This window comes from Condylostylus longicornis, unplaced genomic scaffold, assembly GCF_029603195.1.
Source record: "Condylostylus longicornis isolate FDR11 unplaced genomic scaffold, ASM2960319v2 ptg000092l, whole genome shotgun sequence".
NCBI lineage: Eukaryota > Metazoa > Arthropoda > Insecta > Diptera > Dolichopodidae > Condylostylus > Condylostylus longicornis.
This window is the reverse complement of record NW_026578060.1, coordinates 1,172,105-1,244,193: the sequence shown is the minus strand read 5'-3', so window position 1 is coordinate 1,244,193 and position 72,089 is coordinate 1,172,105. Positions and strand designations below refer to the sequence as shown.

General features: G+C 28.9%; 5 protein-coding genes across 8 annotated transcripts; 2 read left to right on the top strand and 3 right to left on the bottom strand.

Annotated features, from left to right (window-relative positions):
- Positions 1–42,067: 42,067 nt before the first annotated feature.
- On the bottom strand, positions 42,068–49,567 carry LOC129613816 (nipped-B protein). Of its 2 annotated transcripts, XM_055528096.1 has the most exons (3): positions 49,502–49,567; positions 48,815–49,438; positions 42,068–48,753 (listed from the first exon to the last, which is right to left on the bottom strand). In XM_055528096.1, the coding sequence occupies exons 2-3, from the start codon at positions 49,435–49,437 to the stop codon at positions 42,129–42,131; spliced, it is 7,248 nt and encodes a 2,415-aa protein (XP_055384071.1). In that variant the 5' UTR covers position 49,438; positions 49,502–49,567; the 3' UTR covers positions 42,068–42,128. The 2 variants fall into 2 exon arrangements, with proteins under 2 accessions (XP_055384071.1, XP_055384070.1); XM_055528095.1 differs by having other exon boundaries at positions 48,815–49,560.
- A 2,412-nt stretch (positions 49,568–51,979) lies between these two features.
- Positions 51,980–52,738, top strand: LOC129613864 (BET1 homolog). 2 transcript variants are annotated; one of them, XM_055528160.1, is made up of 2 exons: positions 51,980–52,251; positions 52,334–52,738. In XM_055528160.1, exon 2 carries the CDS (start codon positions 52,351–52,353, stop codon positions 52,696–52,698), a length of 348 nt encoding a protein of 115 aa, XP_055384135.1. In that variant the 5' UTR covers positions 51,980–52,251; positions 52,334–52,350; the 3' UTR covers positions 52,699–52,738. The 2 variants fall into 2 exon arrangements, with proteins under 2 accessions (XP_055384135.1, XP_055384134.1); XM_055528159.1 differs by having other exon boundaries at positions 52,307–52,738.
- Positions 52,739–52,825: 87 nt separating this feature from the next.
- Positions 52,826–55,313, bottom strand: LOC129613827 (uncharacterized). Its single transcript, XM_055528118.1, has one exon. It carries the CDS (start codon positions 55,131–55,133, stop codon positions 52,908–52,910), a length of 2,226 nt encoding a protein of 741 aa, XP_055384093.1. The 5' UTR covers positions 55,134–55,313; the 3' UTR covers positions 52,826–52,907.
- Positions 55,314–56,972: 1,659 nt separating this feature from the next.
- On the top strand, positions 56,973–58,503 carry LOC129613806 (transmembrane protein 19). Of its 2 annotated transcripts, none has more exons than XM_055528070.1 (3): positions 56,973–57,270; positions 57,334–57,723; positions 57,780–58,503. In XM_055528070.1, the coding sequence occupies exons 1-3, from the start codon at positions 57,063–57,065 to the stop codon at positions 58,259–58,261; spliced, it is 1,080 nt and encodes a 359-aa protein (XP_055384045.1). In that variant the 5' UTR covers positions 56,973–57,062; the 3' UTR covers positions 58,262–58,503. The 2 variants fall into 2 exon arrangements, with proteins under 2 accessions (XP_055384045.1, XP_055384044.1); XM_055528069.1 differs by having other exon boundaries at positions 57,325–57,723; positions 57,780–58,496.
- A 154-nt stretch (positions 58,504–58,657) lies between these two features.
- LOC129613805 (zinc finger protein 79-like) lies at positions 58,658–61,029 on the bottom strand. The gene is made up of 4 exons (XM_055528068.1): positions 60,636–61,029; positions 60,205–60,392; positions 59,360–60,151; positions 58,658–59,298 (listed from the first exon to the last, which is right to left on the bottom strand). Exons 1-4 carry the CDS (start codon positions 60,963–60,965, stop codon positions 58,671–58,673), a joined length of 1,938 nt encoding a protein of 645 aa, XP_055384043.1. The 5' UTR covers positions 60,966–61,029; the 3' UTR covers positions 58,658–58,670.
- Positions 61,030–72,089: the final 11,060 nt, after the last annotated feature.

Below are 72,089 nucleotides of genomic sequence, written 5' to 3'. Positions count from 1 at the left end.
AATAAATAAAAACAGAATACGAAACATACATTTATAAAAAAATAAATAATGAAACCCTTGGATGGAGCTCCTTAAAAACGATATAAAGGACTATACAATAAAAATAAATAATAACAACAACAACAACAACAACTACCAAAAAACAACTAACAGTTAAGTTTAAAGGAAAAAAAAAAATTATTTTTTTTTCATTTCATTTCTGTTCTTCTCTCCCTTTCTACTCTTTCAAAATCATTTTTTTAAAGTAAATTCAAAAAAATAAAACAAATGTTTAAGGACATAGACGAAAAAACGATTTGAATTTTTCTTTTGTTTCATATCCCATTTATTTTGTGGCATTTAATATACTAGTCAGATTTACATCTATTGTACACACATCCAATCACACCATATGTAAAAACAAGGAATATGTAATTTTGTTTCTTTATCATTGATTATCCTTCTAAATCTTTAACTTAACGCCACTTGTTCTATTGAATAAAGTATGTCAAATTTAACTCTATATTTATTTAGTATTATAAACAATATTTGATCTCGTATGTGTATGAGCATGTGTACAGAAATACATGAAAATATACAAAATATTGAAAAATTTTATAAGGTGCGGTGTACATTAATTTAATGGTATGGAAAACTTTGATCTAAATCAAAAAATTTTCTATGTATAAATCGGATAACGTATACAAACAAAAAGAAAATTTCCTCGACAAGAAAACAAGTACCTTCCAACGCAAAAAAAAATTTTTTTAGAGTTTTCAGTTCAAGCAGTAAATTTAAATTGACTTTAATCAATAAAAAGTTTCATAATAGACTTTGAACAAATTGAAATAAATTTTGTGAAAAAATTTATGGAATAACCAATTCTGTTTGAGAAGCGTCAAATTATTTCTTTATTATTGTTGTCTAATAAATTTGAGGTAAGTTTTTTTTTCAATATTTAATCTTAAAGCTTATTTTAAACCAGAGGCAAGAAGGACCAGAAATTTATTAACGTTTTGGAATGAGTGAGTTATCGATTACAAAATTTAATCTACAAAAACAAATAAAGAGCAAAGTTAAGATAAGCATATGGAAATAAAATTTAACTTTTGCATTAAAGGAGCAACAAAATACTTTTTCTTCTCTTATAAAGGCACAACACAGATGTACAACGATTTTTTAAGTAAAATTTTTTTATTAAATCAAAAAGGATGTTTTAAAATTGAGAAACAACTTTTATATTGCAACCATGCTGTTATCTAAATTTGTGCTATCAAGAAAAAATATCGAAATATTATATAAGAATTTCTGACCCAATTGGTTTATCTTCCGGCTAACAAGTTTCTTTCTCACACATATTTTTTCCCTTTCTGTTCATTTACTCCTTTTTTTTATTAGATTTAATCTTTCTCGTCCTCTTTTCTTTCTAATTCAATTCTTTTTTTGATATTTCTTAAATTCTATTCTTCTTTTCTTAAAAACTCTTTTATTACATTATCCATGACGTTCTTATATAGGTACATACACACAAATAAATATGTGTACACAAACAATCATTTGTACATAACTGTACATGTGTTATTTGAGATCAAGTTGGATTCGAGTTTATCCATTTTGAAGACATTGACAAGGTTATAAAATAGATGGTGTAAAAAATAAATATATAAGAGAATTGAATAAAATGTAACAAAAAAAATAAAGATTGTACTCAAAGTTAAATAAACAAAAAAAAAAAAAAACAAATTTTTTGAAAAAAAAAATATGCAACTCCCGAGATTAAATTAAATCAAATCAAAAGCGTCAATCGTTTTAAAAATAACGGGGGGTTGATTTTAAATTATGAAAATGTTCATCTAACTTTGAAATGGTGAAATTTGCTTCCTAAAATTGAAATCTAATTTTGAAAAGAATAGTTTCAATACGATATTACCTTCTATGAATAGATGGACAGAAAGATATTATTTCTAATACAATTACATTATAAATCAGCCCACCGCCGAAATCTTTGAGCAAGATAAATGAATTTTTTATATAATTTCATCATGGCTTTGATTTACACATCTAATACTTAGTAAAATATACTGCGACAGATTGTAGGGAATACTGTGCGTTTTTGCTGGGGCTTTTAGGTAATCGCTCTTCTGGTTAAAATCTTCCTCGAAAAAAATCAAAGGAATTTTAAATCTACGAATCTCTTTATTGTATTTTTCAAGACCTGTGATAATTGGCCTATAGTCACACGTTTTTTTTGGCCTCATTGAAAAGTTTTCTAATGCTCCTTTTCATTTGAGCCAGCCTAAGGCTTCCAGGGCACTATCTTTTAGTCCTCACGGGTATGACAACAAACGCTCTTCAAATGGTTAAGCAAAATTGTCCAAGGCAGAGTTTATTGGAGATCACATCCAATTTTTCAATATACCTTATTCATCAACCTCCACCTCTGCTTGTGTATCTATAGAAAACGCGTTTTCTATAGATACACAAGCAGAGTTTAGAGTTTTTCAGAAGAGTTTTTGAAATATCTCATACATTGGCGGATTTTGTGGATTCCTGGTGATCACAAGTTTATCACGAAGAAAACTTAAAACCGTGTCCAGATTTATATACTCGTATATGCGCCATACGGGTCGGGGCTCATATATATTCGCGTGTCCGAGCGGATACCATATACATCCGAGCCCACACCCGACTCTGGCTACACTTGAATCAGACTCAAGTACCGGGCCACCCGATCTCATGTCCATTGATCGGAAAAAAAGCCTTGTGCCTGCAGTCAAAGTTGTACCGTAGCAGACCGGAATCCGACGTATTTACTCCGAGAATCGGCTCTCCCTTCTTGAAATCTCTGTGACTCCTGTGGACACACTTCCGTCCTCGCTAGAGGTAAGTTGGTAAATGCATCTCCATAGCGTAAGAAGCACGGCTATAGTGGCGATCCAATCATCACCTCCAACGCAGCGGTAGGACCAGTCCGTATTGCGCCGGTCACTAATAGGCAGGTCATCTGAAGCTTCTGCAACTTGACCTGCACATTCGTCTGCTATACCATACGGCCCCAAATGGCCCAATTTATGGGTAGGTGACGATGGGTTAAGTAATGGCCCTGTATATCTATACTCTTATACTAAGACTATTGCCTAAAATTTTGTCAACGAAATTTTTACACGTCCTTAAGGCTCTCCCGATGTCAATATGGGTATTTCAAGAGAGCTATTTTCCAAGGCTACTTTACCTCTCTGAAATAGCTCATACGCTGACTGTAATTGTACCTGATTCTTCTGAAAAAGGTCAGAAATCGTGCTGTCAAATTTACGCCCTATGACATAGGCCACATCTTCGGTTTAGCACCATATTAGTTTAGCCAGAAGACGCGTTTAAAATATTTTTGCTACAGCTTATTATCATATATTGGCGGATTCTGTGAATTAATTCTTAAAGTGAATATTGCAACTTCAGTTTGTACAACAACTTATGTACAAACTGTATTGTACATTTTCTTTATATTTTTTAAGATTATCCTAAGAAAATAGAAAATTCTCTAAATTATTTAAAATTTTAAATTAGAAAAAATATTTAATACTTAATGCTTCCGTAAATTCACTGCAAAATTATTTCATTTATACACGAAATTGAGCGGGTAGAAAAAACTTAAATCAAAACTTTAACTTCATTCTATTTCTTTCACGCTCTTGGTACGTTAAAGCTCCCCTCTACCATAATTTATAGTGTCGTGTCGTGAAGCACTCTTTGCTTTGTTAAACTTCACATTATTTTTTTCTTAATTTTAACTTTGTGGGGTTTAGTTTTCAGTTTTATTCCTTTATTTTTCTTCATATTATTTATTTTAGTAATTGCATCCAGAAAAAACACATTGAGGAAATAAGCAACAAACTATGTTAGAAAGTGTAAAAAGCAAAATTTAAAATAAAACTAGAAATACAACAATAACAACGAAATAGGAAAAAATTAGTAAAAAAAACAAAGTTATAGAAAAACTGCATCGAAATGCAAAGTCTTTATTCAAACATATGCAAATTTGTTGTTGCGGAATTCAATGGAACGTAATTTAAAAATTGTTTATTTTATGTATAAAAAAGTTAGTACTAATCATAGTAGGTAATCTTTTGTTCTAATTCCATTTATAACATCGTCAAAGAAAATAGTATTTAAATCAGACTCCAAATAATTATAGTAAGAAAATTAATAACAAATAAACTTGTTACTTATCTCTTTATGTATTAAGTTAGAAAATACTCATTCGATTTAGAAGTTAGCTTATATTCGGTTCTTCTTGCTGACTGCATTGCATACAAGGAGATTGTATAATCTTTGATAAAATTTGAAATAAATATTTAAAAGATATTTTTATAATCATTTTTAACATTTTAAAAATAGGATCGGTTATGTGCTGCTTACATCAGATTTCTTGTTTATAATATTATTTTCCGGAACCTATTTTTGACATATTGTCGCAGAAATTTCAGTGACTTCACCTCCAATCGCGCTTTAAAATAAACTTTTCAACAATGCTAAAAGATGTGCTACAGTCTGAATTTTCTAAAATACACATTGTTATCCTATAGCTAGATTCAACAGTATTTTTTTTTTCTTAAATTACACTTACTAACATCAACAAATTGTTAGCTGAATAAAAGAAATTTAAATTATTCATTAAAAAAAATAGAAAAAAAAATAAAAGCATAGCAATTCACTGATGAAGGAAACCGTTCAATTGGTAGAAAATTAATGCAAAACTTTGACCGCAGTCTAACATAAAAATCAAGAGCTGTGTTTACTTTTATCATCTTTTCCAATTATCTTTTTATTTTCTTTCAATTAAAATTTTATGTACCAATTTCGAATTTTGTTTCAATATTCAAAGTTTAATAATTAAAATGTCTGTTGCACTCTAATCAATAAACAAAACAATAATCTTTTTTCTTTTCTTTTTTAACATTAAAATTATTTTAAAATTTCAAATTGTAAAAGATTTTCTAATTAAAACTTTGATTAATCAAATTTTACATATACCTGATAAGTTTTCTGATAAAACAAAGCGAAAATAGGACATCATAAATTAATGAAGATGAGCTTCGGAACTCGAAATGCTAAAATTTAAATACAAATTAAAAATATTCTCTATTTGATTTTCTTTTTGAATTCTTACAAGTACGAGTACTGTCAATATTATTTGCAATTTTTACCCTCGGAAAAATTACAATAATCAGCAAAATTCTATAGATTGCCAGTGATTCGGAAATCATTCAGACACAATCTAGTTTTAATTTCTTTGAGTTGAGCCAAGAAATGTATTTATTCTGAAGCGGACAAATCCTGAACAATACCCAAGTAGACATCCCATAGTCATCTTCTTCTCTCAATCCTTAAACTGAAAGTCTCCCCAAAATTTGATAATTTTTCACATCAGGCGCTACATTAGTGAAGAACATCGTGCAATTTTCTTAAAATTTTATATAAATCAACCAAATCATTAAAAAATTTGCATATATTTAGCGGATAACTCGGTTTTAGTAGCATTAAGTATGTGTAGAAAAGTTTTTTAATTTACTGCCATATTAATTGCAAGAACTTATAAAAATTTTACTTTTACCAAAAATTTTAGGCTAATGTAGTTGCAGATGAACTGAGGTCGAAAAATTCAAGAAAAATAATATTCGACCAGAAAAAACAACATTGTGATCACCATCTGTAAATTATTAAGCTATTGAAACAACTGCAGGTTGAATATCGTAACATTAGAAATTCTTATTTTTGTATTACAGTCCTTGAGAGATGTCAATCTCAAGTATATTTCTTCATCTCCATTCCTTTAAATCTGAAACGTGATCAGTAAATTTTTTTTTGTGTTCTATTTTAGTTATTTATCTAAAAATGTTTCAATTGTTTGCATGGAAAAAAATTAAAATGCAAGAAAACAAGGATTTTGGTGCTCAAAACCATAATCTTTTGAACAGGTGTTTTTGCAAGTTTTCTTTTATAATGCAATTTTAAATAAAACAACAAGTGGTATAAAAACTTCATGCAATATGTGATGTACATTGAATATTTTTTACCTTTACATTACCACAATGCTTCCTTAAATAATTTCTGAAAAAAAAAACATGCAACACAAAACTACATCTTGTTTTTACTCCGGTTCATTTATACAGAGTACGAGGTTTCAAACAACAAATTATTTTTCTTTTCTGTAGCTTACAAGTTAATTTTGAATTGCAAATCATGCATTTTTATTTTTTTTAATGAAATAGTAACTATTCGAAGATTAATTTAGAAAAAAATCAGTTACAATATGCTCAAAGTGAAATTCGACAAACGTACATAATGTGTAAAATATTTTAGTTAAGCCCGAAAAGAAAAGAAAGCAAATGTTTCATCCAGTCTTAATTTAACCTGAAGAATGTTGGTTCTCGGATTCTTAGTTTCATTTTTTAAATGAATTGTAAAAACGAAAGGCTGAAGACGCTGAACCTCCTAAAATGTAAAGTTCAATCCAAAATTTCGATTATTTCATAAATTTTGCACTTTATGAAAAATATTCTCCACAGAAAACTATTCCTTAATTTGATTTGATTTTTAATTTTCCGAATTTTACGGCTGCCTTAATTTATTTTCTAATCTGTTCCTTTTTATTTCGAAAACAAAATAACTCTCTAGTTTTTTATTTATACAAAAGCCTAAGAAAACATTTAAGTCAGAAATCAAAGCGAAAAGTTAAAAATTTTAAAAGAAAAATTAATTAAGAATCAAAATAACCTTTTTTATTTTAAGGAAATTTAGTTCATGGTTGTATTTCTTTTCGCATGTTCTAGGAATCAAAGACTTAAATCTCTATTTAAAATTTTCTTACATCTTAAAAAATATATCATTTTCTTTAGTATTTCAATTAAAGAACAAAATATGAAAGAGAAATATTTTTGTTTACCTTTACTTACTCAGTCTTGCAGAAACTTTATAATTTGTTTTAGCATGGAAGTAAAATCACATTCATTGTGCTTACTCTTTAAGTTCCACTATTCACTCATTCGGGCTTTCTAATAAAATTATATTTTTCTAATGTCATTTATTATTAAAGTCCAAAATTTTATTTTTTTTCTCATTTACAGTTTTAAAAAAATTATTTTGTCTCAATATTGTGAGATTACAGTGCTCGGGTTCTCCCTTCAAATCACAAAAATGTTGAACAGCAATTTCCAGTTACAAAAAAAAAATTAAAGCCAAAATAAAATTTCACAAACTTTTGAAAAATATCATGAAGTAGAAATTCAAAATTAAATATTTAAATAAGCTTCTTGAGGGAAAAAAATTAAAATCATTATTAAGGAAAACGTTCTGACACAGTTTGTAATTAATTTAAGGTAAGTTTTATATTAATTTTCCTCTGTTCCACAATAAATTTCAGCATTTCGAAATGAAAATATTTTTTGAAAAAAAAAAATTGTTTTGTAATTGACATTGCACAGTAAAAAAGTTTATTTACGTTTAAGAAAATTTTTCTTTTAATAATTAAAAAAAATATTTTAGATCTAGTTTAAAAAAATATTATGATTACAACAAAAAAATATAAGTTCTACTTGTCAATACTTGGCGATAATGTGGATCGACAATATTTAAGTCTCAGTTGCACCAAGCCTGTTAAATTTTTATAGCCTAAATGAAAAGTTTGAAAGCGATCTCTGGTTTCACAGGTTTGATCTTTAAAGATATCCTTGAATAAAAATTACAAATATAAGAACTTGGCATCTTCTTCATTCTTAAATCAAGACAATTTCTTTAATCCAATATAACTGGTTTTGGGGAGTGTGTTGCTTGTTGATAAAAATCGAAAAAAAACTTGTAACTATTGAATTTTAATATTTTAGTGTAATTGCCTAAACGCGAAAAACCGACAACCTTGTATTTAATAGATTAAAATAACTCAAAGAACACTGAATATTGCCAACATTATTAAAATTTTCTACAATAATTTATGAAAGATTAAACAGAAACAAAAATAAAATCAGCTCATTTACATATAAAATAAATTCTAATTTATCCGACATTTCACCTTATGTAGCGCAAATATCTCATACCCATCAACCGCAAATGAAAAAAACAACATTCGCAATTTACCAACTTTCACGTACAAACACACAAACATTGATACTGCATTTATAAAATAATAATGTGAAAGCTATCATAGTATATTTGAAGAAAAAATAAAGCCAGTTACAATAGAATGTAATACCCTATTAAAGCTTATGAAGGAGAAAAGAATAAAAAAAAAAAAAACAAAAAAATCCCTACTTAATAAAAATTTATGCTGAAATCAAAATATAGAAGGCTCAGCTTAATTTCCTAGAAATTCGTCTGAACATATGCGAGCAAACCAATGTAGGAGAAAAAGAAAAATAATAATAATAATTTTTTTCGTTTCCATTCATTTTCATTTTCTCTAAGTAGAATATAATAATAACCATTACCAGGTGATGGTTATCCTTGTTTATAAACATTATCCTTGGATTTGTGCCACCTAATACGAAAGTTTTTTTTTCTATTGTAGAAATAAAGAATACTGCTACACCGTACGTACTCATAATAATATAATGATATAGAAAGAGAGAGGGTGAGAGGAAGACAAAAAATAATTTTTAAAATTGTTTTATGACAGCATTTTCTATCATTTATGTGAGAAGATAAAAATACACTATACTGGGTGGGTGGATGGGTAATGGGTATTATTCAATAAGAAAATATTTTAGGTAAGAACCCACAATATTTACAGTTTCAATCGCATATTTATAGTGTAAGGATAAAATAACTTATGTGTGAAAAGGTTTAATGGAGATGTAAAATTTATTCTTCAATACGAGTATGAAAAATAATATAAAATTTAAGAATCTTATTTTGATGAGGTTTCAAGTCGAACTCGAATTGAAGCTCTACAACATTGAAATTGCCTTTCAAATACTTTAATTATTATTTTTCTATTGGACCTTATTATAAGAGATTTTAAAGCCCAGTAAATTACAAAATATTTGGTATCTACTTAAACAAAATTCTTCTTTTAATTAAAAAAATGGAAAGCTTTGATCATAAATTTTAAAATTATAAAGCATTTAAACTCGATAAGAATATTACTGTTACCATACTTTAAATTTATTTTAAAATCACCTTTATTTTCAGAATTTAACAAAATCTATTAAAGTTATGCAAATTTTTTATGTTCATGAAACATTAAAATATTTTCTTCTCTTTCTTCTCTGACCTTTGAATAAAATTTACATGACATTTTAATTTAAATATTCATCAACACTTAAATTTATTTTCAAAACTTTAATTGCAACCTAAATATTGTTATCACGAATTTCATATTCCGACCAGTAAAGAAATCACGCATTTTATTTTTTAAAATAATTAAAAAACAATATGTGCGTGTATGTGTGTTACAATAATTAAAAATCAAACAAATTGTAATAAAATTTTATTAACATTGTACTTTGATTAGATCTACAAAAGAAAAAACTTTCAACATTGTGTAACATAAGAAAATGCATTTTTTTACTAACCTACTAAGAACATGCATGATATTACCTAAAATAGTCACTAGTGTGTAATATTTACTAAAATACTACAATAAATTGCAGTGCTTTTAAACATTTTTCAAAGGTATTTCGTTCAATAATTTTGTGTGGGACAGTGTTATGTGGCATACCAAGTGATAATCAGCCCTATCATGAATTCTGTTCGTAAACTTGAAATTTAGAAAATTACGAATATTATATTGTCAATTTCGAATTACTAAAATTCTGCTCCGAATATTCGTAATGAATAAGTAATCATTAATTACGTACGCAGTAAAAATAAATGTCAAAAGGCTACGAAAGAAATAATAACACATAACAATCAAGTTTTTTTTGTTTTTCGAGTTTTTTTTTTTGTCTTCCCTTCCATTCTTTTATTGTCTTCCAATAAATTTTCGAATGCCGATAATTTTTCAGGCGAAAATTTTTGGCTAATCTTTATAATTTATATAGAAGAAATATTCAAAATATATCAATACTTATAATATCTTGTCAAAATCGAAAAGATTAAAAGAATCTCTGAGATTTTCCTCTAAGATACACATTGACTCCAAAACCATACTTTCACCATTCAATATCCAGTCATACGTAAGTGCGTAATTCGACTTAAAAATTACTGTTCTCAAAAGCAACCTAAAGGTTACCATCCATATAAATAATATTCAGTAGGTGTCATGTATGTATGTATGTAAAAATAAAGTGTGATTATAAAAACTTTTCTATAGTCTTTATATAGTATGTGTTTTTGAAGGTATTTTTCCATTTAAACTTTAGATAAAATAAATGAAACCTTCAATAATGAATACAAATTTGACTACATGTCTATATTTATGTTTGCATACACAGGTACACATTGACATTATGTTTCATGCTCTAATAATTATTTATATGAATTATATTCAACTAGTTTATCAAAAGAAATATTTTTTCTATGATGGAAATTCGACTGCCATCTGTCATCAGTTTAAAATTTTATTAACTTTTCGTTATTAAACGCAATACATAGATAAAATTATTACGTGTGTACACTGACTTTTCAGAGTCAAATGATTTAATTGACAACTCATTAAAAATATTTAATTAATAAATGTTTTTATTAAAAATACTGTTTTTGTTTTATTAAGAAAATGAATTTGAGTTACAAAAAAAAACACTCTTTCATTTTAAATTGCTATTGGCACTTTTGTGTATAGGCACTTGCTTTTATTAAAATTACATTAAGAATGCTTACAAATGTTTTAAATTCACACTTTTAAAAAATTTTTTCAGTTTTCAGTTTAATTTCATTTATATTATTTTTTTTAAGAAAAATTAAAATTTGATCAAGTAAAATTTGTGAACGTAGCAGAGGTTTCAATATGTTTTGAAGACTGCACCAAAAATCTAATGGCAGCTTTTCAAACCTTTTCAAACAATCGTCATTATAAGAATAATCGGTGGCAAAAAGATGTCTCCGGCACGAATAACTTGTTACAGTACATTTTCTTACGTGTAACTTTAAATCGTTGAAAGAACATGATGAATAACAATGACCGTCCTGAGGTACCGCCGGACTGTAGTATGACTCCTTTTTATGTCTCGGCCTTATTCAAGCTTCTTCTAAAACGAATAAAAGACTTGCAACTAATAAGATTAATATTAAAAATAAAAGCCAGAGGAGCAGTCAGAGAAGCCTCAAAATTATCACAGGGATGCCATCTGATCTTGGAAGCAAATATGAACCAGGCTGATCTAATTATTTTTTAAAAAATTTACAGTTAGTACAAAAACCCGAAAATGAAGTCCTAGTATAAGTACTGATGTTTTATTGAAATCTAAGAAAATAATAAGATCATGCCTCACCTTCTTCTCACAGAGCGTGTAAAAAAGGATATTCAGAATGAAGTCCTATGTATGGCATTAAGTCAATTTCTCCTTCCCGATACATTTAGGCTGTGCTATATTATAAAAATTTCATGTTCTATTCACATACCAAATTCTTCCGTTTTGAAATCATTTAAAGAACTCCGACAAACCGCGTTATCATTCCTCAATTTCAATATAGGCAAGCACACATGAAAATAATTTTATTAAAACTCAATCGTGCTTATAATTACAACTTTTATAAAAACGATTTGAATGATATCGAATATTTTTATTTTCAAAAAATTTACAGCAATTACCCAAAATATACAAAAAGCAAATCACAAATCCCAATATTCTAATTGATTAAAAATAAACACTTTTATGTATATAACAATTGTCTAGGAGCAATATGTAATCTGACACAATTAAAAAATTTTTCTTATTTTTTCAATGTTAAAAAAAATATAAAAAATTTACATATTAAATCATCCGTATAACGATTCAAACGTTTAAAAAATGATCAGATCATTTCTTAAGTAATCATTGATAATGGAAATGATGTTGATGACAGAGTTAAAAATAAACGGCCTTAAACATTCTAAAAAAAAATGTTATTGAATCAAAGGATTATCGCGTTTTATGTACATTGTAAATTACTTTCATGGAATAATGTGAATGTATGTACATGTGTGCCGTTCATATACATTTGTAAAATATTATAAAACATTAGTCACATAATATTATCTTACATGAAAATTACAACAACAGAAAAAGAAGAAACCGGGGAATGACTTAGCTTGTAATCCTTTTTAATAGGTTTTTGTCATTCATACGGAAATGATAGATGACATTTTTATGAGGGACAAAGTAAAGTCATCAGTTATATAACTTAGATTTAACTAAATGGGAAGTGAATAAAAAGACAAGAGAAATTTTTATATAAATATATAAAAACCAATGGAATAAACATGGTTATACAAAAGAATTATAATTTTCTTCACTGCGTTTTGAATAAGCAATCATTTAAGTAGGTATTATTGTTGCCTCTGTATATTACATACTCGTATTATATGTACACTATTAAAAAGGCTTACTTTTTACAGGATAAGTGCGATTATATAATAATGTAAATTCACATTTATTACAATCATAAAATAATATGTTTATATATTACCATACGTTTTAAATGTGTGGTAATGTTTGATTGTGTGTAAATTTACATTCATGTATACATATATTCAGTACATTAGTACGATCACGAAAACTATATGAATGTACATATCCCAATAACGACTAATTTCTTGAATGTTAACTGGTTTTTTAGCTAAAGTAAAATTTGGCACGCAAAAATTATTATTCAAGTTAAAGTGATTCGTGCGTACACTAAGTATTAAACAATATGTATACATACGCACATGAATATTTTGGATGTGGTGATGGAAGAAAAAAATTAAAAAATCTGGTACATTACTACTTGTGTAACAAACATAACCATTATACTTGTACTTACTTAAGAATGGTTACGTTCGTATTATACAACTAGAAATTGTTATGCATTTAAAAAAAAATACTTTGTTTTATTGGAACGAGGAATATTCAAGTAGTTCTAGTAAATATGGAAGAATAAATATAGAAAAATTACTTACCGCTGTTATTATTGAATTGTATTTTAGGATGTATGCGCACATAGGGGTTAGGAATCAGCAATCTGCAAACTCAGGTATTCTGTCAAAAGAGTATGCTGTTATACTTTGTTGACTTTGTGATATTTATAATCAGAGTACAATCGAACACTTTCATAAACTCTCACTTGCATAATGCTTTCAAATTTTTCGAATTCACTTTGGAAATGAATCATTGGCCCATGAACTCCGCATCCATCAATTTTATAGAAAAATTTTTATTGGAAAATTATGTTAAGCGATCATACTAATTTTTGCTTTGACAAGTTTATAAAAATGAAAAATTGCCCTATATGGAGTACAATGTACTTAGGAATATAGCGCTCGGACTTGACATTTACATGTTGTTTCATTTTTGGATATTTGCTTGACTTGATCCGATGGCAAGTAAGAATTGTTTTCCTCCAAACTTATGACATCCGGACCTTTTTGAACTTTGTGAATATCAGCTATGATGTTTTAAAATTTTTTTGAGCGTGTATTTAAATCACCTCGACTTAGTCGTTCATATCTGCTTGCCGATAGGTTTCTAGCTTGTTATTACCCTAAGCTCCTCATTACTTATAGTTTTCGGTCAGAATGTTTGACATATTATTTTGAGGCATTTGCTGGTGATAACTTACAGCTTCTGGTTAATTGATTTTCATATAACCAGAATCCAGTGTTATTCATCGAATGTTTAATCAAAACTTTCATTTTGGTCAATGACCTTGATCAGCGATTCTTTCCTTGAAAGTAAACATTGATTTGGAAAAGATATGACTTCAAAAGGATTTCACCACGTGCGATACAGCGACCGCAATACATTTCGCAATAAAAAACGACCTGATTCACAAAACGTCCGAAAACATTTTCAAGTATTTACATATTATGTAGTTTGCTGTTTCTACTGTAAATATAGAAATTTTTACAAAAATTGATTTTATTAAATAAATTTTAAAAAATAAATAGTTTTAAGTTCTGTCAAGCTTTAAAGAAATTTAATTTAAGGACAATAATTACGAAATGAAAACAAAACTAAAATTTATTATGAAAATTAAAAATATTCAAAGGGTTGAAATCGATGGCAAAAAATTCCTATAGTGACTTCCTTTACTCGCATATCATGCAAATCATGATCACACAAATTTTTTTAATAGAATTTCAAAGAAAATTTTATGTACGTAGATACAGTTCTTCAATTCGGTAGTAGATCTCTGAAAGCGAAATCCCTCGTTACTAATTATTTTTTTTTTGTCATTTTGTATAGTCATGTTTTACACATACATATACTATGTAGAATGCTAACATTATTTTAAGAAGATAAAAACTTAAGGGAAAAATATTCTGTATTTAATGTTTATTACATGCACACACTCTACACATTTTGTATGATTTCTGCTTATACACTTCCATATAGAGAAAAAAACGTACATATGTAAACACCAATATTCACGTTTCTACATACAAAATATTTTTTATATTTTGTATGTAAAATTCCTTAATATTTACTCTATTCTTATACACGTACTACTACTCAATACTTACAATTGTAGAAACTCAACTCAACAAGAAAAAAAGCACACTTGTACATAATAATTATTATACGTACATATGATTGTGTTTGCAAGCCCGATCAATTATACTTTTATCTTGATAGGAATTTCTATTACTTTTATTTTTTTTCTTGTGTTATGTTGTTACTGTTATTAATATTGTTACGTTTTTGTTGTACCTAAATTGTATCAATAAATGTTTGTATAGTTTGGTTGTTATATCGTAAAATATGCGTTAATAATATTAAATCGTATATGATAGACCGAAAAATTGGTTCCTTAATGTGGTTGATCTTTATTAGGCAGGCACTCTCAACCAATAAATGTTAAATATATATTATATGTATTAGTTAAAAAAAAAAGAAAACAGAAAAAAACTTGTTTTCCTTTCGTTTTCTTGTTTTTATTTTGTTTTTATTGACTATCGAAACAGGAAGTGAAGAGACATTTTTGAAGATATGCTGGAACCACTTCATAACATGTTACACTTTTTTTTTTCTTTTTTTTTTGGTTCTCGTGTCATTTTTATTCTGGGATTTTATGTGCCTCAAAGTGCTTGTTACAAAAATATTTATCTGTACTTTCAATGTTTTGTTTTTCTGTTTTACTCTTGTTTTGTGTTTTTATCTGTTATTTTGTGCAAAACTTAATGTAAGCATCTTATTTTATAATAATATATGATGTTTTTTCTTGTCCATAGATGGCAGTATAAATAAAAATATAAAAAATTCCTTTTTCAGTTCGTTCCTTTAGCTTTTAATTTTAATTTTTTTTTTGTTTCTGATTTTCTCACATTTTTGTTTTTATTTTTCATTTTGAATTTATATTTTCATTACATAAATTTCTTTTTTTTTTTTGGTTTTTGTCCATTCTTTATGAGTCCTGATGTGCCTAAAATATTCATGTGCACACAGAAAATAAATGGTACTTGCCTGCTTACATGAACATGAACATAAATATTTATTTTATGCTTATTTGTATCCTTTTCTTCACACTTAATTGAATTTATCTTAATGATTTAAGCTATACTCCTTTATTTTTCTCATTCTATACTTTTACTGTATTATATATGCTTTCAGATCGGGTCCTTAAAATTAATTTATACCCCATTTCTTATGCAGAAGAAAGAAATATTAAGAGTAAAATATCTTGTGTTAATGTAGGTCATAGCATTTAATTTTATGTTTATCAATAAATCGATTTTTATTTTTTCTAGCAATATCGTAAAAATAAATTTTGACTTTATTTTCTTTTAAGTTTGGAAATTATTACACAATGCATTTAACGAATTTATGTACATAATAATTTTTATATTTATATATTGTATATAATTACATATATGTAATTATATGTTTACTTTTGTACTGGTAAAAGATTTAATTTATTCACAAAAAAATATTTCCAAAGATAATTGATTAATGCATTGTGATTGTGGAAAATCTTTAAGTGAATTAATTTATATAGGAAATTTTATTATTGAGCTTCATTATATTTTGTCATATATGCTTATACATATACATACATATATCACTTTTCAAGTAAAAAGCAAATTAATTGTATAAAAGAAAAAATTAATTTTTTTTTTCGAATTCAAAAATTAAAAAATGGCACATTTTTTACCTTAAAATTTAACTCCAGAAGTTGTATTTTCTATGTTAAAAATGAAAATATTGATTTATATGATTTTGCATAAATTTAGGGGCATATGATAATTTTCAAAATATACAGCTATATGAGCATGAATTTTATAAATAACTAATTTTATAAGGCACTACACTGCTACTTTATTAAAAACTTGCAAATTTACACAAAAATCTCTTCACAGAATTCCAGCTTTCTGCTTTTAACAAATAGACGAGCTAATTTCTCCAAATTTGTTTGGAAATGTTCTGAAAAGAATAATGAAGAAATATATGATAGTATTTTTTTCCCCTTATTAATTTCCAATTTAATTAAAACTTTTTATTGCTATAAAAAGAAATACCTTTATATTACCACATTACTATATTCTTTGGCAACAATATGCATATCATCAACATCAACAAATATAGCATGTGAATTGGGATTATATTATGTATTCGAAAAGCAAGAATTGTTGAAAAAGTTGTATGTAAGCTTAATAGATGTAAGAAAAAACTGTAAAAGTTGATAAGGCAACTTAATTGAATTCAGAACGTTGAAAGATATTGTAGGTTTTCATTGTTTTGTTTACAATTTCGAAACTAACACTGATTTGTTCCCCGTTTTCAGATTGTCGTACCGGGGTACTTTTCGATGGGAATATGCATCGGGAGTGCTAGTCCGCTATTTGTTTTGTTCAGCAGAGGAGGAGTAGAAGTGGGACTAATAAAAATAATAATAATTCGTGTTCGCTCAGGATATTCAAAAAAACATCCACGAATTGGTTCTTGAAACCGTCTGCTTCCGGCAGAATATTGAATTTTCTGTCGCAACATCAAGTTCAACAAAAAATGTAATAAGAAATATATTAGATAAGATTTAATAGGAATACATTAAAAAATAATAATTATCCAAAATAATTAGGGAATACAAAGACATGGACAATAAAAACAACATACAAGAAACACTCTCCCTAAATTTACACAATACAAATGTTTAAAATTTCAACACATTCCCGAAATAGCCTAAAAAATCAAAAATGTCTTTAAACCATACATGCAAAAAAACAAATTCATTTTCTATAACAAAAACGCAGTGCATAAACATTACACAAAACTAAAAGATACAGAAAACAAAATGAATCAGTCACACTTAATATATAAAATAAATTGCCAAGAGTGTGGAGCGTGCTGTGTAGGACAAACGAAACAATATTTTAAAAATAGATTAAATCAACATAAATATGATTTCAAAATACAAAATATTTATAAAACACACAAAACAGCACAATAGAGTTAGCGGTAACCCCAATAGAATTAACAATAGTTCTGATTTGTAATATTGATGTAGATTCTAAGGGAACCGAGTGGGACAGAAGTAACCCCCCAAGCCACCGCAGCCATTTTTGACTTATTGTAGCCCCCCCACTCTCCCGTCTATAATATCCCCGTCCCAACCAAAAAGCCGGAGATATCCCTAAGGGAGTTGGACAACAGTTCCCGAACACTTAGGAACCCATGTTCAAGACAATTGCGGCGCCGAACAGCCAGTGCCGGACAGTCGCAGAGAATGTGCACGGCGGTCTCATCGCCACCCCCAAAAATCTGCACAGGGTGGAGCCCGACTTCCCCAGCCTATGCATGTGGTACTTCACTGTGCAGTGCCCCGTGAAGAAATTCGCAATAGTGCGAACCCGGCTCCTGCTCATCCCCAGCAACTCTGCGGTGAATCTGCTGGAGCACGAAACACTTTCATCACCAAACAGAATTGGGCTCATTAATCTATCCTTGCTTCTGCGTCTGGTGAAGGTGACCAAAGTGCTCTTGCTTGGATTTATATTTAACCCAACGCCTTTGCACCACCTATCCATAACACGTAAATTTTGCTGTAGAAGATCAGAAATAGTGCTTTCAAATTTCCCCGCACGACGAAGGCCACATCGTCGGCCTATCCACAGACATGCGCCCCGGAGCCCCTGAGAGCAGCCATTAGATCATCTACTACAATGGACCACAGGAGGGGCGAAAGAACCCCGCCCTACGGACATCCTTTTGCAGCGGAGATGAAGAGTATATCGTCAGCTATGGTGGACTTAATAATCCTATCCTGTAGCATCCGATTAACCCATCTGCTAGTCGTCGCATTAATCCCTCGTTTGTGCAACGACTCACAGATGACATGATATGGGGTGTTGTCAAAACCTCCTCTATACCAAGGAGGCAACCAACTGCTACCTCCCGCACCTTCAGTGAGTTTTCAAGGACCCCCACCGGACTCTGCAGAGCGAGTACAGTAGACCTTCCCGACTGATAGGCGTACTGAAAGTGCGTTGACGCCATAAGCTCCAACGTCTGCTTTCCGTTCTCAGTCATGGAGCCATCAGGCTGTTCCATTAGGCCCAACCCGCTAGCATACTTTTTAGTGAGTTTTTATACTCTTCCCATGAACCCGACGCCTTGGCCTTATTGAATAGCTTTCTGGTCTTTAGTCTAAGCCTTGAAAGCTTTTCATTCCACCTATCCTATGCACTTCCTATTGCTCCGCCTCGGCTTAGCGCGGCAGCTCCCATGGTAGGCATTAGTAATAGCCGCCGTCAGAGCCTCGCTGGCCAGTTCGATATCCATCACCGTTCAGACAGAAGCAGGAACGGATCCAATCCCATCCATGAGGAGCGTTTCGATTTGACTCCAATCTGTGGAATAGGGTACCCGATACATTTCTTCTGCCAGGCCCCCGGAGACCATGATATCAAATCTAATTTGCCTATGATCGGACATGGATGTCTTATTTGAGACATGCCATCTACCAACCCTACTGTCGATAAATTCAGTGCAAAGGGTGATGTCAAGGACCTCTTCCCTAATTGCATTTATGAATGTCTTCCTTTTGCCCTCATTCATAACCATTAATTTATTGCTATATATAAGTTCAAGTAGGCACTCACCTCACTATGTAAGGCTTTTGGATAAGGGCAATATCGAGGTGATCCTTCATAAATCTATGGGCTAGAACATCAGTAGATGTCCTAGCATGCTGTAGATTTATTTGGATGCTCCTCACAGCCATATCATTTCCTCCGGCTCTTGTCTATGGGCTTTGGCCCTTTAGACAAAGGCTTTACATGAGCCTTGCTTCCCATTGCCGCCTTTTTACGCATCTTGGTGGGCGCCTACCCCGCCACAGCCTCTTTTGCCTCCAACAGCAAATGCCGAAGCAGTACCAGACTTCCCAATGGGCTTGGGCGCTTTTGGTTCACCCGGGACGCTTGTATCCGTCGTGCTGGTCGATGGTCCTTCCGTTTCCGCCGTTTTCGGAGTGACTTCAGACTTTATAATGAGTTTTGGCTCTTTTGGTTGGCCGGAAATGCTCGTCGTTGTCGCGGTGGGCATTGGTTTTTTATTTTGTTCTGCCCTGCCGCCAGCACCTTAAGAGGATTTTCGTCCTTTAACCCGAACGGTAACACGGAAGAAATTCAGGAAAAGTCGCAACTCCGCTTTCCGTAGATCTTCCAATCCGGAATCATCCACGGAAAAGGTGATGGAGCAGCCCCCGTCCTTTTCCTTATCTGTCCTCAGCACCCTCCAGGAACTTATCTTGAGGCTGAGATTTTGCTTCCCTATCCTACTTAGAAATTTGTCCCTGGAGAGACTGACGGTTGTCTCGTCCTTTGGTACGTAGGTGACGCAGACATGCTGTTTGGGCGTGTCATCGCCATCCAGTACCACGACATCGCAACCGTCCCAAGGCTTTATCTTCCTGCATACACTGGTTATCCACTCCCTGGTGTTTTGATTGTTGCATGTTACGGATATCCATGCGTCCCTTTGCAACGCTGCAGGGAATTGTGGATGAGAGTCCACAACTTTATCCATTTCATCCATGATGGCTACTTTGATTTTCCCCATCTGAACATCGGATAGCCTTGCTATCCGATAGCCTTGCTGTGCTACTGCATCCCGATAAGAAGATACGATTTTCGGGTTTTCTTGAGGAATGTTCCCAGGGACCTTTCCCTTAACATTGCCTTTCATCGACCTCTCTTTTGAGGGCCCTGCATCAGGGGTGTTGCTTTCCGACCTTTCCCTCTTCTGGGGATGGTCGGCCACAACACCCGATCCGCAGGCCCTCTGCTTTTCTAGCCTTTCCTTCTCATATCTGCGAGCTTTCTCTGGGGACATGCCATCCCTGATATAAACCGCGATACGCCGCTTGGATGCACCAGAGAAATATTGTTTTCTTCCCCTGATGTCCAACATTTTCAGGTCCTCCTCAGTTTTTTGGATAATAGGTCCAAGAGGATCCTGATTATCCATCTCCATCGGAGGCACCGCCTTTTCCTCTACTGGCGTGAGAAGGAGTTCCTCCTCTGCGTCAGTCGAGAGAAGCTCTGGTTCCAAGAGCCTTGGGCACTAACTGGGTTTGTATTAATGTTGTCCTTAGTATTGTTGTTGTTGTTGTTGTAATTGTCACTGTTATTGTTGTTGTTGTTGCAGTTGTTGTGTTTATCACAGTTGTTGTGTTTGTCACAGTTGTTGTTTTTGTTGTTGCTGTTTTTGTTGTTATTGTTTATGTTCTCCATTTTTTGGTCCCACGAATAGGACGGGAAAGTAAAGTTACCCATGGCAGAGCCCGGCATACCATGGGAAGGCTCGTTTAAACTGGAGGGTGCCTGGTATCCAGAGTCCGCATACTAACGACTAAGCTCCCCCTTAGCCACGCAGTCATCGGCATATGCTGTTTCACCTTGACTTGAGACGCCTGTCATCAGCTGACGTATAGATATAGGGCTGAAACTCACAAAGTCAGAGGCTCGCCGCGAGACATGACCACGACACGAACGTAACTTTGATCGTTTCAATCACCCCTTTATCCTCCGCCATTACCGGGGCCCACCACTAGGAGGTGACAGTGCGGTTTTGGGCCCCAATAGAATTAACAATAGATCAAAACAACAAACAGCTGATTTGTAATATTTTCATTTTTATTATAGTTTAGGTTTTGTAAGAGTCTAGTATTGTTCCATTTACAATTTTCGTTAATTTACTTTATTTATTTATAATTGACGATTTCTTAAAAATTTTATTAAACTCATTTATTAGAGCTATTGAGTTAGTAAATAATGTTAAGAGAAAATTAAAAATTTTTTCAATAACTTAATGTAAGTATACATACAAGAAATGTATAAAATATTATTAAAACATTATTGTCATATTGAATTATTATTTTAGACCAATAACTGAGCCGTTTCTGTATTTTTTGCGAAAATGTAGGGGCTCGAACGATGATACGCGATTTTTATGTCTTGTCTCAATCAAGTTCGCTCGATGTAATGGTCTTGACTGATACCTGGCTTAATGACGGTTAAGTGTTGAACTTTAGTGGTTCGAGGAGGGAGTGGAGTTCTTATTGTAGTTAGGTCTTTCTTGATGTTTTAGGTTGTTTCCATTGCACCGTTGCAATAAATATTCATGAACCTGGATAATATAAATGCTAATTGTTAAAATAACCAGGGCACTGTTTATTTTATAAAAATAAAAACCAAAAGAATTGATAAAAAATTAAATTTTCTTGCGTACATAATTTGTTTTTCAAATTTAAAGTTCATTTTCCTTTGTCAGCAAATACAACACAAAAGCAAATTTTTTCTTATGCTGTCAATTAGAGTACTTTCTTTAATGTTTTATCCTTTAATTATCATTGGCAATATTTTATGCAAATTTTTTATTTTCGGAAAAAATTATTTTATTATTTTTGAGAAACCGAAAAAGGGACAAAAATGAAAAATTAAAATACCGGACAAAAGTTTTCTAATTGTCCAAAACCGACAACAAAGTGTTGTAAATCATTTTTTTCTAGTTATGCAAATGACGATGAATAACAAAATTATTAAAAACATGAACAACATAACCACAATAAAATGAAGAAACCGAAAAATATGATTTATGATTTCTGGTTAAAATTATTCTTTCTTATTTTTGCTTGTTCTTGTTTTTTTTAATATTATGGGGCTCTATATACTTTTATTTTATTAATTTGACTGAATTTTCTTTATGTAGCATAAATAAAACAATTTAAATATTTTAAACATTTACACACATTTTATAATATATTTGTTGATATTTTCTTTATAATACCTACATATGTATGTATGTATTCAAATATTTATGATATATATACAAACATTATGTGTGTGTTGAAGAGAAGTTGTATGCTTTGTCACAGAAGCTTTCATATATGAATAAGGAGTCAGAAGGACTTTAAATCATATATAAAATGGCTAAAATAAATGTTATTTTTTTTTCTTTTTACTGTTTTGGAAATATACCTTAAAGGACATTTTGAATTACTGATCCACTAAAATATTATTTTTACTTGTTTTTACCTTTTCTTCTTTTTTTCTTTATACATGTACATACATAAATATATTTTCATATTTTTGTAGACAAAGACGCTGCCTTTTTCAAGTATGAAGAATAAATATAAAATAGAAAAAGGAAAATTTATAGTTAATTAGGTCTACTTTAGGATACCCAAGCGAAATGATTAATTTATTAATTAAACTTTCAATGTAGACTTTCCAACTCTGCATCGTAACTTCGATTGATAATATCGTTGAACAGGATATGAGCCGAATGGTAATCATTTAACTGAGTTTCCATAGTTTGAAATATTTTTTATAATGTGTTAAGTAATGAGAGTTAAATTATAAGAATTTCTACTTTTAGTTAAGTGAAAAAAGTGGGCATATTAACATTATTACGAAAAATAAAGTCCAGAAATGCTGTCACAAACAATTATATTAGTTTATACACATGTCAACACAATAACTGAAGAAATGAAACAACGAAATTTGAGACAGGAATGGAGAGGTGCTTAAAGAGTATAGGGGTAAGAAAAGTAGAAGTTTAAAAATGTCAAAGTTTCGCGAACACTACAGTCGTAGTTTTATTTAAAGTCGCAGTTGGAGTTCGAGTCGAATATATACATAAAAAATATTTTTGAAAAAAATTTTATATTGTCAAAGTTCGTTCAAAATTATTATCAATTTACGATAATTGAATTCGCGTCGGATTCGATCAATTTTAGAGCCTTATCTACAGCTCCAATTTAAACAACTTATTAATATAAAACCAGCTTATATATTTTGAACTTCGATAAATTTATTTTTAAACTCAATATTAAAAATAATTTTATTTATCTAAAGTTATTCAATGTAAATTTCAATTAACTTTAAAAAAGAAACACTAAATTTATAATACCATTTAAGTAAGGGTACGTATGTACATTAGTAAAAATGGTACTGATGTATTAGGTCTAATAATAAAAAGGGAAAAAGTTTCAGTAATTTAGGAAGAACATGAGTCCAAGATGGTTCAAAATGGTCAATTTAATATAGCATCATCATTTTCATAATTGTTCAGACAGTTTTTCATAAATTATTCATAAATTGATGTTGTTGGTTATTTTCATGGTGATGATGATGATGATGATGATGATGATTATGAAGACAAGGATGCCAGTTATGATTTTGTTGGTGATATAGTATCTACATACAATGTTAAAAATGGTAAAATTATGAAATTAAAGAAAATATATTGCATGCTATATAAAACTCAATTTCTTTGTATATTTGTACATTTTGTGTACATAAATATATATATACACATGTATATTATTATAATGAAGATCTTTTTAAATGGACGAGTACAAAAATATTATTTATTTAGAACTTCTTGTGTACCAATTTGATAAAATAGTCCAGAAACTAAAACAATAATACAAAATACCAAGAAAATTCAATTAATATTATAAGCAAAATTTTATAAGGAAGAAGAAGCCAAGAAATTAAGAATTTTTTCTAAAAATTATTGTATTTCTACATAGTCTTAACTAAGTCGGTTCATATATACTAGTATATACTAGTAAAATTTGAGGAAGAAGAAGGCAATATTCAACAACATTTTCATTAATTTTCAGAATTTATTTACTAAATTTTTTTGTTGATTATTCAATTCTTCCAGATGATGTCTCTCTTAATTTTTTATAATAAATGTAAATTGGTTATATATAAGTTTGTATAAAAATTCAGAAGTCATGCGAACACCAATATTTTGTTGTATAAATGATGTCTTCTTTATTAATAATTTTTAAATAAATATTTATCAAATCTTAAATTTAGTTGTTTAAAGCAGAAAATTAAGTATTGTTATAGTTGTAATACAAATGAATTTAGAATACAAAAATGATTTTCAATTGGAATGGAAGTTTTGGGTTCTAATTTAATTGATTGCCATTAAAGTATAATTTGAACTTACATTACAATCAAAATGGATATTACAATGTAGATGGGCATAGGAACCACAAATTATCTTATGAGTCTTCGTGAGAAAGGCCTAAGAGCCCCGGTTACCAAAGAAAAACAAACATTACAATCTACCATTACAACAACCTATATATGCAAACAGTAATTCAATTAAAAATTTAAAATTTTTCTTATCAATAAAGCCCGTTTTGGGGCAATAGTTAAGAACAATTGAAATTTCATTTTCCATATCGTTCTGCATTGATATTATTGAAATCATTCCTTTTTTTGAATTTTGTTTAAAAATTGACGATTTATTCCGATATGATTTTTATTCATAAGATGTAATCATAATATTATTAAATAATCCTTTTGAATAAAGAACGTGTGATTTATGAAAGATTTATGGGCTAGTACCTTTACTATTAAATTTCGTTCATGAGAATTATTTTGGAATTTCTTTGATGATATTTTGGATTAACACAATAATATTATGATGGCAACGTACACAAATGAAATACAATTCGTCGAATATCGAATTTCATTAAAATATTTAAATTTTCAATTTTTTTTTATTCAGTAAAAAGCAGTATATAGGCTTGACACACGTAAACTTTATAAAACTAAAACAACAGACGCATTATTTATCATTTTGGAATATCGTAGAGCATTTACTGAAGTCATTTCTTTCTCTTGTCTGCCATAGGTTCCCCATGTATATAAGTAAACGTAAAATATATGAATTGGAATCATTGAGGTCTAGCTTTTCATTTCATTCATTTATTTTTCTTTCCTTTTTTTCCCAAAAAAAAAACTGAAAAAGTAAATTAATATTCAAGAACCCAAAAAGAAAGTAAAAAAATAAAAATAAAATTTTGGATGAAAATGATATTTTGAATATATTTTGAAGGTTACCTTTAGGGACCCACATCTTCTGATCCAATTCAAAAGCGGACTATTTGATGGACTAAAAATAAAGTTAGAAACGAAAACAAAAAACACACGAATTTTTTTTTTTTGCTCCTCTCCTCTTGTTATTGTATTGAAATTTTAAAATTATTTCAAAAATTTTTCTCCTTTTTCATATTTTTTTGCCTTTTTATTACATTAAACTCAAACTTACAAACATATTTTCTTTTTTGATAAATTGAAGATGAAATTGAGCTCTTCTTACACCAAAATTTTTACATTATTCCGTTGAATTTTTAAGGGGTTTTGAACCTTTTGTTTAATACACATACACAGGTCTCTAAAATAACAAAATACCAACGAAATGCCCAAGAAGAAATTGTATGTATATTAAAAAAAAAATATTTTTTTTTTTCTCATTTTTATTTGGGTCTTTATTTTGATTGTTCTTCTTTTTGTTTTGGCACGCAAAAGATATCCCAAATAACTACGACCAATCTATCATAAATAAAAATTATTTTACATTTTCTTTGTAACGAAAATGGAAAATAAATAAGAAGAATCCAGATATCCTTTTGCGTGATTGGTTTTGAAAGTTTTCTGAATTTTTTTTTTGTATTTCAACATATTTTTTTTTTTCATTTTTGCTTTTAGTCCTTTCATCTAAGAAATATAAAAATTGTATTAAGAAAAACTAAACTGATGAAAATAGGGAAAAACATAAAAAAGTTTTTAGAAATTTATTGAATTTTTTTTACTTATTTTGCATACGATAAAGGAGTGTATAATACGAAAGGGTACTCCAATCAAATAACTTGAATATATTAAGTAAAACGCGTATAATGCATACATATAAAGATGAAAAGGACTGCTTTATACACAAAATTTCTTTAATAACATCTAAGGTAAACAAAATTAAAGCGCATAAATTCAGTATTCAAATGTGAACTAAATATATCAAAAATTAAGTTTCATAAAATAAGGCAGGAAATTTTGAAAAACCAGGAAATCTACAACCAAAAGATAAATAGTTTCACTTCATCTATCACTTAAGCAATTTAAAGATGTAATTTTGATGTGTTTCAATATGCTGCGTTCTGAAACAAAATTAAACTATGTTTATTTAAATTTTAAATAAACAAAAAAAACCCAATAACACAACAAATTGCTCAATGCTAAAAGAACACTATCAAATACCATTGATAATTTCACAAAAAATCATCTTTATTCCTATGAGATAAAACTTTTTTAATGATTTATAAAGAAAAATTTTAATAAAATCAAAAATGAATTTTACAAAAATTCAAGGACTGAATTCAAGGACTGTAAATTTGAATTGAAATCATTAGGGCCAAAAAATTCAATATTCAAATTAGTGTGCCTACTTACAATATACTAGGAATATATTGATGCCTACATAACATTTATCAAATATTTCAACGTAAACTTTAAAATTCTGTTATACTCGTATATGTATGTACATACATAAATCAATTTCTTATTTTGATTCGCTTATATACCAAAGTACTCTCCTTGAAATATAAGAAATTTCTTTAAACTTTACAAGGTTTAAAAATTCCAACAAATAATTTAAACTTCCAAATGAAATATATGCACAATATGTAGACTTCAATAAAAGCAAATTAGTTTTTAAAAAAATTTAATTTTTAAAAATGTATATTTTATATTATTTATCATAATTATCACACTTAATTTATAATAATATTGTTAGATTAGAACTCATTAGACTCGGTTAGACTTTACAGGTTGTAATGTCGGTTTCTTAGTATTGACAAGCCTCAGTGAACTAAAATTGCCACACGTAACCCACATTATCGATTAATTGTGCTTTTATAATTCTCTTCACTGCACTCAACTTCGTAATATTCAAAAATTAAAAAATTCACAATGTTCATTAAATTTTTTCAAATTAAACGCAAAACATTTTTACTAAATTTTCAAATTGGTCAATTAATTTCAGTCAAAATTTAGAAAAAAAAAATAATTTAGTTTTTTATTCACATGTTTTTCTTTTTTATTTTGTTCTCGAATTCATAAAACCAAATTCATCATAATCTTTGTAATAGAGCGTTTCCCATTTGAATTCGTCAAAACGAAAAAAAAAATCCTAACACTAAGTACACATTTATAAAAACATTCAAACTTTTCTTTGCTTTTAAAATTAGCATACCTTTAGGCTTGTATAATATTTTGTCGCACAACACCATTTACAGAAATAAAATAAAGATATGGGCAAAAAAAAATATTTATGACGATCTCAATTACTACAGGGATTTGAACTTTTATTTTCAATACATTTTTAACTTTCCCGTGGTTTGTTGTTGTTTTTGCTATTTTTGATTATTGTCTTGCTTTGTTTATATAGGTGATTCCCCCGATATTTTAAAATATAAAAGCTAATTCATGTTTGAATCTCAACAGGTGATATTTTCATAATGTGTAATATTTCTGTGGTTACGTATGTGGAAATAGGATATGTGTATACTATAGGACAGAAAACTTTCTATATACATACGAGTATATATAATGAAAACTTAAAAAATAAAGGGTGATTTTTTGCTATTAATTTTAACTTGTTTTCAAACATGTGTGGGTTCGTTGCATGAGTCAACATAGCGTTTCAGTTTTAATAATACCATTTCATCATGGAGAAACTGACACCCGAACAAATTCAGAAACTATATGCGAAACTATATGCGAAACCTCTTACATCGACTCGACTGTGTGGCATAAATCTTTGCATATAATCATATAAGCTTCGCAATATTATGTTGAGCTTTAAATTTGCCACACTTCGATTATAATCCACAAAAAATGAATTCTCCAAATAAACCTAAAACGAAGGCGTAGCCGACTTTAAAATTGGATTATAATGTAAAACAAATATAACAACGACTGATCCAATGTTTCAAATAAAACTTACCTGCAAATTTGTAATTTTTCTGTAGTTCCCTTGAAACTTAAATACAAAATATTCATAAATCACCCGTTGTAGGTTTTATGTGCCAACGTATACAGTAACACTGTGCCTGTAAATATACATCCACGTATAGGTATGTATGAAAATACATATTTTTATTTTTTATCTGAAAACTTTGTTAATAAAATATAAAATTTATGTAAATTTTTTATTATACCCTGCACTTCGTGAAGGGTATATTAACTTTGGTATGGAGTTTGTAACTACTTGAAGGAGTCATCTGCGGTATGGACATATATATATATTCTTGCTCAGCGTAAAATTCTGCGTCGATTTAGACATGTCCGTCCGTCCGTCCGTCCGTCCGTCCGTCCGTCCGTCCGTCCGTCCGTCCGTCCGTCCGTCCGTCCGTCCGTCCGTCCGTCCGATCGCACGATAACTCAAAAACGAATAATGCAATCGACACCAAACTTTCACAAGTTTTTTCTTTTGTGCCAAGGACGAACCCTATTGTTATTGGACTAAGTCGGACAACGGGTTCGGGTAGCTGCCATACAACTCCAAGAGTTTATTTTAAATATTTCAAAAACTAATAAAGCTATAAATATAAAATTTTGTATACATGTGTCCAATTATATTCCACATACGCACTAAAAATTATAATGGGATAGCTGCACCGGTTCGGGTGGCTGCCATACAACTCCAATAGCAAATTTCTTATATTCGGCAAAATAATAAAGTCAGATTCATGAAACTTGGCAGTCATGTGTCCAATTATAGATCAAATGTATTTCTGAAGTTTTAGAGGAATCGCTTGACAGGTTCGGGTACCTGCCATACAACTCCAGAAGCTAATTTTAAATATTTGGAAAAATAATAAAGTCAGATTCATGAAACTTGGCAGTCGTGTGTCCAATTATAGGTCAGACATATTTCTAAAGTTTTGGTGCGATTGCTTGACAGGTTCGAGTAGCTCCCATACAAGTCTAAAAGCTTATTCTTTATATTTGGAAAAATAATAAAGTCAGATTCATGAAACTTGGCAGTTGTGTGTCCGATTATAGATTAGATATATTTGCGAAGTTTTAGTGAAATTGCTTGGCAGGTTCGGGTAGCTGCCATAAAACTCCAAAAGCTTATTTTACATATTTGGAAAAATAATAAAGTGAGATTCATGAAACTTGGCAGTTGTGTGTCCGAGTATAGATCAGATATATTTGTGAAGTTTTAGTGGAATTGCTTGACAGGTTCAGGTACTTGCCATACAACTCCAAAAGCTTATTTTACATATTTGGAAAAATAATAAAGTCAGATTCATGAAACTTGGCAGTTGTATGTCGAGTTATAGGTCACATATATTTCTGAAGTTTTGGTGGAATTGCTTAACAGGTTCGAGTAGATCCCATACAAGTCTAAAAGCTTATTCTTAACATTTGGAAAAATAATAAAGTCAGATTCATGAAACTTGGCAGTTGTGTGTCCGATTATAGATCAGATATATTTGTGAAGTTTTGATGGAATTGCTTGGCAGGTTCAGGTACTTACCATACAACTCCAAAAGCTAATTTTAAATATTTGAAAAAATTATAAGGTCAGATTCATGAAACTTGGCAGTCGGATGTCCAATTATAGGTAAGACATGTCCGTGAAGTTTCTATAGAATGATTTCAGAGGTTCGAGTAATTGCTACACAATAACGAAAGGTGCAGGGTATAATTCAATCGGTTTATACCGACTGAAACGTTTTTACTTGTTTTTTATTTAATTTTATTGAATATACATACTAAAATGTTATCAAAATGTCTGCATATAAGGTGCTTCAGCATTTATGAATATATTGTGCGGTATTGATTCCGGATGATATTAATTACAAAAGAAAATTCTATTTTTGTTTATACTCTTTTATACAAGCCTTCTTACATGATCTTAGAGCTGCTGGAATTGAACCAAATTTTCCTCGGCTGTGCATAATTTTTCTTTATTGCATGATATATAAAAGCAACATTATTTGCTCAATTGCAAAATCATAATTTCAACGATAAAATAATATTCGCTGACAAATCTCAGCATCTTTAAGAATTTGAACGCAAACAAATAGCAATATTTTAAATGTTTATAAAATGTTTTCCTAAATCCTCGGTATGACATTTTTTATACATAGTGTTGGAAACATCTTATTTTGGTACTTAACAATGTTTTTCATGTTTTTCCTTCTATATTCATACTTATTTCTGATTACAAAAGAAATAAAACAAAATAAAACCCCAAAATAACATTCAAACAAAAAAAAAATGTAATAAAAATTTACGCTCCAATTAAATTTGTTTTAATAAAATTTCAAGAATACAAAAAAAAACAGGCGTGTAGGATACTTTGTGGTTATTAAAATTTGTATAACAACATTACAAATGTTATCCTTATTTTATTTTTTTGTTTTTCTTATATTTTTTCAGTACAAGTGTTGCTTATTTTATTGTTGTTTTTTTCATATAAAGAAATACGTTGACATTAATGATTATTTTATGTTTTCTTAATTATTTTTATTTATTTTAAGATCTAAATTGGAGCAAAATTCTTTTTTCTATAATTTTAAAAAAATAATTTCTGAGTGTTACCTTGAATTTTCTACTCGAATTAAATTAATAACGTGTTCCGCACACAGTTCAATTTTTCCAAAATGATAGAGAATTGAATTGTAATGTGATTTCGCAATGTCTGAAACATGGATATATTGAGGCTATAGTAGATAAATAGTAAGAACTTTAAGGAACTGACCTGTCTTTTAAAAACAACAAAATTGGAACGATCCCATTTTTGTTGTGTAGTGCTTATATGCTTCCTCTTATATTCAGTTTGAGCTTCATATGTTATTCTGAAGTTGTTTTTAAGATTCAAAAGATTAGTAGTGCACCCTCTGCCAACTGGAAAAAGTAAATATGTATATTTTTCAACAGCCCTTAATCAGCCTATAAATTGCATTTTATTTTCATTTAAATTGTCAAAATCGTATGTTTTGACATTCGCATATGATTTAAATGTTTGACAAATGTTTCTCTTAAAACTTACCAACTTTATTATAATTTGTACATAATGTAACAAAAACCCAAAAAAAAAAATAGTTTATGGCTGAAAAATATAAAATTACTCAATTAAACTACCAACTTGTAACACTGAATTCTAAAAGTTCATAAAAAGCATCGATACTTTTTTCTATTCGATGCGCTTCATGCTTTTTCTTGCGCTTTCCAAACTGTTTTTAAACATTATAAAATTGAATGCTTCTTCAAAATCTTTGCGCCTGATATAATGAAGCTTTTGCCATATGGAGGTCAGGAGTATTTATTTAGGTAAACAAAACTCCTATAAGATGTGGGTTCAAAACGCCATGGGGACTGAAAAAATAACTTCACCTTTTTATTTGGCAGCTCCTGTCCAGATTGAATAAGGTATAATATTATAAAGTATATTAATTATTATATATTAAGTAAAGTACAATAGTGTAAAGTACAGTATTTGAGATTATTTAATTGATCTCTACACCTGACCAACGGTGTAGTGGTTATTACACTGGTCCTTTAACTGAAGGGTCTCGGGTTCAAAGCCCAGTCAGGTCACTATAAAAATTATATTCAATATTATATAGCTATAAAAAATAATATTAACTAATTGTCATATTTCATAATATTCAGTATTAAAAAAAAAATACCAACAAAATAAAAACAGTAAAAATATAGTAGTTTGGTTCGTCACCTACCTAGTAAAACCAATGACGTCAGAAACTGGTTCATGGTTATATACAATAATCATTCACCAGTCCTATACTCTTCCTAGGAGCGAAGTAGGATAAAAAAAATTGATCTTTACACTTTCGTAATATTTGATTAAATTTTCTTTTTTAGTTTGATCGGAGCAATTGAATTAATCTAAATACGGTACTTGAAAATTCAATTCTTTCATAATCGTTTTGTATCTACTAAAATAATTGTAAATAACAAAATTACTTTATTCTCTATCTTTGATTCTAAAAACACTTAACATTTGAAACTACAATAAAGTTTTTCATTGAAAAACTTCAATAGTAAAATCCTTTCTTTTCTATATGAAATTAAATTTATTTATTTGTAAAAATTTCTAAAACTCTATACTAAATTTAATAATTTTTTCTCAGAACGTACAACTAAGTACAATGGCCCGCATATGCTTTTTTCAAGTATAAAAAAATATGAATTCATATAAAAAAAACTTATTGTTCTATTGTTCCACATTTTGTACATAATTCCTTTTCTAGACAAAATAAGGAAACTAAAAATGCATGTGAATAATGTGCTCACACAGAAAAATGTCCTTGAACAAAAGAAGAACAAGAAAATTAACAGAATTTTTTCCCGGTTTTCTCTTTTTTTTCTTTTTAAATTTCCCGCTGCGCAAAACTAAAACAAATTTCTATTATTTCTTCTTCTATTTTTTTTACATTTTCATCTTTGTACTTTACCTCAACAATTTAACAATAGCGCCCACCACACATACTATCTATTTTTTTCTATTTTTTTTTGCACAAATATAAAAAACAAAATGAAAAATATAAAAAAACATAAAAAATAACAGAGAAAATGAGAAAAACTTTGGCCACCTGCTAATTTTGAACAAAGTTTTCCTATATGAAGATGGAATAAAGCAACTTTGTATGACAGTGGAACTATTATATTGGGTATATATGGTGTATGGTGTTATATGGTATGAAACTTATCTTAAGGATATTTGATTTTTATTTTTACTTTATTCAATTTATTTATATGGTGTTGAATAATAGAAAATAAAAATAAAGTATTAAAACCAAACCATATAAAAACTGTAAAATTGTATTTTCCTTCTACACCAAATAAAAAAATCTTCCTTTACTGTTATAGTTTTAATTTTTTTCTCTACTCCTTTTTTTTATTCACACATTATTTCCCTTTACATATTTTACTTTGTTTTGGTAAACTATAATTTTTTTTTCTTGCCTCATTGTAAACACAAAAAACAAATAGAAGGTTTTCAGGATAGTTAAGTCTTCACAGCTCTTTTCACTCAGGCTCTGTAATAAAAATTATCAAAAAAAAAAAAAAAGAACAACAGAAGCGATTAAAGATTAAACAAAGAGTAAAATAACAACAAATTTAAAAAATGATTTATTTCCCAAAAATATGGAAACCGAAGAAAATATTTTCATTCATCGCCGTCAACTTACAAATGAAACAAATAAAAAATTTCATTTAATTTTCGGATGGTATCAAACAATTTCGAATGACTGTCCTGTTTTCTTTTTATTAAACAATTCTTACTCCAAAGTATTTTAATTGCCGATTTCTTATCTTGTTTTTAAAATTTTCATCTTTGTTTCCCTATATTTGGTTCTGACTCGCAAATAAGTTCAATTTAACTGAACCAGAATAATAGAATTTTGTTAAGCGGATAAATAATTGGCTAAGGGTCAGTTATGTAGCTATGAATTATACCGTAATAAAATATATTTTTTTAAAAATGCATATACACATACATCTAAAACATAAAATTATTACATACTTACATAAATACATGCTGCAAGTTTTAAATTTTACATTTTTTTTAATGCAACAGCAACAGTTACAAGTAACGTAAGCTTAACTGTGTATACGGTGGGATAAACGATAAATGTATACGTATAACTTCTATGTTTGTGTATTGCAAAATAGGACAATGTGCTATTTTGCAATATTAAAATCCTTCCTTAAAAAATTATGTAGTTTTGTTTTAATTGTAATAATAACAAGGCAGCACCAGTCATGGCATATTTAAGAAAATAAATCTTACCGCAATAACTTTTTTTTTTATTTTTCTTTTTTTGGGTATGCACAAAATGTTTGTTAGCTCGTATATTTGAATAATATGGTAGTGTAGAGGGGACGGGAAGTTTTAAATTTTGGTTCTTGTAAATCTTTCTTTTTAATGGTTTTTTTTGTTTCAAGCTTATTATAATTTTGGCTATAGTTGTTTGTTGTTTTTGTCTTCATTACGGTCAATTATTCAAAATCATTAGCATATAGTTAAAAAATTTAAAAAAAAAAAAAAATATTTTTCTAATTTTTTTGTTCGTTAACTTAAATTATGAAGAAATATAAAGAATTATGATTCGGATCAGAAATTATTATTTTCGGATGATAGCAAAAGTTCATTAACCTCATATTTGCTACTCTTCATCAAAATGCATACACATATGTATATATATATGATAGTATAGCAACAGTCTTTCTGAAAATTACACAGTTAGCTCTTATGTAAAAAAAAATCTTAAATTAAAAATCTAGTTTTCCTGCTTTATAAAAGCATATACACATTTAATTAGTATTGAGTTATTAAAAGTAACTCGGTTCGATGAATGATTGTAAGAGTTAAGAAAAATAAGCTAGGCAAGTTTTAAAAGTAGTATGGCAGCTATAGCGATTTCACTAAATTCTACCGAAAATAATGTAAGAACTTTTATTGATTCAATTATTTGTACAAAGATTCATAGTATCGTAATCATCATCATCTTAGCTTTACAGTCCGGGGTGAACCACAGCTTCTGCTACCACCGCCCGCCATTGATCTTTCTGCTTTGCAAGATTGTTCCAATTAACGACGGTCATTGATCTTAAATCTGCTTCTACGTCTTCGATCCATCTTTTTCTTGGCCGGCCACGTCTCCTATATCCTTCAGGCACTCTTTTAAAAACTTTTTTAACTGCTCTTGCATCATCCATTCTTAATAGATGTCCCAGCCATCTAATTCTTTCTGCTTTTATGAACCTAATTACATTTCGCTTTTCTATTAAATTTTCGATTTCGTGATTATACCTAATTCGGTAAGAACCGTCGTCAGATCTTATTGGTCCATATATACCTCTAAGTATTTTTCTTTCGAACGATGCAAGTGCACTGATGTCGGTAGATTTTAATGTCCAAATTTCACATCCATATGTTAGAACCGGCCTTATCAGTGTTTTGTACATTTGTAATTTTTGGTTTCTTGATAAAAGCTTTGAGTGCAGTAGTTTTCTGTGGGCATAATATGTTTTGTTTGCAGATTGAATTCGTTGTAATATGGCAATTGATGTATCCTTATCAGAACTTAATAACATGCCAAGATAATTAAATTCCTTAACCGCTTCAAATTCACGACCACTGATTACTAAATTCTGTGGTGATCGGGATTTATTGTTGGTTCGAAGCATATACTTTGTTTTGTCTGTATTTATATTTAACCCCATTGTTATAGCTGTCGTTTCAAGTTTTTCAAAAGTCTCTTTCAAGTCGTTCAGATTTCTTGAAAGCATCACGATGTCATCGGCATAAGCACATATTTGCACGCTTTTATTGAATATTGTACCGCCGGGATCTACATCTTTAACAACGCTATCTAACACAAGATTAAAAATTAAAGACGATAGTGCATCGCCCTGTTTTACGCCTGAACTTATTTCAAACGAGTTTGATAATTCTCCCTGAATAAGTACCTTGGCAACTGTATTTGTAAGTGTCATCATTGTTAATTTAATTAATTTCTTGGGTATGCCATTAATTTGAAGAATTTGCTCTATTCTTGACCTATTTATGCTGTCAAACGCTTGCTTAAAATCTACGAACAAACAATGTATGTCAATAGAATATTCAAAAAATTTTTCAAAGATTTGACACAGTATAAAGCATTGGTCTGTCGTAGATCGATTTTGTCTGAAACCGCACTGATAGTCACCCAATATTTCTTCAGCAAATAAATTAATTTTATCGTATAATACATTTGTGAATACTTTGTATCCAGTATTTAATAGTGATATACCACGATAATTGTTGCATATTGTCTTGTCTCCTTTCTTATGAATTGGAATTATGATGCTCGTAAGCCATTCTTGTGGTATGGTCTCTTCTTGCCATACCTGACATACTATGCTATGTAATTCACTAAATACTTTTGTACCGCCGTATTTTAATAATTCTGCAGTGATAGAGTCTTCACCTCCACTTTTGTTGTTTTTTAGCTTATTTAAAGCTTTTTTAATGTCATTAAGTGTGGGTAGCTCCATCACATTTTCGACCGTTCGGTATAATATTGTATCATGGTTGTTATTATCATTATCAAACTCGTTTTCATTTTCGCTGTTCAGGAGTTCGCCGAAATGCTGCATCCATCTTGTTATGATTTTTTGTTTGTCTTTTATGATATTTCCATTTTTATCTTTGCATATGTTTATTCGGGGCTGAAATTTCTTTGTTTGTTTTTTAATATTTGAGTACATATTTTTTACTTTGTTTTGTTTAAAATCGTTTTCTATTTCTTCAATTTTTTCTTTAATGTACTGCTTTTTCTTTTTCCTTATCGCTTTCTTAGCGATTTTTCTTTTTTGTTGGTAGTCTTGTAAGTTTTGTCTCGTTGGTGCACCTAAACATTTCCTTTTAGCTTGCGTTTTCGATTCGTTCAATTGCTTGCATTCTTGATCGTACCATTCATTTGTGTTATTGATTTTTTTGCCGATTGTTTCATTTGCTGCATGGCTCAGTATACTTTTCATGTTGTTCCATTTATCAGATACATTAGTCTCGTTTTCACGTTGATTTCCATTAATCTTTTCTTCTACTTTTTGCTGAAATCTTACGCGTTCTGAAATACTTTCAATAATTTTGCTTGTGTTCCATATAGTTCTTTTGAAGTTGTTTCTACTATTCACATTTGAAATACGTTGATGTACTTTAGCAACAACTAAGTAGTGATCCGAGTCGCAATTCGCACCTCTGTATGATCTAACGTCAGCTATAGAAGTTGCGTGTCTTTTGTCGATCATAACATGGTCAATTTGATTAGCACCTCTCATTCCAGGTATTTTCCAGGTTTCCTTATGTATATTTTTGTGTGGAAAGGAAACACTGCTAATCCACATTCCTTGACTTGCAGCAAAGTTACATGCGCGAATACCGTTGTTATTACTGATATTGTGTAGAGAATGTTGTCCAGCAACTTCTCTTACAAAATATTCCTTGCCTATTTTCGCATTGTAATCGCCAATAGTAATTAGTATATCATGTCTGCTTATTTTGTTGCAGTAGGCCGTTAATTTATCGTAGAAATGATCTTTGCTATTTTCTTCGGCATCTTCAGTTGGTGCATATACCGACAGTATTGATAAATTTTGGAATTTACCCTTCAGTCTGATATAGCACATTCTCTCATTTATTGGTTCGAATTCTATTATACTCTGTCTTAGTTTTTTATCGACATAAAACCCAGTTCCCTTATGTCCGGGTTTATTTGCACCGCTGTAAAATATCGAATAATTTCTCTTTCTAATTTCTCCTTCACTACCAAATCTTATTTCTTGTAATGCAGCAATATTAATTTTATACCTTAGAAATTCATCTGCAATTTCGGCCATTTTTCCAGGCTGTAACATTGTTTGGACGTTCCAAGTCGCTATCCGTAAATCGTTAACCTTAAGGGCTTGCATGGGTCTGTAACGTTGAGTTCCTGATCTAATGTTCCGAGGCAGTTGTTGCATATTCATGACAATTGTTACTGGTATTAGGTTGTCAGCCTTAAGACCAGTCTCCTCTAGGAGAGTCAGATCACCTTGCTTCTTCTGATCCCTTTCCTTCCACCAGGGTTTCCTTCTCTCTTGAGTTGGTTACCTGATCTCCAGTTAGGGTTGACAGCACCACCACGTGACGGCGAAGCAGGAGATTGAGAGTGAGAGGTGAGTAGCTTCATTTCCGTAGATCCGCTATCTGGTTGCACATCACTCTCCTTTTGGTGCATAGTATCGTAATACAAATTTGAATATCTTGCATTTATCTAAGTGTTTGCACAGAAAATTAGATCAAATTTTAATTTTTAATCGCACATTATTGTGTCATGTTCAACAATTAACTTAATCTTTAAGCCAATAAATTTTAATTTAAAATTTCTGGTTAACATATTTTCATACATTCAAACTATATATACATAAGTAAAAACATGTAGTATGACGAATACCTACACAAGATAAGATTTATTTCAAATGTTAAAAATAAAAACGAATATTTAATGTTTCATCCTTGTTAAAATTCCTTTCTTTTTTCGAAGAAAACAAATCAAAACAGTTATTTCGGAAATTAAGAAAAAGGAAAACCGTTATGACATTCATATTTATAACGATGTAACCATGTGCGTTTGTGAATATTATACAAGTATATTATGTTACCATTTCAATTTCATTCTAGATAAGTTAATTTTTTTTTGTATGGGCCCAACGCCTGCTACATGCATAACATACTTGCCGCATCATCCCATTTAGTTTTTTATCGTAACACCTTCAGAAGTTTGTAATATTGAATTTTTTCAAGACATACTTTTTAAATCGCACCGCATTACAATAAATGTCAACAGTGATTTGGTGAATCTGCTACACTAGCGGCATAGAAGAATAAAAGTCAAAATATGTATGAGAGATTTAAAAGCAAAATAGAAAGATATAAATAAAATAAATAGGAAAAAAACAAAAAAAAAACAGAAAACAAATTATTTTTAAAATTTTATTATTTCGACTTCTATGCAAAAAAGTTTTCTTTTTTTTTGCTTTAAAAAACAAAATATTATTTTTTATATACTGCCGTCACCGCCGTCTTACAAATAATGTACATACATAACAACATATGTAAGTGTAGTGAACAAACATTCGCATGCATACATATTTGTAATTTGTAAGAAAAAAATTTCTAAAGGATTTTCCTTCATTTATTTACAACGACGGTTGTTGAATTCAGATTTTTCTTCTTTTTGCTTAAAAAAGAAAAACTTTCACTTTAAAAATAATGACAGCAACGCATGTTTTGTGACTGACTTCCTGAAATTGTTTGTTTTGAGATATTTGTTTTTATTTTTTTTCTTATTTTTATTTTGCTTGTTTGAGGGAATCCGCCTCTTCCAAAAGAATTTTCTTCTTTAATACTATTCTACTTTTTACGATAAAAATTTAAAATAATTTATATGCTTATCACAAGAATTATTGTAACAATGTACATATACGTTATTTATTTATTTGGTTTGTCACAATTAAAATACGAAAGCGCACATAAATACATTAAGAAAATAACACAATCCGATTCAATTATGTGATCCATTTTTAATCTAATGCTGTTAAGTTCTGAAACACGAATATAATTTTGTATTAAATACTTGGTTATAACAATAATCAAGCAATTAAAACATACCTGTAATTCATGAATATTATTACATACAGTTCTATCAGATGTATTACAAAATAAAACATGTATGTAAGTATCGTAAATCTGAAATCTATGTATTAGAACATTTCTATACACATGGTAAATTAATATCAACTGTTAAGCTCTTAAAATAACGTACAGATGAATAAAGTAGTAGATAATTTAATATAGATATGTATACATAGATGTAATTCAATTCGAACTCTTGTTGTAACAACAATAATACAACTACGTATATGTATATAATATTTACTGTATTTAAAAGGTGGTATAAACTTCCCACTCCGATTGCGATGACGGTATTTTTTACTTATATAGAAATATTGTTGAGCACAATGTGAAAATTCATATTAAACATCGAAAAATTTTAGCCGTATGAGTTTTTATGTGAAATATATTGATTTATAGGGTTTAACATAAACTATTTTATAGCATAATAAAAAGAAACACATTGATCGAAATGGTAAAAGCACTCATATAATCCCTACAACCATTCATTCGTACGGATATCACAAAGTTGACTTGACCAATTCTATCTATTCTCGTTTATATATGAAAACATATGTACAAACGTTGTAAAGTTAGAAACTACGCGTTTTTTCATTATAAATATAATTTTTTGATAATTTCAACCAAGACAAATCGGCTCCATGAAAGATTTATAAGAAAGGAAAGAAAATCTAATTTCTTTTTATTTTTGTGTGCGCTTTTTTTGGCGCTAAAAATTTCATAACGAAAATTGTGCACTTTTCTTACATTTCTTTCTGTTTATAAAGTTAAAGCCGTACAGATATGACAAGGCTTATTAAGAGATATTAAAATAAAAGGAAAAACATAAAAAATATTTTATTGTATATTTCGTAGAATATTAGTTCATATATGCATGTTAAAATTCGTAATACGTATTATGTATTTATGTACAAACATATTTGCATTATTAAAGAAAGTTTGAAATCTTAATTTTTTCAGAAAATCTCGTTAAAAGTTCCGCAATATTTTTTTTTTATGTTTTACTATTGCGAAATTTTGTTTATATTATGACTAGTGTGCTACATTTTCGGAATTCAAATAGAATTCGAATACAGTACTTATTCACAAATATTATTATGCTTGGAAAAACAAAAATTGTTTCGATTCAAATATTCAGCAGTTCTAAGTTTGGGGATTTTTGATAGTTCAGTTTTTAGTTCTTAATATAGAGCAATATTCAAATGGAAATTTGCAAAATTAGCATATTCAAAAATGACAATTGTGCTTAAAGTTTTAAAGGAAATTTTAAGTTTTTTTGTAACTACTGCAAAAATATTATAAATTGGAAAAAGAGCAGTATAATAGAGAAAAAACGGATATTGAAGAATTACTGTAGCATATTTGAAATTTGCAGAGTAAAATATTCAGTTTCTGTAAAATTGTTAGTATTTGTGAAAAGACTTTTAAAACTTGATTTAGAACTTTCAATGAATGTCTAAACTTTCGGCTTTTGTTAAAAAATAAACTTAAAATTTGTATAATTATTGCTCTATGTATTTGAACAAATACTTCGACTCGTGGATTTTTATAAAGCAATCCACGTAATTATTTAAACGCCTTTTGTTTAAAATAAAACTTTATTTCAGGTTTTTTTTTAATATATATATATATATTTTTTTTTAAATTCTTACAAAAAGAAAAAAAAAACTAATTTCATATAATATGAATTTAAAATGTTTAAACCTAAATATTATTTAGAATCTATGTATGTAAATCAATAATTATTTTATTTTTTCGTTATTATTTATAAATACATGTTTTTTAATTTTTTTTTTTTTGAATTTAAATATTTCATAAAATTATTAACATTTATTTTCTGGATTATTTTCAATTTAATTATTATTTATTTTATTTATAGTAATTCTTAAATTCTTATATTTTGTGATTTTTTTTGTTTTTTTTTATTTTATTTGATTTTTAGGTTCTATAAATTAAAAAATTAAAAAACAAAACAAAAATGAATGTTTTCTAATTGGATTATTCGTTATTTAACTTAGAAGAACTTAGTGTTTATTATTACTTTTTATTTTTAAATTATAAACTTTTAATAATAATAGTTTTCTTCTCGGTAGTTAATTAAGTTTAAATGATTTTTGTTTTATTGATAATTTAACAAATTATTCTTTACCTTAATTTCAATTTAATTATTTTTTTTTTTATTTTTTTTTTATCTTGAAATTCTGTATTTTTTAGTTTTAAGTCTATTTAATTAATTAATTAAATAATTAATTAATATAGAAATTTACCTTAAATTTTATACAAACAAAAAAGGTTTCTTTACAAGAATAAGTAATTATTTTTTTTTATTTTTATTTAATTTTATACAAATATTTATTTAATTTTATATCTAAGGATTTTTTTTAATTTTTTTTTTGCTTTTCTTCTGTTAATTGAAATAAAAAAAATATATAATTGTATTATTTTATACGCAGTATTACAATGTATGTATAATTAATCATAATCGCTATAATCACTATCGTCATCACCGGATGATGCAAGTTTTTTTCTTTTTCGAGTACTACGCACAGGAGGTTTTTTTGGGGGATTTTGCGTTTTTGTTGATGTTCTAGTTGATCTTTGAACATTTGGGTTTTGTGGTGTTGAACCTATGCTTCGTAAGAATTCTTGTTGAAAATGTGTTTGTTGTTGTGATTGCGACTGTTGCTGTTGGTTTTGCTGCTGGTGATGTTGAGTTGTTTGTTGCTGTTTTTGTTGGCTTTGTTGTGATTTTGTGTCATTTTTACTTGTATTATTTTCATTCGATTCAGTTTCAGTACTACCTAAATTATCTGTTGTTGTGTTAAGTTTTGATTTGACTTCGCCTTCATTTTCTGAATCAGCATCATCTGGATCTAAACGTAACATTAATTGTTTAAAATCTAAATATTTATCTATTAAATCTCGTTTTTCCTTATCATCTAATTCTTTATAAATATCTTTGCCCTTTTTAATAACGTCAATTGTTGATTTTGGCTGAAAATCATTTACTTGTTTTCGATTTATTGCTTTTTCATAAATTTTGGGTTCACTTGGTGAATACCTTGATATTTTACCATCAGTTAAACCATACATGTCTTTTAAGTGTTGTTTCAATAAAAGCAGTAACATGCAACCTTGAGCAGATACAATACATTTTTGTAATTCTTTGGTATCCTCAGGTAACCTTTCAAATAGTAGTTCTTTATCTTCTTCGTCATCGTCATCGTCATCAACTCTCAAAACTTTTTCTGTTGTTTCGGTATTTTCTACAGCTGTCTTCACTGGTTTTAAACCTTCACGAAAATTTGCTAATAAACTTGTTCCGGTATTTGAAATTAAAATATCAATTTGATGTATTAGATAGAGAGGTTCATCTTGTACCATATACGGAAAGTATGCTAAATTATCGGCTAGGAACAGCATTTGCCTCAATGTTGTTTTATGATCATCAAATTGTTTTGTAACAGTTTGAACTAATGCACGTCTTTGTGGCTTTGTGTTCCTTAAGAGAGTGTATAAGAAATCATTTAATGCCACAACTTGGTTGTCGCGCTTAATATAACCACGAATAACATCGTCTTCTGACTTACTTTGCAGTACATCTTGCAACTGAAACGATAATTCTAAACCTTGTTGGACCTTCATATTAACAAACCCGGTGTATGTTTTATCAAGTTCTTTTAGTAAATGATCAGATCGATGCGATGTTTCTTGTTTTTCGTCAGTACTTAAAGCTATTAAATAAGGAACAATAATAACTGGATGAACTAAACCTTGACGTAATACAATTTGAACTACTTTAACTGCCCATAATCTTACATTATAATCAGTATGAATAAAACATTTCAATATTCCATTTAAATACAGTTGAATTATTCTAGATGCCATACCAGACGATACATCATTCATTTCTTTTAAGTCATCCATTTGTGATTGCTTCGCCCAATCTTTTTCTTTATTAAACATATTTATTTCCGTTTCTGTTAAATACATCCATATATTTCGCATACAATACGACTTGATATATGGCTCAACAGATGTTGAAGTTAGAAGATCACAGTAAAAGTCTCTTAATTCGGGTCTAGTCAAATAGTCGTCATTTTGGACACAAAAAAATCCTAATGAAACCAATGCTTGTTTTCGTATTTCTAAATTCGAACCGGTAATAAAAAACATCAAAGAATCAAAAACTTCATCACAAATTGTTGGAGTAATTCTATCACCATCCTCAGTACCTAAAACCATGGGTGATTTAAAATCAAAAAAACGCATTAGTATTCCAATCGTGTACAAACTGCGCCGAAATATTGGTTGATATATGCTATCCATTGGTAAATTTGGATTTCGTTTGAGTTGATCTCGACTACTTGAAATACTCTTGTAAAATTTTGAAAAGCAATCTCTTATAAGTTTATAGTTTTTTGTAATCTTATTTACAACCGATCCCAAGCACGAAACACAACTCGCTACAACTTTTTGATTTAAAGACACAACCAACATCATCAAATGCCCTTCTAAATCCGCTAAAAATGAATCACTTGGATGTTCCATTAGTGGAACTACTTGCTCTAGTATTTCAGCCACAGAACATATGAACTTTGGAGCTACTGTAGAATGACATTTAATATTTAAATACGGCTCAATAGTGATAGCGTGTTTAACCAAAAGCTTAGGACGTGCTTTTGCTAATAAATGTATAGTAGTTATGCACCCAAGCATTCGATTGTTATCCGTATCTTCTAATTCAATCAAACGTTCTACTAAACCATCAGCTAATTGTTGGCAAGCTAGTACAACTTCAGCTGGAGGCTCTGTGTTTTTTTTTACAATGTCGGCCGAGGTTTCAGCTTTTGTAACGTTATCTTTCGGAGTAAATATGCTTGTCAATAAGCCATCGAGCCAAAGAGTTCCAGTATCATGTGCCGTATTTACAACATCGATGATTTGATTAATTTTTCGATACACGGCAATCTTATCATTTGTTGGGCATGGTGTAAACCACATACTCATGAAAACTTCAGTAACCAATTTTTGTATTCCTTCTTCATCATTTACACGTCTTATCATTTTAACACATATTTCGGGTATTTTATCGAAATCAGGATATTCAATACAAATATCACGTAGAATTTTTATGACACGTTTTCTAACTGAAACTCCAGTATCTAAAATTCTTTTTGATAGCATTTCGTAATACTGGTCTATTAAGTCTTCATTACTTAACACATATTTTCCGATTAAATCTACAGCTGCTTCACGAACTGATATAGCAGTATCCAAAAATTTCTGATTTACACCCATTTGCATATCTTTTCGTTTTAATATTAAAGGATCAACCTCAACAATATTAGCAAGACACTTCATGGCTCGTGTTCGAATTGCTATTGCTGGTTCTCTAACAACGAGAATTATTTTCTGTAAATATTTATCAAACGATTGACTAAATGGTCTTCTACTAGCTAAATACTGTGCAATTAAGTGCGCATTATTGTAATCAATATATGTTTTGATGTATTGTGATGTATTCCCACCACTACTTGAGTGAAATGGCTTTCTCTTACGTAGTAAAAACCTCTTCCGTTCTTCTAATGCTTGAAATATTTCTAAATTTAGCTTCACATCGACACCATCACCCTTTCTTTTACTATCTTTTAAATCATCGTCGTCACTAATTTCTTCAATAGAATCTTCCTCATCACTACCAGATTTATCACCAGGTTTTCGTCTATTGCGTTTACTTGAATTTTTTTTCTTACGATAAGCATAGTTTTTATCACCCTCTGTTACCCGTTTTCTCTGTTGTATAACATCACGATACCATTGTGCTAAATAAAAATTTTTCGCGTAATCCCAAATTAAGTTTTCTTCTTGTGCATTAACAGCTAAAAAATCTAATAAAATATTCTGTAAAAATATAACTCTTTCTTCATCTGGATCTAGAACAATATTACTATCCTTATCATCTAAATCACCTTCCTTTTCTTGTTCAGCTTTAATTGATTTAATCATTTGATCCATGGTATTTACTTTACAGCGCGACTCAACTATATCTTTTCTTAGTCGAGCTGCAACAATGCCTAAATAATCCAAGGAAGCTAGACGAATAGCTTGCTCGATACTTTTATCTGACATGTATTTCACCAATAATGTACCTAACAGACTCAATAATAATTCAGCAGCTGGCCACTCTGGTCTATTTACAGTAGCCAATAAATCATGGATGAAGTTTTCAAATAACGGACGGAAATCAGTTTCATTTGTTCTGCTTTTACACTTACTTAAAAATGTAGTCAGAAAGTTACCACCGATACTGAGAGCTGTATCATACTTTTCTAAAACAATTATATCTTTGTCGGTTGAATTTCTTGAATTCCCATTTTCAATTTCTTCATTATTTCCAGATACAGAAGACTTTTGCTTCTTGTTTGGTTTCTCATTTAAGGATTCCGGAAGTATTGTTGCACACTGAATTAATTGTAATACTAAAGCCGTTATCATTTGAATATTTCCACCATTATTTGCCAACTTAAAAGGTCTTAAATTTTTTTTTGAACAAGGTAATCGATCAATTGATGCCAAAATATCACCTAGTATACTACTTCGCATATTTACATATTGTTCTTTTCTAAATAGTGCTGTTACTAATTCTAAACAAACGAATTGTAATGTTTCAATGTTGTCCACAAAAAAAGGCTCAATAGCCAAAGTGGAAAGCGGTAAAATAATTGTATCAACGAAAATGCATTTATCGAAAAGCGTTACGAGAACTTTCATTAGTTCAACAATTTTTGAATAAAATAATTGCAGACTTCTATTATGACTATGCTGAGATTTTGTTTTCTTCCTGTTTTCCCCACCAGTCTTCTTCATATTTTTTACAATATATACGGGATCATACGAAGGGAAAATTGTCTCTCGAAATTGAAATTGAACAAATTTTATTATCGACGCTATATTGTCTTCTTGCAAAAATTTTAAATCGCCTACTGTTGAATATATATTACAAATTAAAAGCGTAGCTTCAACGGCGTTTAAAACCTTTTCCATAATTTCTTCATCAAACATGTCTTCTTCAACGTCTGGACCAGAAGAGTAGTTTCTGGCAAGATAAATACTTCTCATTGCATAGTTTATGAGTAAAGTTAATTTATTTTTAGGTATCAAATCTAAAACACCCTTGGCTTTTAATTTTGCTACATCATTACTAAGAAGACTTAACATTTTGGATGGTATTGGTTCTATAGTTTCGTCCGTTTCTTCCGAATTAAAATTAGGTTGTTCCGTATCATCTAATAGCTCTATAATGTTATCAATGTTTTTCATAAACTGTTGATAAGTTTGAGATTTTTGCAGTTCTTCTTTTGATGTTTTCGCTATGGTACTTACAATCACTCTTTCTACCCTTCTTAATTTGGGTTTTGATATAATTTCTTCTGGTGGAATTTCGTTAGGTACTGAGGGAACTTTTCTTTTTATAGGATTTCGCCTTTCATCAGCTTTCATTTTCGAAAACATGTCTTGAGGCTTGGTTTCTTCCAATAGTAAGTTCATTTTTTTCGCTGAAGAGGGAAACTTTTTTGTGTATTCTTTTATACTTTTTAATATTAAAACTGTATGCTGCTTTTTAATTTTTCTAATGCGAACCTTACAATTAAGTTTTCGTTTTCCATTTGCTTTTATTTTTTTATTAACTAACGCTTCATTATCAATTTTTAACGGATCTACTTTAACTTCGTTTCCTCCAGGTTCCTCTTCCTTTAATATTTGAATATTATTTTGATTCTCTGAATTCAATTGGTTTGAGCTAACTTGTTTGATATTGCATTCACTTGTTTCGTTTTTAAAAGGAATTTCTGAGGTATTCGACACATCATTTGTATGTGGCAAGCCTTTATTTTGAACTGCTGTATTAGGTTCCGTAGCTTTAAAAGGTGCAATTAATTCCGTTACTTTAGGCGGAGTAACTTGTGACGGCTGCTGAAGAGGCGTCAGCTGCGGTGTCTGCTGAAATTGTTGATGAGACTGTTGAGATTGTTGTATAGGTTTTTGAGTAAGCTTTTGTTGCGGATTTTGCGGTTGCTGGAGTAGCTGCTGTGTCTGCGGCCCGTGTTGTTGGACTTGGAGCTGATTTTGCGGCTGATGTTGCAGTTGCTGTCTCTGCAATTTTGGATGTTGTTTTTGTAGTGGTTGTTGCATTTGTGTTTGTTGTTGTTGTTGTATTTGCGGTTGTTGTTGCTGTGGCTGCAGTTGGTGTTGTTGTTGCTGCTGTTGTTGCTGAAGCTGCTGCTGATGCTGTAGTAACTGATGCTGCTGTTTTTGCTGTTGTTGTTCATGTTGCAGCTGTAACTTTTGTTGTTGCTGTTGTTGCTGTTGTTGATGCAATAGTTTCTGTTGTTGCAATAGTAATTGCTGTTGTTGAATCGCTTCTTGTTTTTGTTGTAACTCATGCTGTTCTTGCTGCTGTTTCTGTTCTATTTGCGGTTGCTGCTTTGTTTGAAGAGATTTTTCCCGCAAAGTTATTTGGCTTGATTGTTGGTGCAAATCAATTTGCTGTTGAAGAATCGGACTAGGTGTAATCACACTTAATGATTGATTCTTTTCAATATTTTGTTGTTGCTGCTTGTTATCAAAAGAGACGTTATGTTGAATAACCGTAGTTTCATTAGAAAGCAACTGCTTTGGAAGTTGCTGTTGATGACTTTTATCTACTTTTGAATTTTTGTAATCTGAAAGACTATCATTCACTTTTGCTTGAATACTTTCAACCGGAACAGCAATATCTGAATTAATTTTCGTATGTAATATAACATTAGTCCCCGGTATTTGATTTTGAGAAAGTTTAGTAGTTTTCTCCTTATCTTTCGGATTTTGTGCAGGAAATGCTTCATTCAATTTTGAATTTGAAGTAGTTTTCATATTATTTTGATTATGAGCTGCAATATTATGTTGAATAACATGCACAGGATTAGAAATTACGCTTTCTGCTTGACCACTTTGAAAATTGTAAGATATTTCTTGAATGCTTGCCGAAGAATTCGTCTCAGTGAAATTTGGCTTGGCCTCACATTGTTTTTTCGTTTCTTTAGATCGTAAAGCCCTAAAAAATTTTTGAATTTTGTTAATTTTTATAGCAAAATCAAGTAAAATCTGAAATTCACCTATTTTGGGAGTATACTTCAACGGGACTAGTAATTACTTGATGGGTTTGCTGTTGCAAGATTACTTTAGTTCCAGGTATGACCTGCTGGTTAACAATTTTCTCTGTGTTTGTCGATTGAATTGTAGGAGTAGCAATAGCACCAATTGATGATTGTACTTTTTGACTGGAAATTGTTTGGGTTGTCCCCCGTAATTGCATACCTGAACTATGTTGTACATTTGAAGTAAAATTTGCTTGTGTGTTAGGAAGTCCATGATGTTTTTTTGGAGTGTTGAAAACTGTAGGCTTGAACGTATATATCCCTTTGAGTAATTCCGGATATTCACTAATATTAATTTGAGGCTGACTTATGGCGTATTGACTTTTCAATTCTATATTTTCGGCACTAGTTTGTTCAATAGCTTGAACAAGCTGTCGAACTAAATTATCATCTCTCACAGACAATAAATTGTAAGATTCCTCTGCAACTAACGCATGGAATAATAGCGATTTATCTAAAGACGAGACAGTTGAGAATGACTGCGACACTGGGAGTTCACTTAATAGATCGGATATGCTTGTTAAACCAGCCAATGTTGTCACTGGAACACTTGGAATATCTCTATCACCCATTATAGTCATTCTATGAACGCAAAAATATGTTATAAAAAATATTTTTCCTTTAAGGATTTTGTTGTAATGTTACAATTATTGGAAAAATTAATTTTATAATGTCCATTTCATTATTTAGAAAAATGAAGTTAAACCATCACTATACACTTTTGACAAAATGAAAGCGCTAAAAACTCTAAACTTTTCTTTCATAAATGCTTATGTTTGTTCATGAACCCACAATGTATCACAATGAAACGGATTCGATTGATTGCGTATATTGTTATGTCGCATACACTTCAACTATTGTAGATCTATATTTAATATAATCTTTTATAAAACATACTTAATTTAATATTGAATACTTATTATTATATTCATATTATTGCAAATATCAATTAATATTTTAAATTCATGAAGTTTCGTATTTTAATTAATTGGCTGAAAATTGTCCTAATTCATTTCGATTGTTCAAGGAACAAACCTATAAGGCATACAGAAAGTCAAAATTTGCAGTATTTTAAAAAACAGTGTTTTTTTCGCTTTCTTTCATATAAACATTGCCTTGAACGAAAAGAAAGATAGCTATATAAACATTGCGTTATGACATTTAAAAAGTCATTCAAAAGCGTCCTAGACTGGGCTTGTTTTTTCATTGTTTACTTTATATATCAATTGTTGCCGTTATGTTGTTATATATGCAGAGAATTAATTTCAGATTTTTACATAGTGTCAGAGTTTCATTTGAGTTTGCATGCATCTCGAGAAATTTTGGAATCTAAAGAAAATATAAACAGTGTTCACGCATGGACACGCATAACATCAATTTGGATACATTTTTTGCTTTAAACTTTGCGTGGATATAAAAATACTCAAATCTGCGAAAATGCCGAAATTGGCTACATTTGAAAATTTTGCTGAAATATGGATACATTTCTTTGTCAAACACTAAATAAATATTACAAAACTGTTGCTAATAAAAACAAAAGTACTGCTAATATTAAATCGCGAAATTGCTTTGTCTCCAAAAAATTTGTTAGAATAAGGTACTTATTTAATAAAGTAATAAAGATACTTTATTAAATAAGTACCTCCTCTTCCTGTATTTAAATGTAGAACATTAAGACAAGAATGTACCAGAAATATTTTGGTGTAAACTAAGTGTAACAGAAAATGCATTGGCTACACATATTTTTTAAAATTTATTAGTTTTTATGGTGAATCGTCTTTACCGCATAATTCAACAGCAGCAGAACATATATATACATACATATGTATATATATATGTCTAGCCTTAACTTTTACAATTAAAATGCAATAAAAGTTGCGTGTGATTTCTTAAAGAATTTACAATAAATAACAAAACTATCATTGTTAAAAAGCAAATTAATATTAATTATCAGTTTATTTGTAGAAAATGAGACAACTTATTGTAATAATGCTATTTTAGGAGGTTGGATACATTTTGGATACATTGTTTTCTCGAATTTGATAAATTTTATTTTTACCGAAGAAAAACATTGAATATAAAGGTCTTAAAGTATACATGTACATAAAGCTTTATATACTATAAGTTCTGTTACTGATGCTTAAGCCGTGAAATCAAAAAACACAAAAGAAGTTGAGAGCACTTGTACAATTTCAATGACAAAAAAGGTTGCGGGATAGGAAATAACAATTCCTTATTGTATAAAGAAATTATATAATAAATAACTAATAAATAACGGACGTCTAATTCTTCTACAGCATTTTAATAAATTTTTGAAAATGTTTACAAACCTATATTTCCAACTAAACATTTAAAATTTATTAGGAAAAAACTCTTGATTCATAAATAAAAGAGTTAGAACTCGATAGATTAGAGCACAAATGTTTAAGAAGTGAAATAGCAATAATAACGACGTTACAAAAATATGAGTAGGTACATTACGACACAATGCATTTTTGATAAACTTTGAAATGTGAAGAAGAATAAAAGCGAAATTGACCCAAAAAATAATAGTCATTCAAATTCTTGAAAATCTAACTAATATGAATATACTGCTTTAATTTTAAGCTAAAAATGATTAGTATAAACACAACCGATTAATAGAAAAGATGAGTCTCGAAGAGTTTGGATTGTACTGGAACGTATTTGACGAGTGTTAGACCTTAGAACTATTTTATTTTGAAGAATTGGGGTGATAAGTGCTGCAGAATCTATTTGAGGATGTTTAGGAACTATATCTATATATTTGCAAAAAGATTATGTTATATAATATTTTTGATTACAAAATACATAATATTATATATAGATATATTGTTACATTATTTTTTTTTTATATTTATGTCTCATATACATAAATGTTGTGACAAATACATTATGACTCTTGATAACTCTGTGAGCCAATTGTTACATTAAAGATTACTATTATTATTGCAAAAATTCGATTCTACTGGACGGTTTATTCCGTTTGGCTAAACAAATTTACTCTGGAAGAAAAATTTAAAACGGTCACACAGATCGCGAGAATTTAAGTGACAACTTAATCAACACATCAACAAAACACTTGAAGTATATACATTAATTTGACATAATTTGATTATTAAATTAAAATTACACAAAAAGAGACTAGATATTTCGAAACTTTTGAATAACTTTGAATTTTTTAAATAGTACGAAAAAAGCCGAAATTGATTCTGAAAACTAATTAATTTTTTCGTAGTCAAAAAAGTATTAGGCACCTATAAAATTTTAGCAAAAATTCCATGTTTTTGTACACGTCAGTAATTGTAGTTCGTCGTTGAAAACAAATTAAATTCACTTGTATAGCGAGCTTTTAAATACATAAAGACCCAGAAAAAGTATGTATCATATTATTTGGTTTAAAAGAAATAAAATCAAAATTATTGGTTTCAGTATTCAACGTGGCCTCTTTCTCAACAGGAAAAACTAACAACAGTATGCGACGCACAAATTACGCATACCAACCCTTGACACAACGACCACCGGGTCCAAGTACAAGTTATGACAATTTAGAAGATGAAAATGAAAGATCCACTGAAGAATTGAAAGAAAAAATAGGGGCATTAAAATCTCTAACGATAGATATCGGCAATGAAGTTCGATATCAGGACAAATTGATTGGAGGTTTGGATGATGATTTAGATCGGACTGGTGGCTTCCTCGGGAATACAATGGGAAGGGTAATTAGACTAGGTAAACACAGTGGTAATCGACACATGTTCTATATGTTTTTATTCATACTATTTGTAACATTCGTTTTATGGATAATTTTGAAATTAAGATAGTTAGATAGTTGGTAATATATTAAATTTTGTTAAAAACCAAGTCGTATTTTATAATTTGAATTACTACACATATATACTATTTCTTTTATGTCGAGGCAGAAAAAAAACTTCAATAGATATAAATAATGTTTCTTTTATTTCTATTTCTTGGTAGCCGTATATTACATGGAAAATTATTTATTCCCTTTAAAAAAATTATTCAACAAATGTTAACTAGTTATAAGATTTTTGTTCAAAATTTCATTGTCACAGGCAAACCTAATATCAATTTGGTTTTGTTTTATAATTGAAAAAGTGTGTTGAATATCATTCCGATTTTTCGCATTTAACAGCTCGTAATATAAATTTCTAAGTATCTCTAAATTATTTTCAATACATTTTCGCCTTGTTGTGTAATTCCTCCACAAATTTAGTTGCTCACTAATAATAGATTCGATTGTTTGACGAGTCTTTTTTAAGCAATTGTAAAAGCCATTAGAAATTTTTAAATATCCACAATATTCTAACATTCCAAATAATCTCTCTGGTATTTCTAAATTAGCCATTATAAAACCAAGTATATTTTTTTCGTTTGGCTCTATGTGGTATGGCAAAATTCTTATATCATCAATTATAACTTGGTATTTGTTCATTTTTGGAATTATTAATAAAGTTGGATATTGTCCCATGGTATATTGCCAAGCAAAATCATTATTATTACCATCAATTGTATAAAATGATACAGGTAAATTTTCGAAAACTTTTGATAATTTTAAAAGGTTTAACTTCATACTGACGCATAATGAACAGGTCGCTGATGTAATTAATATAATAGATGTTGACTGATTTTTAAGCGGATATTGCAAAAGTTCAATAAATTTTGTTCCATTAATTTCTGGAATGTTGATATTATCGTTTTGCACATTATTTATTTTTGGTATATCCTTATTTCGAAAATTTCTCTTCATATGATCTGATTCATAATCATCAACAAACTGTTTTAAAGTTTCATTCATAAGTGGAGTATTTTGAGGAAACACAAAAACTGACTCTTTTGCATTATCAATTATCACTGCAGTAGATTGTTGTAATTTAAAATTAAAATTTGTTAAACCCAATTGGAATGCTAATTTATAATACATGAATATGTCTAATAAAAAATATGATAAAGTTTGGTTAATTTCTGTTTTACGTGTTATTATATTACCACTGGCACTAATATTATTCAAAGATGTCTGTTCTTCTGACACAAAAGATTTTAGTTTATTTTCTTGAAATTTTATCACTTCATTTATTAAGATTTCTGCTGTATTATTATTATGCAAATAATCTCTTTTGACAAATAATAACAACGCAGGATTCGATTGTAAAATATTTTGTAAATTTTCATTATCTTGTCTGTGAAATCCATTCCAATATTTTTTTAATGGTTTAGTATGTTTTTTAACTGTATTAAATATAGAATTTGTTGACCAACTAGAAAAGGTTTCTGGTAGCTTTTCACCTCGGTAAAAAATATGAATTTCACTTTCATTCTTAATATTAAAGTCTTTTAAAACATCACCAACAACAACGCAAAATTTTACATCCTGCAAAGGATCATATTCCAACCACTTAGCTGCAGATTGATAAAAATTTTGATACTTTCCGCTTATCTTCGAAAAAAATCCAACGATTAAGACCGAATTATGTATGTTAAAATGTTTCAATTCATCAAATGAATGTAATCTGTGAATAGGTCTTAACACCCCGACTAAAAATTTGTAAATAGGACCCAATTGCCAAGGCCCATTATATTGCACTGCTAGTGACTTAGGATAATAAACAACCAAAACTGGCCATGATTTTACTTTGCTATGAAGCATACGACATTCTCCACCTGGTTGCCAGCAGTTTACAGCAGCAAAATAAATTTCGTGTTGGAAAATTCTCGCCAAATTTTCAAAATATTGCTTAACATATAAGCTATTTGAGCTCCACGGAGCATAAAAAAGAACCGCTGATATTCCAGACACGCTTACTTTTGTTTGCAATGGTGTTAATTCTCCTTTGAAATATTCATCAACTATGGAATCCTTATCAAAAATTGGTAATGAAGTTATGGGATAATATGGTGTTTTATTGGCATACTTGTTGTGAAATGTTGCATAAGTTGTCAGAAATAATGTTAGGAAACACAAGATTTCCCTATTGTATAACACAAGAAAGTGCATTGGTGTCATATTTCTTCCTAAGAATGTATTTCCACTTGAATTCTTAATTTCTGTCTGAACTTTGGCAATAGAAGCTTCGTGTTTCCTTTTAGATTCTAATGGTGGCGTTGAAGATGCGGTTGATCCAGGCAATTGTTTAGGCGATGAAGTTTTCGATTTGATAAAACTACTGCTCTTATTTGTTTTGATTGTCACAGCCAACTCATCATCTTCTGAATTTTCAGACAATGTTGACGATAACATGGAAACATTTATAAATATAAAAACTGTTATCAAAATATTTGGTTTTTATTTTTTCTAGTTATATCAAAATGTTGAATTTTTATCAACATCGCAATTTCTTTTTAGGTTTCTGTTTTTGCAACATAAACTTGTACCGCTTTTATCAGATTTCACTTATTTTGTCAACAAATGACATTTGGAGTATTGACATGCTCCGTTAGAAAACAATACATATGTTCAAATTCAAGATTTTGACTCCATCTGGCTTCCCTTCACATGATTTCTTGTTTGCGGTAGGGATGTAATGGCTTTCAATCAAAATACATCAGACTAAATCTAAGATTAACAGCCTAAACGTGTACCTCGCTTTTTTACTCTACTCACTTTTTATACATTTTCAAATCGGAATTCTCAGTATTTCCTAATGAATATTAGACTTTTTCAGTAAGATTTCTCATTTTTTCAAGTGGAGTTTTGCATTTGTTCTCAAATTATCGACTGAACGTCTTTCTTTCAAAAACAAAGTGAATAAATTTTGTATGCATTTTAGCAAAAAACCAAATAATTCTCCTCAATCGTAAATTACATTATACAAGTATATGATAGTTACTATTCACCTTCTTCTCACTTTCCGAAAAAGATAACGAGGTAAATGATCAGGCCCTTAATCTACTATAAAATCTGATGAGCATTTACAAATCAGATGCATTTTATATAGCGTTTGTCAAACTTTTTAGATTCAGACGTTAAACAAGCTCCTTATCGCTAATATGAAATGTTTTGCAAGGGTATCAAAAATTAACCAAAAATTTAATATTATCTTAAAATGGAAAATCTTCGAAATTATTCAATTGTTAGCATTTCGACAAATCCTTACAAAGTACTTGTTGTAATAATAATTGAAAAGAAAAGAAATAAGAAAAATAAACCTATTTTAATAAACTAAACAGCCCTATGCTGCTTTGAATTTTGTAAATATGTATGTATGAGGTTGTAGTTTGATATAATATGTACGTTGATGTTGGACTTTGTACTTTAATGGTCACTATCCATGTTGCATATATTTTCATACATTAAACAGCCTTAATGTATGCAAGTGACTTGCATGAACTAATGCAAGTTCAGGCTGCGCTCTAACTATACGAAAAATATTGTTCTCCAATTTGAAAAATTATTGAATGATATAAATAATATCAATTACTGCGTTTATATGAATCATACAATAATTTATATACTAATAATTTTATCGAATCGACTTACATCTAGTAATTCAATTATTACTATTAAAGATTATTATTATTAAAGATAAAATTACTAGTTTGACTTAAAAATGGGCTGCATATACGCGGATTTAATGATTGAAAATGATAAATTAATATACAGTACTTGTCCGCAATGCTTGTCTCTATATTTCAAGTAATATCATTTCAATCTGTGCAAAATATACGCAGATTGAATTTTCAAGTCAAGGACTCGTTCCACCATACCAACGTAGTCTATCTGCTATTTTTTAAGATCGGAGTTCTGAGATTAGAAAATATTTTAATCTGATTAAATCGTACTCTCTCAGTGGTGAAAATCATCCAATTCATCCTTTGAGCTAAAATCTGAAAGCAATTTTTGTTCGATTTGTTGAAATATGCTTCAAAATATTTTAATTGAGAAGTACTCGAATGGGCTGAATTGTATTTTTGTGAGAAATAACCACTAATATCGTAAATTATTGTGAATTATTAAAAACCGAATTGTGTTGTGAGTTGTAACATCATCAGCTGATCGGTTGATATGTAGCAACGATGGTTGCTATTTGATAAATTTTAAATTGCATATTGGATTACATACTGAACTTTGCTTGTCAAAATCGTTTTATTGGTAATTGGTCATACTTACATGTAAAAGTTCAATGTTTTTCAAAAAGAAATTCTAAAATATTTTTTTTGTAATTTATATATGATAATACCATTGTTATTTATTGTTATTTGTAAGACTGATTATATTTCAAAGGAAGCAATGTCAACCGAAACAAAAGAAAAGTTAAAAAAATGGCCAAATGATTTGATGCCAGTTTTAATATGTGCAATGTCCATTCCTTTGGCTATGTTTATGTGGGTTGGTAATGTTACTTTTTTAAAACTAGCTGGTGGATCAGAATATGAAGGTAACTATTGAGAATCATTAACATTTGTTTAGACCTTGTATTCACTTTTTCCAGATAATTCAGCAATTGCTCCAACGAGGTGGCTGTTTTCAACATTTGCTCCTTTAGCTTTAATGGTATATGCGTTACGTAAGAAAAGCGTTAATAAATCTGGAGCTATATTGGGTCTTTTAGTAGCAATTACAACATCAATAGCTAGTCATGCTTTTTTTGCTAGTTTAGTTTTGTTTTTCTTCACATCATCAAAAGCAACAAAGTTCCGAAGTAACTTAAAAAGAAAGTTCGAAGATGATTTCAAAGAAGGTGGCCAGAGAAATTGGGTTCAAGTATTATGCAATGGGGGGATGGCGACTCAATTGTCCCTTTTATATCTACTAGATTGTGGAAGTGGAGAAAGACCTATAAATTTTTCACAATTTTATAGATCCAGTTGGTTAGGAATTGCAATTCTTGGTATTATATTTTCTATATTTATATAATGAATGATGGTTTAAAAATAAGAATTGTAGGTTCGTTTGCTTGTTGCAACGGTGATACATGGGCTAGTGAGTTAGGAAGTGTCTTATCCAAAAAGGATCCTTACCTTATAACAACTAGACGCCGAGTTCCAAAGGGAACCAATGGCGGAGTTTCTATAATTGGCTTAGTTGTTAGTTTTTTGGGAGGTCTTGCTGTTGGAATTGGGTATTATTTAACAATATTATATACAGTGGATATAAAAACTTTGAATACGAGTCCATCTCAATGGCCTATTGTTTTATTTGGCGGAATAGCGGGCCTTCTTGGATCTGTAATAGATTCTATACTCGGCGCAACTCTACAGTATTCTGGAATTGATGAAAATGGTAAAATTGTTGATAAACCGAATAGGAATGTTCGGCATATTTCTGGCATTGGAATTTTAGATAATCATAGTGTCAATTTGATATCTAGTATTCTAACAGCTGTTATAATTCCAATGCTAGCAATTCATTGCTGGCCAGAAATATAAAAGAAAAATTTAACTTATTGTAAAACTCAAATTAGAATAAATATAACATTCGAAATTTTAGTATAGATTAATTGAATACAAATGCACTGTTTTATAGTTTACTATATGTACGTAGCTTGCTTACGTATGTGTCAGTAACTGCATATATTTCATCGGGTATTTTTGGAGTAAATTTTAAAATAAATTGTTATCTTTTTCAAATTTTAAAGATAATTGTTTTGTAATGACTGATAATGTATTGAAAAATATTTTTTTTTATATAAAATATAAATGAAATAAACGCTTAAAGCGAATTATCTCTTGAAAAAATTTTTATGTATTTTATTTATAAATTATCTTATTATATTAACATAAACTAGTGATAGCGGTCATTATTAAATACTCAGGCGAAATAATAATTTATATTAATTTAATTAGCGTTAGATGTTAGATCATTTTCAGCAACAGCTGCTAATAAATTGTTCACCAGTAGCAAACTTTCGTTTAATTCAGCATCATTATCTTGTTCTTGACCAGCAATAGTACTGTTTGGATTTTGATCAACGTTGTCATTTTTTCTATAAAAACTTTCACATGTTTGGTGAGTTTTCATATGTTTTTTTAAATAAATAGAGTTTGAAAAATTTTTTTCACATAAATCGCATTTGTGAATTTTTTCAGTATGTCTATGAAAATGAATTTTCAGTTGTGATGAAGTTGTAAAAGTCTTTGCACAAATTTCACAAGTATACGGCTTTTCTTTAGTGTGGGTGCGCATGTGAGCTGTTAGATCCGATCTAGGAAATCTTTTATCGCATTGCGGGCATGCGTACGGCTTTTCTTTAGTGTGGCAACGCTTGTGCATTGTTAATGCCGAAGAACTAATGAAACCTTTTGAGCATACGTCGCATGAGTAAGGTTTTTCTTTAGAATGAGAGCGCATATGCAATCGTAAATTTGATGATTGTATAAATGATGCTCCACATATTATACATACATATGGTTTTTCTCCAGTATGAGTTCGAATATGTGTAGCCAGCGTACTTTGGTGAGTAAATCTTAAAATATAAATAAATACAGTTTCTATTTAATAATTAAATTCGAAATTAATTAAATTACTTCTTATCGCAGTGTTGACATTTGTAATTTTTTTCGCCCGAATGTGTCCTTCGATGTGAGTTCAATAACCGGAAGTCTGTAAACCTTCTATCACACTCTGTACAAGCATAAGGTTTGACCCCATTATGTGTTCGAATATGTACATTTAAAGAATATGAATCAAAATATTTTTTATCACACATAGAACAACCAAATTTACGTTCCTTTTTTTGACCCAAATGTGCGACATTTACGTGACGTGTAAGGGAAGCCATTTCAGGAAATCCTCTATCACAATCTTTACATTTAAATGGTTTATTTAAAAAGTGAGTTCTGATATGGCGTTTCATTTTTTTTAATTCACTAAATTCTTTTTGACATTTTCTACATATGAATTTATTATTTGAATTTATGTCGTGCACTGATTCATGGACATACAAATCATCTTTTTCTGAAAAATTTTCTTTACAATCTTTACATTTGTATGATCTTATAAAATCAGTTTCTATAATTTGATTTTCACTTTGTTCGTCCTTTAAAATTTCTTGAGCTAATACGTCCTTAATAAATTCAGCCCGCTTTCTTTTTTTAGCTCTTATTAGTTCTGTGTCATTAATTGATGATGCAGTATCATTGAAGTCATCGTTATAAAAATCTTCATTGTCAGTATTATTTATCTCTTCAATAGTAGGTAGATCTATAGTTTGAATGATATCTTCGAGAACATCGCTTTCGGAAACACTAAGTTCTTGTATTGGTTCAGCTAATGGACTGCCAACTTCGTTCTCCAAATCATAATGTATTGATTTAATTCTGAAACATAAAATTTATTGATTTTAATTTTAATAAATTTTCCAATTTATTACATTCCATATTTTTCCAAATAATCTTCATCGATTTTTTCTAAAACCATTCCGTCAGCAAATCCTTGTTTAATATAATGTTCTAAAATTGTACTAGCTGTTTCAATTTGTTGCCTAAAATTAACACATTTCGTCAAAATTGTTAAACATTCAAAACATATTTTCCAAGGTAACCCATCATTGCTCGTTATCTAAAATTATGTAATAATTAACTAAATTATAAAATATTAAATATTATTCTAAAAAAAATATCCTGTTCAAAATAACGTCCAGTTTTCAAATTTAATTTACGTTAAATGTTCGATTAAAATACGTTCCGTTTCATTCCCAGTGTTTTTGTTTAAAAAAGATGTTAAATGTCAAAAATGAAATATGAATAATACTATATACACACACATATGTACAAATAAAACACCTGGCTGATTTTTCTTTACCTGATGTGATGTAAAGAGCGAAAGCATATCAACAATACAATTCGAATCATCAAAAATTTGTCGTAAATTTTCGTCCTCAATTAAACATAAACGACAAATTTTGTGCAATTTATCACTTAATTTATTATTACCGTTATTAATAACGATTTTTTCGTTTGTATTTGCCGGTATATTGTTCCATATTTCTTGATTATTTGTTATTGTTTGGGTTCGCAAGTTGTTACCTAACGCGAGCGTATTGTCCGTTAATAATTCATTCAATTCATTTTGTAAACTTTTAACATTTGCTATTGAATTATTGTTATCTAAATTTATTTTATCACTAATCATTTTGTAAAAAATATTTACATTTAAAGCAAAAAAAAATTTTATTTTTTAGGATAAGAAGTCGAAGATAAGCTTTACACACGTTTAATAATAACATATATACATATGTGTGCGTACGTATGTTTTTGACATCAAATAAATGTCAAAATTAAATATTTGTGGAACAATTGAAAATGTGGAAGTAAAAACTGGTTGTTGTTTTTGATCAAAATTTTGTTCCATTTATTTAATAAATTAAAGGCCTGTATGCATTTCCCACAATTTCAAAGAATTTTTGTTTTTTTTTTTTCTTTGAATTTCTAATTGGGAGTTTTAAGTGTTTCCAAAGAAAAGTAGGAAGTCAAAACAAAAATGACGGTTGAATTCAATCACATGATTACACAATTGTATCAACTATGATTACACTGTTGATAGATTAGCTGATTCGATTAAGGGAATTTTCGAAATTTCAGTATGCACTGAAACTTCTAAATTAAAATTTGAAAGTTTTTTCACACATGCTTACAAATATGCAGAAACTGAAGATGTTGCAAACATTTTTTGATTTAAAATTTCACATAATTATGCAATGTTATTTTAACAGATAGAAAAAATTTTACTGATAAACAGTTCTAAAAATTGGATATGTTAACATTACGTTAGTACGTAAAGAACATGCAAAATATTAGATTTCTCAATTGCACTCTCATATTTAAAAAAACTACCCAAAAATATTTGAGAAAAAAATTTCAAGTGTTTTTGATGAAGATAACAATGAAAAATTATTTATAATGTAAATTTAAAATCCCCTTTTTAAGTCCCCTTTTGTACCTTTATTTTTTTAAAAATATTTAATGTTACTAAAATTTATTTTTATTGAATTACAATTCAAGTGTATTATTATAATTTTATTGTTACCTATTTTTAAGGCAATTTTCTTCTATACAATTTCGCTGTTTGTATAAAAATAAGAATTTATACACACACGTACATATATACATCATACAAAACCTGTAAAATACAAAAAAGTATGAAGAAATTAAAAAAAAAATTGTTTATGATGTGTAAAATTGTAAGTTCAAATAACGTGACTCATTATTTTTTCACTCAGTGTCGCGCAAGCAAAGATGCAATTTTTAGCTTTGCAACTGTTTGCTTACTTATTACAACTGCTTGTATTTCATAGGTTTATATACAAGCGTATATACATGCAACTGTATCTAACTAAACAATCAAACAGTTTGTATTATTTGACGCAATAGTTTAGTTGTGCGACACAACGATTATAGAAGAGTAATACCAATTAAAATATTGCGTCAATTCTAATCGAATGCGTTAAATATGCAATCAAACAGTTGCAAAACTAAAAACTGCATGTCTGCCTGCGTTCTGTTTAATATATTTTTAAACAATGTTCAATTTAATTAAATTATTAAAGGTTTTTAAATTCGAAATACTAGGCAGACTACTAAAATTATATGACAGAAAGTGAAGAAATTTCAACTTGGATTTTTAAATATCCTATAATACCGTTTAGAAATAAAAACGCTTTCAAAAAAATGAGTTTATAAAGGCATATTGATTTTATTTTGAGTTTATTTTGTTTCTAATAGAAAATTTTTTTATTCATAATTTATATTTTCACATTGTATTTTTATGAATAACAATACACACACATACATTCACAGTACATTATTCTGTGCAATCTAACATTATTTTCATATTAATTTTAATTTAAATATGTTCACATGTTTCAATTACGTATTTCAGAAATACTTAATATACATACGTACATAAGGATACATACATATTTGAAAAAAAAATAGAAAATCAAAAATATTGAAAAGAAATAATATTCCTCCTTAATTTTTTTGAGAATCCTTTTTGATCAGATGAAAATTTACTTCTAAATGGATTTTTTATGCAATAACAAGAAAAAAAGAAACCATTATAATCATTTTTCGTATTCTAAGAAAAAGAAAAGGAAAATAAATTGTTGAAAGGAATTTTTGATTGCACAAACGCCTTTTTCGCCCTTTCTTCATACAAATTGTTGTATTTCATGTGTATGTACAATGCACATTGTAAATTTAATTCACTTCCCATTTTTTTTTTCAGAAAATTTTAATAGAAAATTGATTGTTATGAAACTTTGATTTTAAAATATTTGTTTTTAAATTTTTTATATTAAAAAACTAAAAATTTAATGATTGATGCAATTCTTATAGTGTGTTTCGATAGTGTCCAAATGTCAAAGTCGAAATCGAAAATACTCGAAGTCGAAATTAATTTTTAAAATTAATATTGGAATTAAAAAGTAAATTTTATAAGGGAATTAAGAGATGGAAATCGTTTTTCCGAACCGGTCGTGTCGTTAAGAAATTCTTAAAGCAGGATTTTATGTTAATTATAGTTTCGATTCAAAAACTTCTATCTCATCTCATTTTTGTCTATGCAACATAATATGATGATTTGAGAACTTTGTTTTGTATAACTATATCTTTAAACTTAAGGCATAACAAAATTATTACAAAACTCGAAATAAAGAAACTGGCTGAACGAATATTTCTAATTTTAGTTCTGAAATTGGACAATGCTTTTTGATACTCGAACTCAAAATTTTTTATCTGTTGTCAAAAATAATACAGATTTAATAGAGATGAGGTTAAATACTGCAAAATAATAATAGCGAAATACAATACTGCATGATGAATAATGATTCAATAATCATGATGAACATGCAAACTATTTTTAACTATTTTGTAAAATCAAAAGATTTCATTATTGACTGCCTACTAATACTAATTCGCTAGAATGTGAAAAATTAGCGGAATATCGTGATATGTATTGCGTTTACGAAAAGGCCTAATAAGTTATAGGTAAAATTTTTGAATAAATTAACCCTACTCATGTACATACATGTATGTATCATATTGAGTCTGGATTTTTTAATATGTTTAAAATTTATTTAATTTTTTTTTTTCAAAATTTTTTTATTATTTTGCCTAAAATTGTTTGAACATACATTAATTGTATTGTCTTGAGAATTGGTGCATTGAAAAAAGATGGTATTTATACCCGTATGAGCGTATGTTCGAAGGGTATACTAAAATTGTCTTACCGTTTGTAACGCTAAGAAATAATGCTCTGAGATATAGACTCAAGTGTATGTTTTTGATCAGCGTCGAATTTTGAATCGATTTAGCTTTGTCTGTCCGTCCGCCTGTCCGTCCCAACGATAACTCAAAAAGTAATTGAGCTAAGTTCACCAAATTTTCACAAATGATTTCTTGTAGTAAGTGCCAGAACTCTATTTAAATTGGACATGATCGGGGTACTGGCTCGGGTAGCTGCCATACAACTTCAAAAGTTATTTCTTAGAATCTTAGTAAATATCTAAGGCGATATCTTAGAAAATATTAAAAACACAGTACTGAAATTTTGAATAAATTAATATGGTAATACGACAGCTTAAAGTTATAATCTGTCCCATAGTCAGCTATGGCATATTTATAAGCACATAAGACAACATATTCGTACGGGTACCACAGAGTTGACACGGTCAACTCTATTTTTTCCCCGTTTTATTCTCAACTATAAGGATGTTTTTCAGTGAACTCCTTTAAATTTATAAATAACTTAAATTTGTAACTTTTATGCTGGCTTTAAATTCTTTCACTAGAAATTTTATAGAAAAAAATATCAGAAAAACGGAAAGAAAAAAGAAATAATACAATTTTCTTTTGTTAATTTTTCCTTTAGGTTAAAAATTTTCTTTTAAATTTCCACTTCCATTTTTTCCTATTGTTTTTTAAAGTTCATACTCGTCATCGTATGCTAAAATATTTAATTTATGACTGAAATTTTTGTAAGAAATGTAAAACGATTCAAATATAAAGGAAAATGTCACTCTAATATTAAACGACAACAAAATATGCGTTTCATTTTTATGTCGTATAGCTTGAGTTTCTTTGTGTACCTAAAATAAAGTTTTGTTTCATTTGAATTTCTTGATAAACTTTGAATAAAACAAGATAACATGATGTTCTACTCTACTAAATTCTGCAAGAATAACTACTCTACCAGTATGTGCTTTTCTTAAGATCTTAAATTTTATCTACATAATATTGTACATACATGCATACTAATATACACAAACTCCCATATCTGGGACAAATGAAAAACGGATGCATAATGTTAAAAAAAAAAAAACATGTAATGTTGCACCAAAATGTATTTTTGATGAGAATCTCCTTTATAACAGTTTTGTATATAAAGAGAGTTTTTATAAAGAGAAAAGAACGCACGAGTGCAAAATTCCATATTATATGTGAAATGAATTTTTAACACATTATTATTATTATTATTATTATATAAGAAAGAAAAAATGAGTTGTTCTACTTAAACTAGGATAATAGCTGGAAAGTTACTGGGGTATACAATTAATTTATAAATTAAATGCTTTGATTTGTGTTTTAGGACAAAGACTTTTTCATTTTAATACGAGAGCGACTATTCTTTTTTGTTTTTTTTTTTAAATATAAAATTTTTAAAAAGTTTATTAAAGAGAATTTGTATTCAGAGAGTGATGAGTCAAGACAAGTCATTGAAACTTCTAGGGTTTGTAATTTTGAATGAACAAAGGGAAAACAGAATGGATTTTATTTATAATTATGTCAAAACAATAAAAGAATCATTGAAAAGTTGGAGTTTTTAGTCGAATTAGTCAATCAGCGTCCAAAATTATTGAAACGAAATTGTTTGCCGTGCGACATTTTATTAAAAATCCTGTACATTGTTCACTAATCATTACAAAAGAGACATCAAAATTATAATAGATGTAGTTGTAATAAAATTTAAAAGAAATTTAAAATTTTTGCCAAAAATATAAAATGTAAGTTTTTGATTTGGAAATATTTTAAAATAAAATTTGGAAATTTTTAAACTTATAGAACAACGGAAATGAATTTACATACGTGAATCAAACAAATTCAAATGGGAGAAATGAAGTTAAACTTAATTTCACATTTCAAATTGTATTTTTTTTTTCTTTTTTTTTCTTTTTATTACAAATTTGTATTTTAACAATTCGAACAAAGTTTTAAATGTAATGATAAACAAATATTTGGAAAACTTTTAAGATATAATAAAAATTTCATATGTGATAAGAAGAATGAGATTAGACGACTCAAAGACACTCGGATATGTAGATTGTAGATTACTGAGAAAATCCCGTTCAAACCATCCGAGCCTTGTGACGACCAAAGCAGGACATAGTCAAACAGAACAGCCTTCTCACCATTCCGAAAGAAACTACACAAAAGAAATGCGATTTTCCTAATTTGTGCAGATATTTTACCAGACAATGCTCGGTGAAGAAGAGGGTCATAAAATTTCGATTTCGATCCATCTCCAACTAGAAAAAGCTTTCTTGAGCAAGATGGAAGGACCAATTTCACAACCTTCAGTAGTCCACCAGCGAAAATTTGATTTTCACTTAAGCAGAACGTCAAGTTTGCCCCTAATGGTAGAAGGAGACGGACCGAATGAAAGGGATCTCAAATGCTTGACATGCGACTGAATGTGTAAGTAGCTGAGGTATTTGTAACAAACGGATTTTTTGATTATCGCACAATTAGCCAACTACTCGTATCTTCTCAGAAATTAATCGCCGCTGTTATAATGTATAAAATCGAATTAAGAATTTAAAAGGTTCCATATAATAGTTCCATAGGCATTAATTGAATTAGAACATATTGACTGTTACTCAAATGTTATAAATGTTATAATAAACATATATTAGGCGGTTTGTATGTGAGATGCATTTAATTTTCAATTTTTATGCTTAGGTTTATTGTTCTACTTTTAATTTATTTGTTAAATTTTGAAATTCACTGGAACCTATCTATGTACCACACTTCGTTATCAAATTAAATAAATTAGAATTTATTAGATAAAGAATTTATAGTCACAAATTCACTAAATTTTCCGCTTTAAATTCGAAATTTTATTCTTTAATTTTATTTATAAATTTTTTCCTTTTAAACTATAGCAAACTAAAACCTACTAAAATGGGACAAATTTAAACATTAAATGTAAAAAACAAAACGCGTTTTATATTATCGTTTATCTTTATATTATGTAAGTCTTTATAAAATTAATTTCACTTAATATATGATTACTTTTTACAAATAGAAATAAAAAAAAAAAAAAAACAAGAACAAAAATACAATAAGAAAACAATAATAAATGGCAATAAATCCTTACAAGAAAAACAATTTAAAAAGGATAACAAACTTACGGTTATAATAGTACTAAAACAGTATAAAATATAATGATCCAAAAAGATTCCTTTTTTATCCTATGTCATTTATTTTAGTCTTTTTCACACTAGATAAAAAAGTTATAAATATAATAAAGAAAATAAAAATTTCTGCTTTCATTCTATTTATCTATACGTGGGTATGTATGTATGTGTATGTACATTAGTATATTATGTATATAATATTATTTCTTTAATTTTAATAAAAGCGAAGAATCCTTGTTTAGTTAAAATGGAATTTTATTAGCTTCAAATTCATAGCCATTAATATTAATGTGAAACACATACCTAGTAAATTTACACTAATGTCCTTATAAAAAAATTTGTTGCTAAAAATATCACGTTTTTTTTTATTGTTTTTATTACCTAGGTGAAGAAGATGGGCCAACGAGGAGACGGGGGCCGGGAAGAGTTTTTTTCATTGTTTTAAATTTGTTTTAAATTGAATGTAATTTATTTTATATTGAAATGACATAATCAATCGTTTGCTTTATTAAATTTTTGGGAATAAGATTTTTTTTTACTACAGCAATTTAAATAAAATAAAATAACTATTTGTTCAATTTAAAAAATAATTAAATTTAATGATTGTTATGCGTATATAATAATAATTCTTATCGTAAAAGTTATTATACATTGATCTTTTGTTATTTGATAATTGCTAGCAAAACTTTCCTTAAAAACACATAGACATTAAAAAATATAAAATTAAAAAGTGAGAAAAACAAGAGAGAAAAAAAAGACTTGGAACCCAAACGGTTTTTAAAAATTTGTAATGCTTTGATTTAAAATTTCCGAGCCGAAATTCCAAAAGATGAAAATCTTTTATGATCTTTTCTTCAAACTGATTGAAACTTTATCATTTTACTAACATTGAATTTTTCATCTAATTGGAATCTCACTGTTATTAATAATTTTAATATTTTCTATTCTACTGGTCTTCTTTCGATTCGTATTATCCAAACTCATTTTTTTCTTTTTTAAGCAAAATCAAGTAAATTCTCACTCAATTATTCTTAACTCAATTTAACACGGATTTATTCACCTTTTAGGTCCATAGATTATTATCGAACTTAATAAAAAGTTATACCGCCAAAATTTCCAGATAAGATTGATGTTAGTTTCACATTTACGATTACAGCTTTTTACTCTAAAATTTCTTCATTCAATATTTTTACTTGTTGGGTTCACAATTCTACATACATGATTATATTGTTCATATGTTTGTATTTTTCAATATTGTTAAATGAAATTTCTGTTACAAATCACTTTAATATTTTTCATTTTTATGATTTTTAATTCATTTAGAATTGATTGAAATCTGCGAAAGAGTGATTGAAATTGATTTGAACAAAAAATTTGATTATGTGCACATGGTGTGGGTTGATTTAAACATATGGATCCTAAAATTTAAAATTTCACTTTATTCTTTAATTTTTTTTAATCCTTTTCAGTATTTTATATTGTCAATCATAAAAAGCGTTAAAGAAAATCTTTAGTAATACTTGAAATTTAAAGTTTAAATTAAATTTTTTATTTAAAATAACGCACTTTCTGTATGTACATAGATAAAATTCCACAAACACAAGAGAGAAGAGATATGTAATGGTAATATTGTCTCAGAAGTGTTCTATTGTCCATGAAGTGTTCTACAAAATTACTTCACTTTTAAGTTGACTTGAAGCGCTTTGGTTGCTGACTTAAGAAGCTGCCGTTGCTATAACTTAAGAGTTTTACCAAATTAAAATTATTCCAACATTTGTAAAAACGGTTCAAATGTTTAAGCTTAAATTTAGTCAAATATATCTGACCTGATTAGAGTTCATTTTCGGTTTCGATTGTTTTGCGAAAATTTTTACTTGCCCCAACAATTTAATGTGTTTTTACAAAAAATTAGTGTAAACGTAATAGTTTAAATATGATTTTAAATTTCATAGTTTCCAATCGTGTTCTCTTTTTCAAACCTGCAATATTTTGATTGAAATCTTTCCAAAAATTTCTTTGATGACATACAAAAATTCCATAAATTTCAATTTGTAGTAAAAATTTTGATAAACCAAATTTTATTTTTTCTTATTTTAAAAGTAAAGTTGTTGTTGTAACCAAAACCTAAAACAAGAAAAAAATGCTTGGAATATTTTACAAAATTTCGTTTTTCTTTTAATTTTTTCACCTTGAAGCACCAAGTATTCTAATAATTTAGAAAATTGAAATCTTGCAAAATTATTGTAAAATTTTCTTAAATTCATTATCCTTGAAAGAAATTATTTATACTCAAACATCCTTACAACAAAATATTAAGCATACATGCATACCACAAATAACACCCAATACGAGTATAAAAAATCTCTTTCACAGGAAGGATTCAATGATAATGAAATGATAATCTTTTTATCCTAAAATAAATTTTACTTACAATTTCAATTTAAATCTGTTAAAAATCATAAATGTTGTATTACCAGAAATTGGCCAATTATTATTCCTGTTATATATTTTAAAAGAGTTATTTTTCTATAATTTTCGCCATTTTAAATGGTTTCTTTAACTATTTTTAATAGACATGAAAATGAGACTATATCTCGAGTCTAAATTATTACTGTTATCTTATTTTCAACAAAACGATTTTCTTTTTCTACTTTTTTATTATTTTATTTTAATTAAGTTTTTGAAAACTAGACGCCTGAGTCTATACAATTTAGAGACAATAAGTAATAAAAGAAAAATTTATCTTTTCGTCTGAAAAATTTAGGCTTTCTTTATCAAGAAAAGCAAAAAAAGGAACCAAAACTTTTTAGGATTCAAAAAACTCACGGAAATCTATTAGATGAAATAATCGTAAATGCTAATACAAACTTTTCCTATACGAAGGCAATGAATTTTCTTACAATTTTCTCTTGATAAGAAAAACATTATTTTTCCATTCCGCGCGTTGGGGGAGCATTAAACTTAAGAGAAAAATGGAAAAGGTAGAGAAAAAGTTGCCGGAAAACTTTGTATAAATTTTTTTTTTGTTTTTTCTTTGTTTGCGTTTTTTTTTCGTTTGATTTGTAATTTTCACAATAATTTTCCCTTCATAATCAAGTCACTCAGTCAAATATATCTAGTGTACTTTAATACCTTCAGTTTTATGGCTCCCTAAAAGTTATTTTTATAGATTTTTATCTTAAATCTTCGATAATAAAGGAAAGAAAAAAACTTTTTATTTAGGATCTTCACATAGACTTCTTATCATTTAATATTGTCTTCTCTTATTGCTGCGTCTTACAAAACATAAAAATAGGAATGAAACTTTCTCGTTGAAAATTTAAATACAAATCAACTATAAAAACCAAAAATACAAATTAAATAAAAAAATATCTGAAGTTTGATAAGATTGAAACTATCAATACAAATTTGTTCAACCACGATTGTTCAACGAGTGATTTTGTTTGCTTTCAGACTGTTTTTTCACATATAAAATTGAGCCGATGTTGGAATGTGGAACGAGTGATTTCTTTCTGGAACAAGGTACATTATACAATTTCGAATTATGAGAAATAGGCAATTGAACAAGCAAAACTGTAGTTCAAAAGCTCCTTTCTTCTAAAAGTGCGTTTACACAAATTCAAGCACTGGTTTCATAAAGGATGATGACGAACGACATTTTATGATTGTCTTAAGTCAGTTTACAATTTAATGATGATTGGAACATATAAGTACTTTAGAACTATAGATTTAACTAAACGATGTCGTCTAAAACTATGGACGACATTGTGTGTTTTTTTGTTCTTAGAACATCATAATTATCGTACCACCTTCAAAGCTTAAATGTTAAGACTCAAAAGAAATAATAAAAATTAAAAATTCATTTTACTGCAATAGCGACTGCATTTGTTGGGCTGGGCCTTCTTTGGATTGCCGCAGACAATAATTCTTCGAACACTCTTCAGAAGAGGCACAGATGATTAATGGTCGGTGCACAAGCTAGCTGGCTAGCGAAATGGATCGTACAAATTTGTGAATATTAGTTGGAATGCTCACTGGCAATTGCCTCTGCATTGTTCGTCTGAAAAAGATAGTTGTTTAACCTCTCTGGTGAGACGGTATAGCACCTACTATGCGAATGTGAAGCAACGATCTGCTTGAGACGGAAGTCTTTTGAAAGGGGCTCTTGGCGCCATTTGATACAATATATAAATTCATCTGAGGTCTAGAAATAGCACTCATGCAGATGGGGCAGAAAATCACAAAAGATCTTGGGTCGATATGAGAAGGGTCCTCTAGGCAAAAAATATGCTGCAAAAACCATTAAGATATGTTCAATGTTCCTTAGTTTATAAAAGATTCAAGGAAGAACTTATAAGTATACCTATCAATATACCAACTAATCTGAACAAATATTACTTACACAAATATTTTTATTTTATCTTTTTATTATCCTTATAATTTTTGCTGTTTTATTTTTTATTAGTTTTATATCATTATTGATCGGTTAATGGAATTTGACTTTGAGGTGAATAAAAAATTTGGATCTTTTAGTTCAACTCATATTTTTTCTTACTTTTCTAATTCAACGGTGTTGACTCCTTCTGGCTCATCAATGAGAACACGAAAAAAATTAAATAAAAAAAAAATATAAAAACAAAATGGAGTATACAAAAAAACCAAAATCAGAGACGGATAACGGATAGCAGAAAGGAAGTGAAATCAATTCAATTCGCTTTCTAATGTGAAAGGATTTAAAAAAAAAGTAAAAGGACTTAAATGTTTTTCTATACCAATATAAGTGTAGAATATTATAGGGAAGATAAATTCTGATAGCCTTGATTCTCGTTTCACTTTTTATT

Excerpts from the sequence above, each read along its gene's own strand:
- LOC129613806 (XM_055528069.1), top strand. The coding sequence starts at position 57,063 with ATGATAATACCATTGTTATTTATTGTTATTTGTAAGACTGATTATATT. Across the intron at positions 57,271-57,324 it reads TGGTGGATCAGAATATGAAG|ATAATTCAGCAATTGCTCCA; the intron begins GTAACTATTGAG and ends CACTTTTTCCAG. Across the intron at positions 57,724-57,779 it reads GTTAGGAATTGCAATTCTTG|GTTCGTTTGCTTGTTGCAAC; the intron begins GTATTATATTTT and ends TAAGAATTGTAG.
- LOC129613864 (XM_055528160.1), top strand. The coding sequence starts at position 52,351 with ATGCGACGCACAAATTACGCATACCAACCCTTGACACAACGACCACCG.
- LOC129613827 (XM_055528118.1), bottom strand. The coding sequence starts at position 55,133 with ATGTTATCGTCAACATTGTCTGAAAATTCAGAAGATGATGAGTTGGCT.
- LOC129613816 (XM_055528096.1), bottom strand. The coding sequence starts at position 49,437 with ATGACTATAATGGGTGATAGAGATATTCCAAGTGTTCCAGTGACAACA. Across the intron at positions 48,754-48,814 it reads GAAGTATACTCCCAAAATAG|GGCTTTACGATCTAAAGAAA; the intron begins GTGAATTTCAGA and ends AAAATTTTTTAG.
- LOC129613805 (XM_055528068.1), bottom strand. The coding sequence starts at position 60,965 with ATGATTAGTGATAAAATAAATTTAGATAACAATAATTCAATAGCAAAT. Across the intron at positions 60,152-60,204 it reads TATTTGGAAAAATATGGAAT|AATTAAATCAATACATTATG; the intron begins GTAATAAATTGG and ends TTTATGTTTCAG. Across the intron at positions 59,299-59,359 it reads TGTCAACACTGCGATAAGAA|ATTTACTCACCAAAGTACGC; the intron begins GTAATTTAATTA and ends TTATATTTTAAG.